General features: G+C 36.7%; 11 protein-coding genes and 1 long non-coding RNA gene across 12 annotated transcripts; 10 read left to right on the forward strand and 2 right to left on the reverse strand.

Moving 5' to 3' along the window:
- The first annotated feature begins 10,696 nt into the window (after positions 1–10,696).
- On the forward strand, positions 10,697–12,743 carry LOC110916437. Its single transcript, XM_022161178.2, has one exon. It carries the CDS (start codon positions 10,752–10,754, stop codon positions 12,294–12,296), a length of 1,545 nt encoding a protein of 514 aa, XP_022016870.1. The 5' UTR covers positions 10,697–10,751; the 3' UTR covers positions 12,297–12,743.
- A 1,425-nt stretch (positions 12,744–14,168) lies between these two features.
- Positions 14,169–15,757, forward strand: LOC110915534. The gene has a single exon (XM_022160253.2). The coding sequence runs from the start codon at positions 14,237–14,239 to the stop codon at positions 15,512–15,514; it is 1,278 nt and encodes a 425-aa protein (XP_022015945.1). The 5' UTR covers positions 14,169–14,236; the 3' UTR covers positions 15,515–15,757.
- An 854-nt stretch (positions 15,758–16,611) lies between these two features.
- Positions 16,612–21,223, forward strand: LOC110915530. The gene is made up of 2 exons (XM_022160250.2): positions 16,612–18,428; positions 21,220–21,223. The coding sequence occupies exons 1-2, from the start codon at positions 16,687–16,689 to the stop codon at positions 21,221–21,223; spliced, it is 1,746 nt and encodes a 581-aa protein (XP_022015942.2). The 5' UTR covers positions 16,612–16,686.
- A 926-nt stretch (positions 21,224–22,149) lies between these two features.
- LOC110915531 lies at positions 22,150–24,164 on the forward strand. The gene has a single exon (XM_022160251.2). The coding sequence runs from the start codon at positions 22,177–22,179 to the stop codon at positions 23,719–23,721; it is 1,545 nt and encodes a 514-aa protein (XP_022015943.1). The 5' UTR covers positions 22,150–22,176; the 3' UTR covers positions 23,722–24,164.
- Positions 24,165–29,076: 4,912 nt separating this feature from the next.
- Positions 29,077–33,857, reverse strand: LOC110915539. Its single transcript, XR_002579021.2, has 6 exons — positions 33,486–33,857; positions 32,467–32,599; positions 31,553–31,682; positions 31,311–31,382; positions 29,589–29,690; positions 29,077–29,178 (listed from the first exon to the last, which is right to left on the reverse strand). It is a non-coding gene; the product is annotated as an uncharacterized LOC110915539 (long non-coding RNA).
- Positions 33,858–35,697: 1,840 nt separating this feature from the next.
- LOC110919870 lies at positions 35,698–40,698 on the forward strand. The gene is made up of 3 exons (XM_022164118.1): positions 35,698–35,794; positions 36,753–37,673; positions 37,766–40,698. The coding sequence occupies exons 1-3, from the start codon at positions 35,698–35,700 to the stop codon at positions 40,696–40,698; spliced, it is 3,951 nt and encodes a 1,316-aa protein (XP_022019810.1).
- Positions 40,699–40,973: 275 nt separating this feature from the next.
- On the forward strand, positions 40,974–43,402 carry LOC110919869 (replication protein A 70 kDa DNA-binding subunit D-like). The gene is made up of 10 exons (XM_022164116.1): positions 40,974–41,117; positions 41,195–41,468; positions 41,530–41,632; positions 41,719–41,846; positions 41,933–42,014; positions 42,096–42,204; positions 42,284–42,441; positions 42,511–42,634; positions 42,811–43,155; positions 43,232–43,402. The coding sequence occupies exons 1-10, from the start codon at positions 40,974–40,976 to the stop codon at positions 43,400–43,402; spliced, it is 1,638 nt and encodes a 545-aa protein (XP_022019808.1).
- Positions 43,403–46,516: 3,114 nt separating this feature from the next.
- Positions 46,517–48,129, forward strand: LOC110915533. Its single transcript, XM_022160252.2, has one exon. It carries the CDS (start codon positions 46,593–46,595, stop codon positions 47,898–47,900), a length of 1,308 nt encoding a protein of 435 aa, XP_022015944.1. The 5' UTR covers positions 46,517–46,592; the 3' UTR covers positions 47,901–48,129.
- A 1,355-nt stretch (positions 48,130–49,484) lies between these two features.
- On the forward strand, positions 49,485–50,663 carry LOC110915535 (SH3 domain-containing protein C23A1.17-like). The gene has a single exon (XM_022160254.2). It carries the CDS (start codon positions 49,589–49,591, stop codon positions 50,633–50,635), a length of 1,047 nt encoding a protein of 348 aa, XP_022015946.1. The 5' UTR covers positions 49,485–49,588; the 3' UTR covers positions 50,636–50,663.
- Positions 50,664–52,546: 1,883 nt separating this feature from the next.
- Positions 52,547–53,386, forward strand: LOC110915537. Its single transcript, XM_022160257.2, has one exon. It carries the CDS (start codon positions 52,547–52,549, stop codon positions 53,384–53,386), a length of 840 nt encoding a protein of 279 aa, XP_022015949.1.
- Positions 53,387–55,610: 2,224 nt separating this feature from the next.
- On the forward strand, positions 55,611–57,123 carry LOC110915536. The gene has a single exon (XM_022160256.2). It carries the CDS (start codon positions 55,927–55,929, stop codon positions 56,743–56,745), a length of 819 nt encoding a protein of 272 aa, XP_022015948.1. The 5' UTR covers positions 55,611–55,926; the 3' UTR covers positions 56,746–57,123.
- A 7,044-nt stretch (positions 57,124–64,167) lies between these two features.
- LOC110916312 (metacaspase-4) lies at positions 64,168–67,407 on the reverse strand. Its single transcript, XM_022161056.2, has 2 exons — positions 66,888–67,407; positions 64,168–65,284 (listed from the first exon to the last, which is right to left on the reverse strand). Exons 1-2 carry the CDS (start codon positions 67,231–67,233, stop codon positions 64,365–64,367), a joined length of 1,266 nt encoding a protein of 421 aa, XP_022016748.1. The 5' UTR covers positions 67,234–67,407; the 3' UTR covers positions 64,168–64,364.
- Between the last annotated feature and the right edge of the window lie 3,843 nt (positions 67,408–71,250).

The raw sequence follows: 71,250 nt of genomic DNA on the forward strand, positions 1-71,250 counted from the left end.
AGATCTCCTGATCTCGACTCAAAGCTTGACTCGAGACCTCAAGGTTGCGACTCAAGAATGCACAACTTGAGACCATCTAGTTGCAACTCGAAACCCTAAGGTTGCGACTCGAGATCTCTTGTTCTCAGGTCGAGACCTCATGGCTTCGAGTAGACTGATTTACTTAGTTATTGGGCCGCACAATTTGATGTTATGTTTTTGGGCTATGTGTTACTGTTGCTGTTTAACTGTTTATGTGTTAGGATAGGCCCAGTACCGTATATACGAGTATGACATGCATGCTATGTGTTAGATACGTGTAGGATATACGTGACTTATTTGTACCCAAACCTGACCTATACTGATAACCATATTAGGGCGTGGTTGACCAGCATACCTAACCAAGTAAACAGTCTGCCGAGCAAACCGAGGTTAGTTCACAACTTTTTCTAAGAGCATGCGTTCCCGGTGGTTGGGAAAAGGAACAAACAACACTATCTCGTTGTGTGGACGCTATCTCGTTGTGTGGGATACAAACAACGCTACCTCCTTGTGTGGGGTACAAATATACTTTTCTCCCCTTGTGCGGGACACACAGTTAATTACTATTTATATTAGATGCAACAAGTGTACTAAACGAAACTCTATCATGGAAGTCCCTACTTACATATACCGATTAGTCATCGGGGCCTGGCGAACGGGTTATTAGTTGATAGCGCTATTTAGGTCTCACTAGCCTCACACCGTGCCTGGATTGGATCGGTCGTGAACTAATAGACTCTGGCAAACCGTCAATGATGATAGAGATTGACAAACGGGGCATACTACGTAAACGTACGGTCGCAAGGATTCGGTATAACGCAGTTTAGTAGCTTACATATGGGGTAGCTCCCCATGGCATGATATAAATGAGTAACTTAACTACTTAAACAAGTTTTTGGAATTAAAATTGGCCAAACTCGTGAACTCGCCAACTTTATGTTGACACGCTATTGCATGCTTTGCAGGTACCCGGTGACTTTGGAGCTTGCAGCTTGGGGATGTGTAGTGGGCGTCTTAACCCGTGTGTTGGGTTCTTTAATAATCATGAACTATGAACTTTGGTTTGAACCACTTTACTTATGCTTCCACTCTTTACTTAAAATGTTTTGGGATTTAGAAACTTTGGACTTAAAATTTAAATTGTCACTAATCGTATTGGGTCGATGAAACTATTTTACTATTGTTATAATTGTTCAATATGATTGGTGGTTGGATCCTGGTCAGTCACACGCCTTGCGGTAGTACTCCGCATGTGGATTTTGAGGGTGTGACATCTACCAAAAATATACTAACCTAATTATCCAATACGTGACATGATCTTCGTACACAAAAATAACAATAAATAAGGGAAAATATCAACTAGGAAGTATGGTTTTGATGAGAAGCCTAAGAAGCTTTATGTTGTTGACACATGTTTTTTTCATCTTTTTGAAGTAGAGGGCCATTTTAGTCAACTAGGCAATCGTATTTTTTTCTAAACCCTAAATAACCAGCCCACCTCCATCTTCTCATCGACTTTGTACCTTTTGTACTACCACCATCACCACTCACCACCACATCCTCCATCGTTGTTTTTCACCACCATACACCTCCATCTTCCCAGTCTTTCATCCAACCAACCACCGGCACCATCATCAACGAACCAAGTGGTCTTCATCTCTTGCATCATCATCTTCACCACACACCATAATCACCATGTGCATATCCTATTTTGTGTAAAAACAGTGGGAACCAATTGTATTTTCACCTCAATGTTTATGTTTATGTGAATTTATAAAACGCAAGATGTGTAAAACAATAAAAAACACAATGAAATAACTCTATAATCAAGCTTTTTGTTAAAAAAAAAACATAATGCTAAAACACAATGAATTAGGCATACCAAGTCACTGTGGTTTTTTTAATGTGTGTATAATATATATATATATATATGTGTGTGTATATATATATATTGATACTATATGCGTTTTAAAGATAATAAACACTCATTTATTGTATGGTATAATATTTTTTTAAGTAATATCATATTGAAATAGTTATTAATATTTAGAAAACGGTGCAAGAGGAAGAAATAGAAAACCATTTTCTTGCATGGACTATAACACCTCTTTAAAACCCACACATCTTTTGTTTTTGTTGAATTCCACTCATTTAATCTTAGGTAGTGTTTGTTTTATGGATTGTAACTGAATTGGATTGGGAATTCGTGCTGAAATCTGAATTTGATTTGTAATTTAGGTGTGTTTGTTTTGCAAAATGGAATGAAATTTTGATAGAATTGGAATGTAGGATCTCTTCCTTGTGTTGTTGTTCAATTCCAATTCATTTTCTTGTTGAAACCAAAGAAATAAGGAGTGAAATCAACATTTCAATTCCATCAAGATTTCATTTCATTATGTGAAACGAACACTACCATAGTCTTTTATTATACAATCTAGTGGCTATAATGACTTCTTAGTCGTTCCAGGGGAAACCAACTTCCTATTATAGTCTAACCCTAATGAACTATTGAACGTAGGCAACATGTTACCGAACATTCACGAAGATAAATGAACGAGCGCAACATTTGTTCATCTTAGTTCATTTAACTAAATAAACGAACTTCCATCAAATAGATCATAAACTGTTCGTGGTGCGTTCGAGTCGCTTGTAGCTTTATCCGTCACGTTATAATTAGTACACCCTCTCTTATTTTGGAATATGTCAAAATCTATATCTAGTTTATATTTCGTAAAAAACAGAGATAATTAGAAGTCGTCACATCAGATCCATCAGACGGCTATGATTTAGTTTAAATTTTTTGGAAAAAAGTGTCATCTAAACCCGTGCTTTTTGGTAAAAAGCGCCAGCTAAGCTAGCCCTTAGGTTAAAAGTGTCACCTAAGTCCGCGCTTTTGATGAAAATGTGCCGGTAAAAAATGTACATTTTCAAAAAAAAATTGATCAACTTTGATTGTTTATGTAATTTTCCTAAAAGAAATATGTGCTTTTCCTTCTCATTATAAGATGTTTAATGAAGGTCTTACTATATTCAAACATGTGTTACCTAATTATTATTAGTTAGTTGTGAAATTTGATTATGTGACCTGTACAATCTTTTTGAATTTTAAGTAGTGTTTGCTACGAAGAAATAGAAGGTGTAATGGAATGGATCATTCTAATGGAATGAAAAGAAACATGTTTGGTTATCATATGGTAATGGAATTGAGCATTCCAAAGGAATGTAACTCCTTTCAAAAATAACAATTTCCATTCCTTGGTAATGAAGTATTTTTTTTTTCATTCCTTCAAGGATGGAAAGAAAATTATTATTATTATTATTATTATTATTATTATTATTATCATTATTATTATTATTATATATCAAAATTTTTATCATTAATTTTTACCATTATTATTGTTATTATTATTATCGAGGCAATTATATTTTTGTAGTTTTTAATACAATTGTGTTTCGTTACTTCATCTTCTTTTGACTATCAAATTGTACAAAGTAATGATTAATTCTATTCAGATATGAGTAACCAAACATCACAATGGGATGGAATGATCTATTTCATTCTGTTGTCCATTCCATTACCTCACCATTCCATTACCACATACCAAACAGACCCTTAAGGTTCAACTACAGTGAGCAATGGTCAGTTTGGTTATGAGTTAAAACCGAAGTTATAAAAGTTATTCTGTTTTTTTTTTTATTTTCATAACAATCGGTTTGTTATAAACAGGTTCGGCTAATGGAAAATTCCGATGTTTCGGTTGACCATTAGTGAACGCGGCTTTTGATACGCAGATTAAAGCTATTTTAATTTAGAGTAAAGTTCAATTTGCCTCTCTAAGGTTTGGTGCAGATTGCCCTCTGACTCATTCTCTTCCAGTATTTGCCCTTTGAAACCCTGACATGGGTATTTCATTGCAATATGCCCCAATAGTTAGTCAACTGCTAGTTTACTATTAATATTAGGGGTTGCGATGTAATTTAACCCACGAATCTTATTGACCACACCTGATATCTCCCTTATCTTCTTCCCTTCACTCTCTGACACCCGCAACTAACACACACAAATTCATCTTCTTCCTCTTCACTGTGTTCACACACACATAACTAGATTCAATGGAGCTCACTGTGAAAATGGAGAATGAATTGATCATAGGTACGATTATAAACCTCTATTTCACTTTCGTTGTACTGAAATCATGAAAAGTATGGTACGATCTGCGACTTTGGAGATGAAGCGGTGTAGTGCGACCAGCTTCCCGTTTAATGACTGTATTTCTTTCACGGTCTTCGGAGGTTGCATCTTGATTACGACCTGTACCTTGTCTAGATGAGCTTGGATTCCGAACTGCGTTACCCATACTCCCCAAAAAATTTCGCTCTTTAAGACAGAAAGAACACTTTTTTGGATTCAGTTTAAGTTTATACTCCGAAGCCTTGTGAAGGTTTCGAGTATGTCATCTATCATGTCGTCTTCGGCCGCACTTTTAATGACCAGATCATCTACACAAATCTCCAGATTTCTGCTAATTTGACTTTTGAAAGCTTTGATAGGTTGCTCCGGCGTTTTTTAAGCCGAATGGCATCTTTGTATAGCAAAACAACCCTTCATTCGTCACGAAAGATGTCTTATCCTAGTCTTATATGGTCATCTGTATCTGATGATAGCCTTTATATGTATCCAGGAAGCATTTTAGACGGAAGATTGCCAAAGAATCAATTTTTAGATCGATCTCAGGAAGCGGATAGCAGTCTTTCGAACATGCATTGTTGAGATCAGATAAATCCATGCGCATCCTCTATGTGTTATCATTTTCGGTGACCATTACTGGGTTTGAAACCCACGTTTGGTACCACACTTCTTTGATAATACCTGCATCCAGCAATTTTCGTACATCTTTGGCAATGGCTCTGTTTCGTGCCGTAGCCATGTTTCTTTTTCTTTGGCTACTGGCTTAACGACATGTGAAACTTTTAGCTTATGTTCGGCCAGCACCCTTGGGACTCCGACCATATCTGAATGTTGCCATGCGAAAACATCCAGAGAACTTGATAACAATTTCCACAATTGCCCTTTGGTTCAGTCAGGGAGTTGTGCGCCGATGATGACCTTTTGCTCCGAAAAGTCAGATTGAATCGCCCATTCTTCTGGGAGTATTGTCGGAGGTTGGGAGCTGCTTCCTTCGCTTTGCCTTACTTCGGCGACGCACATTGCTGACTTGGAGTGCAAGGTAGCTATACCGCTTTAGTTGGGAATTTTAAGGAACCGTGGATAGTGGAGCTAATGATTTCGAAGGCACACATTCCCGGTCTTCCCAAGATGACATTGTGTACGGATCTTGCCCCAACGACCAGAAAAGTCAAATTTACGGTTCGCATCAAATTTCCGGCACCCAAGGATGTAGGTAAAGTGATCTGCCCAATGGGTTGAATAACTTCACCGGAGAAACTTACCAACGGCATGAATACCTGAATTAATTTAGCCTTGGTTTGTGGTGCCAATTGCTAAAAACACTGTTGATACATGATCTTGGAGGCACTACTATTGTCTACATAAATTCGCGAACCTTTTGGCCTGCAATTACTGCTGACACATTGATTGGTCCATCCTTGATATCTCCGGAGGTAATGGGAGGGAAGGCGATCGGTTGCTGCATCCAAGCAGCCAAATGCTGGCTGGACCATTTAATACCTTGATTGTTTACTTTTTGAATCACGCAGATGCCGGACTGATTGTTGGGGTTATCGATCGGTGCTGTGGCAGACTTGCCTTCTTTAACTTCTTTTACTAGATGCGACATCTTGCCGGACCGAACAGCCTTTTCAATTTCTTGCTTTAGAGACCAATCATTTGTATTGTGGCCCTTTGCCTGGTGATAATCACAGTACTTTTTGGAGCTTTTATCACCTGTGGTCCGGAGCTTCGGTGGTGTGGGGAAGTTTGCTCCATCGGTGACGAGGATCTCACTAGAAGTTTTCGAAAGATCTGATAGATTATAGAATCGTGGTGTCACACCCCAACCGATGGCGGAATCATCGGGGCATGGCACTGAGCGAAACAGATTGTTCAAAGAAATTCCATAACAACTATTATTACCAGATAGTTTAAGTATCACGTCCCATACCGTGACCCATAAGATAAATTTAGTTATTACAGACATAGATATCCTTTAAACAAAACATGTTCCGACAACTCAGATTTAAACACATAAATATAAATTGTCTTGGTTTCTAGACTCTTTCCTAGCCTCGATTTCACAGCAGAGAAAGCAAGTAAGCATCCTAAACACCTGTCACATACGTTAAAATAAAGTCAATACATAAAATATAAAGGTGAGCATACAAGTTTGATAATAGCATATAGAGTTCGAATAGTTTACGCTTAACCAGCACGTACGCAGAGGAAAACGAAGCATGTTAATTATCGACATGGACCTATCGATACCAATGACTGCGGGTTGACCGTCCGAGACGGTGCGCAATACATGATTACCACCGTAATCCATGCAAGTAATTGTCCTTAACAACCCCCGTGTGAACGGGTGCTGAGTCCAAACTATAGTACTACGTCATTAAGGCAGGTAGACAGCATTCCACGTGTAAACACAATCAACAAGCATTCATTAAGTCACGTAATACATGCACATTGGTTAGCGTTCAAATAGTTTGAGTAGTGTGATCGTTTGTGTTTTGATATAAGCAACGTATGTAACACCCAAAAGTGCTAAAAGCAAAAAGGGGTCGAGTATACTCACAGTGATTGATTATGGATTGAAGGGAGCGCTAAGAGTAGGATTAACCTGAATAGTTCGATGGCACAACAATGAGTAACGTGGAAAATAAGACAAGTGTGAATGGATCGAATAGGCTGGTCGATCGAACGGCAGGTTCGATCGAACGGGCTGTTCGGTCGGCTGGTATGTCCGATTGGACAGTCCTGTTCGATCGGCCGGTAGGCTCGATCGGCTGGGCCATTCGAGTGGATTGTTTCTTCCTCTAGTGTGTTTGTGTTTGGGGATTTGAACTTTTGAAGTTTTCGTTGTAGTATATGAGAACACCAAAATGTCCTTACCTTTCAGGTCGATCGATCGAACGGTTCGTTCGATCGGCCGGCTTAGTCGATCGGCTGGGAATTTTTGAAGCGGGTCCCAACAGGATGTCACTCGATCGAACAGACTGTTCGATCGGCTGGCATTCCCTACTACGAACGAGTTGTGAAAATGATTAAGTGTTGAAGCATAGTATCTCATGATCCGAAGAGTAATGTTTACCAATCGAGTAACGTATTCGATCGAACATCACTTCGTCAATAGTATACTTCATAAAAATTGAAAAGTGTGAGACCATGTGCTAGCCGATCGGCTGGCCCGGTCGATCGGCTGGCATGTCCGATCGGCTGGGCTGTTTGAACAGCCTAGCCGTTCGGCCAGCATTTCTGACCTGGTCGGCCTTTCGTCTAACACTTGGCTGTTTAATTACTTGTCGACATATCGAGGTAGTTTTGATAACGAGTTGAACTATGATATCCTCCGTTCCTACTCGTTTCTTCGACTCGGACAGGAATCACCCAAGTCCGGCCGGTGAACGGTTCGGAACGTCGGTTAGAGTTTAACCCGGAATCGGTGAACCTAGTAGATAGAATCCGAATCTTGAACCTCTTAACTGTTAGAATGATTAGTTAGCCGGTTCAAGCTCCGTTTCTACCGGTTTTAAGGGTTCGAGTGTAAAGGTTGAAGAATGTTGGAAATTATTCATAACAAGGTTAAGATTTGTAAGAACCTTAGTTTGTTTATGTGGAAATCGGTCAGATCTAAGCTATTCACGGTTGAATGAGGCCAAAGTTTGGTGTTCTTCAAGAACATCATGATGACACCACCCAAGAACACTTAGATCTTGGTGATTTCACGGTTAGAAATCGAGTTTTGAAAGATAGAAAGGTGTAGAATCATGTAGTGATAAAAAACGTACAAGAATTAGAGTGAAAACTTACCGGAGTTGAGAGAAATCTGAGAAAAAGGAAGAAGAAGGCTGGTTCGGTCAGAGCTTTCCAAAAATGGAAAGTGTGACAATGACAACCCTATTTATAGGCTCCAAAAGAGGAAAGTGGCAGCCGATCGGCCAGGAGCTCCGATCGAATGGGCTGCTCGATCGGCTAGGAAGATGCTAGCCGATCGGCTGGCCTGTTCGATCAGGATGCCTCCTGTTCGATCCGCGACACACTTTGAGTATTTCGCGACGATTTTCGATGTTTCGATTTCGATGGACGATGATACGAATACGATAGAGTTCCTAGTCAAATTACTTTCAGTCTCAACCACTATATCTAACATACAATCTTCTACAAGTCACATTTCGATGTCGGTTTCGATTGAGTTCGGTTGCCTTTCGGGTTTCGATTCGATTTTCAATTGATTCGCTTGAATACCACACCAAACATATAAGTAAACACGCACAAGTAACACATAAGGCACACACACACGTAATACAATACCAAGGTTCACATAATTCGAGTCTCGAGTTCGATTGATGAATCGATTAGCTTGATTATTGATTGATTAACTTTATCGCATTGTTACTTCCTACTATTCACAGTCGTAAATCGGTCGCATTGGTTAAACATTCGATCATTTCATTTATACAACACTTACTCCACATAATACAAAAGCAAAGAGAACATTAGCAGTCAAAGAAGTCAAAGTTGACTTGGACTTTGACTTTGACTTTGACATTTGAAAACACGGGGTGTTACACGTGGGTTTGTACTTCTGCCCCGTGGGGCTCGATCATTCCTGCTATAAGGGTGTGTTCGTCCCCTGTTTCCGACCGGAGGTTTATCAAAGACGGAGCCTCCATTTTTCTTCCAAGAAGACATTCTCTGTTTTGGTTTAGTCGTTGCTCTACAAGCATTCTTTCCCCTAGTGAATGCCCGGGCACGTTCCATCAGTACTCCCATCGTACTTGTGGTGTACTTGATGAGGGTATTTATATTAGTCAACTTGATGATGTCATCCGGTTGGACGCACCTTTTGGTGTTGCGTCCATTCATGACTGAGGGACGAAGTTCTTCTGGATATGTGTCCCTTATGTTTCGGCCCAGCCTTCTAGGAGAAGGTTCGGTCTTGGCTATGTATCTTCATACACAAACACTGCACATATACACAGACACATACTCGACAGATTTGCAGGTTGGCTGGCCAGAACTTGAGTCATCGAAAACGAGAGGAATGAAGAGAGAAAACAGATTACAAATATTTCAAAAAAAACCCTTAATCTTTAGACAAATTGTAAAATACCCTCTAAATCTTTCTATATTTTTTTGTAAAAAAGTAATTCTATTTTCTATAATTTCTATATAATTAACATATAACTCTGTAACAAATAATCAATTTACAATTAATGACTTTAATCATTAGATTATGGGTTATTTAACTTTTTTTATAATTTATATTATTTTAAGTTATATAATTTTATTTTTAGTTATATTAAAATTTTCAAATATATTGATATTTCAAGTATCAAACAAAATTAAAATATTTTGGTTTTGAGAAATTTTAGGGAAAACTAAGACAGTGAGTAGGCCGGCTCAACCATTTTGATGGCCTAAAGCAAATTTAAAAACTCGAGTTCTTTTTCAAAAAAAAAAAAAAAAACACTATTTGAGAAAAAAAGTCTCTTTTACCGGGCTTGGGACCCGCAAAATAAACTAAAAGGTTTATTGTTGGCGAAGTTAACTTATTTTTTTTTTTGTATTTTTATATATTTTTTGTATGTGTAAAGATAAGTTCAGCCCAACACAAATATCATATATGATTTTTTTTTTTAAATTGGAGGTCCTATTGATTTTGAGGCCTAAAGCCCAAGCCTCAAAGTACTTGGGCTTGGACCGGCCCTGATACTAAGCTTAGGAAAACTAAGAAAAATAAGGTGAAAACTAACGTGACGTCGAAGAAATATAAGGAAAATGAGACGACTCTCTCTAGCCTTAAATACCCATAGGAATAACAATTGGATTGTTACGTTTTTGACCATTGAATTATTATTCTGTACAACCTTTGAAGTGAATCTTTAAGTTACATGAGGACTTGACTGTTATATGAGTGTAAAACCTTACTAGTTGAACAAAACTAGTCTATGCATTCTACCATATGTCTATTTCATAATGAGGATGATGTATTTCACTCGGCTTATTGTATTAGAGATGCAAATAACTTGATAAATTCACTACGTGGTCATCTCATTTCATATTTGTTTTCTTAGGGCTTATTTTTCTCTATGTCAAACAACCAGAAGACAATAACCTTGTATTGAATACTTGGAGTTTTCTGCCTTTAGGCCAAGATAATCATATTAACACACGAATCACCTTATGGGACTTTAAATTGATGTTTTTGTTTGTCTTATATAACATGTTCTCATACCAATAATAACTAAGGTAGGGGTTCTTAAAGAATGAAAACATAATGCAAGGGTTAGTTAACTTAACAAAAATCAGTTGACTTTACTCTAATAATTGCCCAAAAGTCAGCAATCCAGCTATCAAAAGAGTATTAAAAAATGAAGTCAACCAAAGAATATAACAAGCCATAGTTGTGGTTCTTGACCAAGTCCCCATCCTATTCCAATTCTATTTCCCATTCTACCAGTATCCTTGTATATGTATAATTTCACTTCTAACTGAACAAAATATATAGTTATCCCCCCCCCCCCCCAAAGGCTAGATCGAGGATTGATCTATGGCGTCCGGGATCAAGCACTTCAGCCACAACCACAATCTATTGATGCATGAGATGCCTGAAGGTGCTGAGGTCTCATGCTCCGGTTGCAACTCTTCGGCGACGAAGACCATATACATTTGTTGGCAATGCAATTTCTATTTACATGAGCAATGTTTTCATGCAACTCGCTCACGGAAACATCCGTCGCACCCTCAACACCCCCTTAACTTGTTACCTTACCCTACTTACCCTTCCAACTCCTTCTATTGCAATTCATGCAAAGTCATTGGAACCGGTTTCTCCTATTCCTGTTCCGATTGCGATTTTGATCTTCATGTCCAATGTGCTTATTCCATTTCTGATGCTACAAATTCTCATCAACATCCAGTCACTAGTCCTCAACCACATCATGTATCTTATCCAGACCAAGCAGTAGCTCCAACGGTCCCTAATGTCCCCTCCATTTCATTTCCGACGCCAATTCCAATTCCAACTCCAATTCCGACTCCAACTCCAATTCCAGTTCCTGCTCAATATTCAATAAGCATGACCCAAGACCCTTACATGGCTCAAAATGTATCAACCTTTTCTGTTCCGGCCCCAATTCCAATTCCGACCACAATTCCAATTCCGACCCCAATTCCAGTTCCTGCTCAGTATCCGATAAATGTCACCCAAGACTCTTACATGGCTCAAAATGTTTCGACATTTGTTCCTACTAGTGCTCAAAATCTGGTCACTAGTGCACAAAATGCACATATACCTCAAAGTTTTACTAGTGTTCCCACAAGTGCACATAATTCATCCATACCGCAACATCTACATACCCCTTTCGCATCTGTTCCACCTACTGCTCCGAATTCACAACCACCTCACTATGGCGAATCCGGTAAAAACAAGACAACAACTCCAGGTATCAAACATTTTAGCCACCCACATGGTTTGGTTTTAGTAAACATAAAACATGGAAAAAAGAACATAACTTGCTCAGGATGTCAAGAAACCTTAATCGGCAAAGGCTATGCATGTGCCGAACAAAACTGTAGCTTTCAACTTGATGAATCTTGTTTCAATCTAGAGAAAGAGATCCAACACAAATCTCATCCAGCCCACCCTCTTACCCTTCTCTCCTCATCGCTATACAAGAACCAAAATGGTAGGTTTACTTGCAATGCATGCTATAAAGATGGTTCTGGCTTTAACTACCATTGTTCAATCTGTGAACATGATCTGCATGTTAAGTGCGCGAACTTGAGCGAAACAGTAAAGCGCGATGATCATGAACATGTGCTAAAGCTGTTTTACGAGGCCCCGTTGATGGGAGAAGAGTACACATTCTTTTGTGACGTGTGTAGTCGCGTTGTGCATAAAGATCACTGGACTTATTACTGCAAGGAATGTGACTTTGGGACACATTTGGAGTGTGTGAATCGTCAAGTATGTGATGAAAGTAGTGGGGATCAGGTTGATGATTCAAGAACTGACCAGGAGAGGCTTGATGAAGCGTATGAAATTGCTAGGATAAATGCTCTCGGCCGGAAATACAGCTTAGAAAATATATAATTAGTGCATATGTTTTTATGCAAGAAAGAGTTGCACAATCATGATTTACTTATTGTGCCGGGTGAAGTTACCAGGCAATATTGGTATTCAGTAATTTCTTTTATGTGTTATATAGTATCTGATACTTGTTTTTATGCCTTACCGGCTACATTGATTGATCTGCGTAACCAACACTTGTTTTTTCTTTTGTTTTACAATGAGAATAAGCGTTAGGTGACCGTGGTTTGTGGTTGATTAAGTCTATACGCGCGCCCAGGACTAGCCGACGGGTAAAAGTCTTCCCCACGCCCAAGTTGTCGATGAATCTTTGGGATGTTTACCTCACAAGTGCTTTTTATATAATTTGTATGAATTTAACTGTATCACGGCATTTATTATTTAATTTGTATGGTTTTTTGTTGTATTTGTTAAAATTTTATAATCAACGGATGAAATTTTTAATGTGTACTTGCAAGGTGAGTAGATTTGTTTGAATTTATTGTTGAATGTTCGATCTATCACCATCACCACCCACACTTGAACGGATTTGTATTATTTCGTCAACTTATATAAACTTTTGTTTAATGTTTAATACGTGTTTGTATAAAATGGAAACTTATTTAAAAAAGCCAAGAATTTTTCACAAGTAAAAAGTGGTCGATAAAAGTATAGCTGGTAACATTTCAGTCATTAAGCATGTCACAAAAGTTTAGTTGTAAAATCGGTCACAAATATTTCAATGGTTAAAGTGACACAAGGTGTTTGATTGCAAATTTAGAGACTGATTCTTTTGGTCGCTAAAATCCGTCGAAAACAGCTTTTGCGATCGATCTATAAAAATTTTGACAGCTGTCAGGGCTGGCCCATGGGATGGGCTAGGTGAGCGATCGCCTCCTCTTTCTCATGGGGCCCAAAGTTTTTTATATATAATTTTTGTAAACAAAGGATATAATTAAATTCAAAAGTTAAAGCTCAATATGTCATAAAACCCATTAACTTATCATATTTAGTTTAGGCCCAAACAAATAAATTGAATTCCCATTTAACCCAATTAAACCAAATATAATGTTTTAAAATTTAAACTCATTTAAAAATCACAAAGATTGATAGTCTGAAAATTAAAGAGGGAGCGGGGAACTGGCGAACGGGTGATAATCCCTTGAGGGCCTATTTTTTCCTTTCGCCCAGGCCGTGACAGTTATAGATACCAACTTTGTATATTTTCACTAAAAATATATATTCAGTTATCAACGACATTCCATAGTTGTCTTGCAAAATTCATTGATAAAACTAACCTCTCCGAGTTAGCACTTACCATAGTTTTTCTTGAAATTAAATCCTGGTTTAACGATTTAGTCTACTTAAATGATAACGACTCAGTCAATTAAAATTATGCACCAATAGTCAAATCATCCAGCTATATATTCTATTATTAAACTGGTTGCAATCCGCAAATTAGAGCCTCTTTAGAGTTGACAATCTAACATTTATTTGGTAGACCAAGTCCGATTCCAATTCTAATTCCATTGCAATTTTGCAATGCTTAAACTATTGCCACTTGAAAGAGCTGACTTTGACTTTTATTTCATGTTAATAAACAGCGAAGCTGCCGATAGCCATCTGCGACAGATTTGTGACCAAAAGGTGGTCGCAAATGGCCAGTTTTCTAGTAGCCGATTGTTACCCCTCTTACCCACTAATCTTTGATTTGTTATGCATTTTCATACGCGTGTGGACGTACACATTATGATAAACATTACTTTGTTTCTAAGTAAGAAGTGTTTATAAAGATTAAACAAAATTATTAACATTATAAAGTCAACTTGTACATAAGATCTGAAGAATCTCTAGTAGAAAATGGCATTCTGACCAATTCAATAACTACTTACACAACAACTACTAGAATCTATTTATCTTCATATAGTATCTTTCCAACAGCACCCACAAACACATTCAGAAAGATGGATCAAGGGTACAAGCATTTCAGTCACTTGCACAATCTAGTCATGCACCAAATGCCAGAAGGCACCGAAGTCTCGTGCTCCGGTTGCCATTCTTCTGGCACTGGAACCGTATATGTTTGCTGGCAGTGTAACTTCTTCCTGCACGATCAATGCTACCGAGCCACTCGGTCCCTGAAACACCCGTCACACCCTCTTCATTCCCTCACTTTGGTTCCTTACCCAACCTACCCCTCTAATTCCTTTTACTGCGATTCCTGTCGAATCAAGGGAACCGGCTTCTCCTATTCCTGCGCTGACTGCGAATTCGACCTTCATGTCCAATGCGCGTATTCCATTTCCGGAGCTACAAGTTGGAATGGAGTGCACAATTCCAACATGGCTAATAATGTCCCCTTTGTTTCTGTTGCCCACAATATTCATTCTAATCTTAATGATCATGCTTATGTTAATTCCATTCCACCTGGCTACCCGAGTTCAATTCCTACTACCCAAAATCCATCCATTTCACATGTGCAATATCATTCAAATCCTCATGATCATGCTTATGTTAATTCCATTCCGCCTGGCCGCCAGAATTCAATTCCTACGGCCCCAAATCCATCCATTTCTACACCCACAAGCTCAATAATCCATTTCAGCCACCCCCACAATTTATCTATAGTAAATTTAAATAAAGAAAATAAGGTTGTTTGTTCTGGATGTGAAGATAATCTAATTGGCAAGGGCTTTTCATGTTCCGAACCAAATTGTAACTTTCATCTTCATGAATCATGCTTTCACTTGAAAAAAGAGATCTATCATAAGTCACACCTGGGACACGCGCTAAAGCTCCTCCCATTCACGCCTTACAACAATAAAAATGGCGAGTTTACTTGTAACGCATGTTTTGGTAACGGTAGAGGTTTTACCTATCATTGTTCTGTTTGTAAATTTGATCTACATGTTCAATGTGTAAGCTTGCCTGAAACAGTGAAACGGGCCGATCATGAGCATGCGCTTAAATTGTTCTATTCGTGTCCGGTGAAAGGTGAAGAGTTTACGGTTTCATGTGATGTTTGTCAAGGAGCTATCCAAAAGGATCGTTGGGCGTACTACTGTGAGTCTTGCGATTTCGAAACGCATCTGGGTTGTGTGAATAGTGAAAAACGCGAAAATGAAAGCGTTATGGATACTCAAGTGCAGCTCCAGAGGCTTCAGCTGGAAATGCAAATGAATCAACAGCTTGCTCAGATGATAGCTGGTATGGGCGCGAGCATCGCTAGCTTGGCGCCATGAGATTTCTACTACAACATGGAGGAATCTATTTAGAGGTCCATAGAAAGCTTAAGTGACAATGGTGTCACAGTTATTTACATGTGAACAAATCTATAAGTATGGCCTATGTTTTTCTTGGCTTGACTATATTTCGGTTATTGTTATCGTAGGTTTTGTAGTTTGGAATGTCCCTGGATATGTCTCTGAATCATGTATGTTAAGTATGTGCTTTCTGTTAGAAACAAACCAAACGCTTTTGTTTTATAGTTGGCGTACCATCATTACATTCAGTTGAAATGATACAATGCTTCGCAAAAGAGTGTGTCAGTAGACGGTTAAAATGGGTGACAGTTATTCAATTATCTTCACCAAAAACCCATGTTAGCAAGAACTCCTTCAGTTGTAATATGGCTTCTACAACTTCTGATCGCCGAAGTAGCTACTGATGCATAGTTAATGCAAACAGCCTAGTTACTGCTGATAGCGGTTGGTTATGATCTTAGTTATTTCCAATAGCGCTACCCCAAACCCCACCTAGGGGCTTTGCTCCATGGACCCTGCATGAAGTATTCTAAGGGTGTTAGCTTACTGGATTAAAAATGACAAAATTGTGTAAAAAGTCTTTGTATTGTTGAGACTTTCTTTTCTCTTTTAATAAAAATCAAAATTATAAAAAGCAATGTCGTTATCGTTGGAAAATTTTCATCCCCTATTTCCACCAACCCATTAATAAAATAACTGCGAAGAATCGGTAAATGTTACTGTAACTTAAAGTAAAATCAACAAATGACTCTTAAGTACTAAATTAAGTTATTTGAAGATGTATTTCACTAAATTAACGGTTCTTGGCACTACAAAACAAATGTAGTACACGGTATACCAAAAGTTATTTTTATAAAAAAGTCGTCAAAACTTTAAATTTATGTTGAGTTATGGAAACTTTATCCTCACGAACAAGTTGTAATTAGATCCGTTTACTTCATCAATATATTGATCAGTTGTTGTCCACCAAAATCTTCATAACATTACAAAGTCAACTTCTAGATAGACAAGAAGAATCTCTAGTTGTCAATCTGACCAATTCAACTCCATTCCATTCATGGCTACTTGCACATGATCAACCACTTCCATTCCATCTATTTATCTTCATATACTCTCTCTTTCCAATTCCACCCACAAACACATTCACATAAATGGATCAAGGGTTCAAGCATTTCAGCCACTTGCACAACCTGATCATGCACCACATGCCAGAAGGCGTCGAAGTCTCATGCTCCGGTTGCCACTCTTCCGCCACCGCAACCGTATACGTTTGCTGGCAATGCAACTTCTTCCTGCACGAACAATGCTACCGAGCCACTCGGTCCCTGAAACACCCATCTCACCCTCCTCATCCCCTCACTTTGGTTCCTTACCCGACTTACCACTCTAATTCCTTTTACTGCAATTCTTGTAATATCGTCGGAACTGGCTTCTCCTATTCCTGTGCTGATTGTGAATTCGACCTTCATGTCCAATGCGCTTATTCCATTTCCCGAGCTACAAGTTTAAAGAATGCACACCCGTTTCAAGAACTTGTTCCACAAGGTTGGAATGGAGTACAAAATTCTAACATTGATCACCATGTCCCGTTTGCTTCTGTTCCTGAAAGTCCTCCAATTCCGTTCGCTAGTGCCCAGAATCATTACATGCCTCTAAATACCGTTTCTGGTCATGATCTAGCATGTGGTTTCGTTCCACCGCATAATCAGAATTTAACTACTACTTCCCAGGATCCATTCATGGCTCATAATCTAGCTTCTGTTTCGATTCCCACGAATTTTCAGAACCCGCTTGATAATGCTCAATATTCTTCCGTGGATCAAACAGGACCTTCTGTTTCTATTCCCACTAATTATCCGCCAACTACGATTTCTAGCGGTCATGATCCTGTAATGCCACAAGACCGGCCTTCTGTTTCCATTCCAGCGAGTTCTCATGATCGGATTTCTAGTGCCCAGTATCCTTCCATGGCTCAAACCGGACCTTCTGTTTCGGTTCCCACTAACTATCCGCCAAATGCGATTCCTAGCAGTCAAGATCCTTCAATGCCTCAAGACGACCCTTCTATTTCCATTCCAATGGGTTCTCAGAATCGGATTTCTGGTGTCCAGTATCCTTCCGTCGCTCAAACTGGACCTTCTATTTCTATTCCCACTGACTATCCACAGAATCCAATTCCTTCCGCCCAAGATCCTTCAGTGTCTCAAAACCGACCTGTTTCCATCCCAACAAGTTCTTACAATTCCAGTGCACAATATGCTTCTGTGGCAGAAACTGGACCTTCTGTTTCTGTTCCCACTGGCTATCCACAGAATCCAATTCCATCAGCCCAAGATCCTTCAATGTCTCAAAACAGACCTGTTTCCATTCCAACAAGTTCCCACAATTCTAGTGCTCAATATCCTTCTGTGCCACAAAATGGACCTTCTGTTTCTATTCCCACTAATCCATCAGAGTCGATCTCTAGCTCTCATGATCATTCAACGCCTCAAAATGGACCGAAAGATAAAGAAGTAATGCATTTCAGCCACCTCCACAAATTGTCTAGAGTCAACTTACAAGAAGATGAAGAAAATGAGGTTATTTGTTCAGGATGTGAAGACACACTAGTTGGCAACGGCTATAAATGTGTTGAACCAGATTGCGACTTTCATCTTCACGAATCATGCTTTCATCTAAAAAGAGAGATCATTCACAAGTCACATCCGGAACACCCTCTAACCATCCTCCCGTTAGCGCCTTACGACAATAAAGATGGTGAATTTACTTGCAATGCATGTTGTAGTGATGGTACAGGTTTTACCTATCACTGTTCGGTCGGCTGGTATGTCCGATTGGACAGTCCTGTTCGATCGGCCGGTAGGCTCGATCGGCTGGGCCATTCGAGTGGATTGTTTCTTCCTCTAGTGTGTTTGTGTTTGGGGATTTGAACTTTTGAAGTTTTCGTTGTAGTATATGAGAACACCAAAATGTCCTTACCTTTCAGGTCGATCGATCGAACGGTTCGTTCGATCGGCCGGCTTAGTCGATCGGCTGGGAATTTTTGAAGCGGGTCCCAACAGGATGTCACTCGATCGAACAGACTGTTCGATCGGCTGGCATTCCCTACTACGAACGAGTTGTGAAAATGATTAAGTGTTGAAGCATAGTATCTCATGATCCGAAGAGTAATGTTTACCAATCGAGTAACGTATTCGATCGAACATCACTTCGTCAATAGTATACTTCATAAAAATTGAAAAGTGTGAGACCATGTGCTAGCCGATCGGCTGGCCCGGTCGATCGGCTGGCATGTCCGATCGGCTGGGCTGTTTGAACAGCCTAGCCGTTCGGCCAGCATTTCTGACCTGGTCGGCCTTTCGTCTAACACTTGGCTGTTTAATTACTTGTCGACATATCGAGGTAGTTTTGATAACGAGTTGAACTATGATATCCTCCGTTCCTACTCGTTTCTTCGACTCGGACAGGAATCACCCAAGTCCGGCCGGTGAACGGTTCGGAACGTCGGTTAGAGTTTAACCCGGAATCGGTGAACCTAGTAGATAGAATCCGAATCTTGAACCTCTTAACTGTTAGAATGATTAGTTAGCCGGTTCAAGCTCCGTTTCTACCGGTTTTAAGGGTTCGAGTGTAAAGGTTGAAGAATGTTGGAAATTATTCATAACAAGGTTAAGATTTGTAAGAACCTTAGTTTGTTTATGTGGAAATCGGTCAGATCTAAGCTATTCACGGTTGAATGAGGCCAAAGTTTGGTGTTCTTCAAGAACATCATGATGACACCACCCAAGAACACTTAGATCTTGGTGATTTCACGGTTAGAAATCGAGTTTTGAAAGATAGAAAGGTGTAGAATCATGTAGTGATAAAAAACGTACAAGAATTAGAGTGAAAACTTACCGGAGTTGAGAGAAATCTGAGAAAAAGGAAGAAGAAGGCTGGTTCGGTCAGAGCTTTCCAAAAATGGAAAGTGTGACAATGACAACCCTATTTATAGGCTCCAAAAGAGGAAAGTGGCAGCCGATCGGCCAGGAGCTCCGATTGAATGGGCTGCTCGATCGGCTAGGAAGATGCTAGCCGATCGGCTGGCCTGTTCGATCAGGATGCCTCCTGTTCGATCCGCGACACACTTTGAGTATTTCGCGACGATTTTCGATGTTTCGATTTCGATGGACGATGATACGAATACGATAGAGTTCCTAGTCAAATTACTTTCAGTCTCAACCACTATATCTAACATACAATCTTCTACAAGTCACATTTCGATGTCGGTTTCGATTGAGTTCGGTTGCCTTTCGGGTTTCGATTCGATTTTCAATTGATTCGCTTGAATACCACACCAAACATATAAGTAAACACGCACAAGTAACACATAAGGCACACACACACGTAATACAATACCAAGGTTCACATAATTCGAGTCTCGAGTTCGATTGATGAATCGATTAGCTTGATTATTGATTGATTAACTTTATCGCATTGTTACTTCCTACTATTCACAGTCGTAAATCGGTCGCATTGGTTAAACATTCGATCATTTCATTTATACAACACTTACTCCACATAATACAAAAGCAAAGAGAACATTAGCAGTCAAAGAAGTCAAAGTTGACTTGGACTTGGACTTTGACTTTGACTTTGACATTTGAAAACACGGGGTGTTACACGTGGGTTTGTACTTCTGCCCCGTGGGGCTCGATCATTCCTGCTATAAGGGTGTGTTCGTCCCCTGTTTCCGACCGGAGGTTTATCAAAGACGGAGCCTCCATTTTTCTTCCAAGAAGACATTCTCTGTTTTGGTTTAGTCGTTGCTCTACAAGCATTCTTTCCCCTAGTGAATGCCCGGGCACGTTCCATCAGTACTCCCATCGTACTTGTGGTGTACTTGATGAGGGTATTTATATTAGTCAACTTGATGATGTCATCCGGTTGGACGCACCTTTTGGTGTTGCGTCCATTCATGACTGAGGGACGAAGTTCTTCTGGATATGTGTCCCTTATGTTTCGGCCCAGCCTTCTAGGAGAAGGTTCGGTCTTGGCTATGTATCTTCATACACAAACACTGCACATATACACAGACACATACTCGACAGATTTGCAGGTTGGCTGGCCAGAACTTGAGTCATCGAAAACGAGAGGAATGAAGAGAGAAAACAGATTACAAATATTTCAAAAAAAACCCTTAATCTTTAGACAAATTGTAAAATACCCTCTAAATCTTTCTATATTTTTTTGTAAAAAAGTAATTCTATTTTCTATAATTTCTATATAATTAACATATAACTCTGTAACAAATAATCAATTTACAATTAATGACTTTAATCATTAGATTATGGGTTATTTAACTTTTTTTATAATTTATATTATTTTAAGTTATATAATTTTATTTTTAGTTATATTAAAATTTTCAAATATATTGATATTTCAAGTATCAAACAAAATTAAAATATTTTGGTTTTGAGAAATTTTAGGGAAAACTAAGACAGTGAGTAGGCCGGCTCAACCATTTTGATGGCCTAAAGCAAATTTAAAAACTCGAGTTCTTTTTCAAAAAAAAAAAAACACTATTTGAGAAAAAAAGTCTCTTTTACCGGGCTTGGGACCCGCAAAATAAACTAAAAGGTTTATTGTTGGCGAAGTTAACTTATTTTTTTTTGTATTTTTATATATTTTTTGTATGTGTAAAGATAAGTTCAGCCCAACACAAATATCATATATGATTTTTTTTTTTAAATTGGAGGTCCTATTGATTTTGAGGCCTAAAGCCCAAGCCTCAAAGTACTTGGGCTTGGACCGGCCCTGATACTAAGCTTAGGAAAACTAAGAAAAATAAGGTGAAAACTAACGTGACGTCGAAGAAATATAAGGAAAATGAGACGACTCTCTCTAGCCTTAAATACCCATAGGAATAACAATTGGATTGTTACGTTTTTGACCATTGAATTATTATTCTGTACAACCTTTGAAGTGAATCTTTAAGTTACATGAGGACTTGACTGTTATATGAGTGTAAAACCTTACTAGTTGAACAAAACTAGTCTATGCATTCTACCATATGTCTATTTCATAATGAGGATGATGTATTTCACTCGGCTTATTGTATTAGAGATGCAAATAACTTGATAAATTCACTACGTGGTCATCTCATTTCATATTTGTTTTCTTAGGGCTTATTTTTCTCTATGTCAAACAACCAGAAGACAATAACCTTGTATTGAATACTTGGAGTTTTCTGCCTTTAGGCCAAGATAATCATATTAACACACGAATCACCTTATGGGACTTTAAATTGATGTTTTTGTTTGTCTTATATAACATGTTCTCATACCAATAATAACTAAGGTAGGGGTTCTTAAAGAATGAAAACATAATGCAAGGGTTAGTTAACTTAACAAAAATCAGTTGACTTTACTCTAATAATTGCCCAAAAGTCAGCAATCCAGCTATCAAAAGAGTATTAAAAAATGAAGTCAACCAAAGAATATAACAAGCCATAGTTGTGGTTCTTGACCAAGTCCCCATCCTATTCCAATTCTATTTCCCATTCTACCAGTATCCTTGTATATGTATAATTTCACTTCTAACTGAACAAAATATATAGTTATCCCCCCCCCCCCCCCAAAGGCTAGATCGAGGATTGATCTATGGCGTCCGGGATCAAGCACTTCAGCCACAACCACAATCTATTGATGCATGAGATGCCTGAAGGTGCTGAGGTCTCATGCTCCGGTTGCAACTCTTCGGCGACGAAGACCATATACATTTGTTGGCAATGCAATTTCTATTTACATGAGCAATGTTTTCATGCAACTCGCTCACGGAAACATCCGTCGCACCCTCAACACCCCCTTAACTTGTTACCTTACCCTACTTACCCTTCCAACTCCTTCTATTGCAATTCATGCAAAGTCATTGGAACCGGTTTCTCCTATTCCTGTTCCGATTGCGATTTTGATCTTCATGTCCAATGTGCTTATTCCATTTCTGATGCTACAAATTCTCATCAACATCCAGTCACTAGTCCTCAACCACATCATGTATCTTATCCAGACCAAGCAGTAGCTCCAACGGTCCCTAATGTCCCCTCCATTTCATTTCCGACGCCAATTCCAATTCCAACTCCAATTCCGACTCCAACTCCAATTCCAGTTCCTGCTCAATATTCAATAAGCATGACCCAAGACCCTTACATGGCTCAAAATGTATCAACCTTTTCTGTTCCGGCCCCAATTCCAATTCCGACCACAATTCCAATTCCGACCCCAATTCCAGTTCCTGCTCAGTATCCGATAAATGTCACCCAAGACTCTTACATGGCTCAAAATGTTTCGACATTTGTTCCTACTAGTGCTCAAAATCTGGTCACTAGTGCACAAAATGCACATATACCTCAAAGTTTTACTAGTGTTCCCACAAGTGCACATAATTCATCCATACCGCAACATCTACATACCCCTTTCGCATCTGTTCCACCTACTGCTCCGAATTCACAACCACCTCACTATGGCGAATCCGGTAAAAACAAGACAACAACTCCAGGTATCAAACATTTTAGCCACCCACATGGTTTGGTTTTAGTAAACATAAAACATGGAAAAAAGAACATAACTTGCTCAGGATGTCAAGAAACCTTAATCGGCAAAGGCTATGCATGTGCCGAACAAAACTGTAGCTTTCAACTTGATGAATCTTGTTTCAATCTAGAGAAAGAGATCCAACACAAATCTCATCCAGCCCACCCTCTTACCCTTCTCTCCTCATCGCTATACAAGAACCAAAATGGTAGGTTTACTTGCAATGCATGCTATAAAGATGGTTCTGGCTTTAACTACCATTGTTCAATCTGTGAACATGATCTGCATGTTAAGTGCGCGAACTTGAGCGAAACAGTAAAGCGCGATGATCATGAACATGTGCTAAAGCTGTTTTACGAGGCCCCGTTGATGGGAGAAGAGTACACATTCTTTTGTGACGTGTGTAGTCGCGTTGTGCATAAAGATCACTGGACTTATTACTGCAAGGAATGTGACTTTGGGACACATTTGGAGTGTGTGAATCGTCAAGTATGTGATGAAAGTAGTGGGGATCAGGTTGATGATTCAAGAACTGACCAGGAGAGGCTTGATGAAGCGTATGAAATTGCTAGGATAAATGCTCTCGGCCGGAAATACAGCTTAGAAAATATATAATTAGTGCATATGTTTTTATGCAAGAAAGAGTTGCACAATCATGATTTACTTATTGTGCCGGGTGAAGTTACCAGGCAATATTGGTATTCAGTAATTTCTTTTATGTGTTATATAGTATCTGATACTTGTTTTTATGCCTTACCGGCTACATTGATTGATCTGCGTAACCAACACTTGTTTTTTCTTTTGTTTTACAATGAGAATAAGCGTTAGGTGACCGTGGTTTGTGGTTGATTAAGTCTATACGCGCGCCCAGGACTAGCCGACGGGTAAAAGTCTTCCCCATGCCAAAGTTGTTGATGAACATTTGGGATCTTTACCTCACAAGTGATTTTTATTTAATTCGTATGAATTTAACTGTATCACGGCATTTATTATTTAATCTGTATGTTTTTTTTTGTTGTATTTGTTAAAATTTTATAATCAACGGATGAATTTTTTAATGTGTACTTGCAAAATCAAGGAATGAATTTTTTAATGTGTACTTGCAACGTGAATGGATTTGTTTGAATTATATAAACTTTTGTAAACAAAGCATATAATTAAATTCAAAAGTTAAAGCTCAATATGTTATAAAACCCATTAACTTATCATATTTAGTTTAGGCCCAAACACATAAATTTAATTCCTATTTAACCCAGTTAAACCAAATTAAACCAAATATAATGTTTTAAAATATAAACTCATTTAAAAATCACAAAGGCTGATAGTCTGAAAAATTAAAGAGGGAGCGGGGAAAGGGGTGATAATCCCTTGAGGGCCTATTTTTTCCCTTCGCCCAGGCCGTGACAGTTATAGATACCCAACTTTGTATATTTTCATTTCACTAAAAACTAGGTTATTGCCCCGTGTAATACACGGGGTGAATCATAATTATAATGTGAAATAAAAAAAATATGTTCATAATATGATCTAAGTATATATAATATAGAGTAATATGCAGACCAAATACGAAATAAATATTGAAGTTTGTATAGCCAATCATAATAATATGATCTGTTATTTGTTTTAGGATTTGTCATAGGAAATTAAAATTTTGTACCACTACTAATATTTATTGTGACATTTTCTTGTTCAAAGGTAACGTGTCTGATTGTATCTGATAATAGATTATTCTGACGGTTAATGTTGGCATAATATTATATTTTCTACCATCCAAATATAGTTTCCTCACTTTCGCTATCATTAACATTAATATAAGATATACTCGTATTCAAAGCTATAAACCAATATGAATTGTACGAAATAATTACTTTTATCACAATTAGTAAGGAAACCAATAAAAACTACTGATAATGTAATATGTCCCATACCATTTGAAAGGTCCGAAAAGGGACTTCTAGACAGATAAAAGTAATGTAAATGAATAGACAAAAATTGAATCAATAAAACCAATTAGCTATAGTTGAGAAAATACTATGTATAGTGTAATACTTTACATGTACAATTGAACCAATGAAACATATATATAAGTGGAAAAATAAAAATAAAGACATGAGACACCATACGACAACTAAGTAAATCTAAATTTAAAAAAAAAGTTATGACATTCCGAATGTGAAGATACATTTCACAGACCTCTACATCTTAGTTACAATTGGAAAAAATATGTATGTTAAGAGTTTACCTTGTTTTAAAACACATGTATCTAACTTATCTAAAAATACATAATGTTTTCTATGTGACATAGATAATATGCATAGCATATGAAGAGTAAAAAAACATACCTAGTATTTAGAATGAAGTGGAGTTTAATTCTAAATATTTGATGTAATATATTGAATATTAAATAATGATTTTTTATATTCTTGACAAAACTTTAATTATCACAAAATCTAATTTAATTCTAGAAGGGAAAGTAAAACTTAATAGTTACTAATTTTATGGGTTTTTGTTTAATAATTTAAAATCAAAATTAAATCCATAAATTATAGATTAGATTTAAAACACATTTTAGACTTTATATTTACAATCAAAATAAAATTCTAATATAATATTTAAATCTTTTTAATTTAGAATTTAAAATTTATCAATAAATTCTATATTCTTATGTTCCCCTTAAAGTCAAAGGGGAACATAACTAATCTGCATCGTTGGATCAACCTAACATTTAATCATGACCGTCATAAATCAGAAAAAAACGGGGAGGTTTTTTCTGCAATTCCTTTTGACCTGCTCAGCCGAAATTCCAGGGACATGTTCTAGCTTTTTGTTTTTTTTTTTTTGAAAGCCAACCCACGTTCTAATTTCAATAACTTTTTAAAATCCCAATATCCCATTTAGTTTTTGAACTGAAATTCATGCCACGATCTAATTTCAATAACTTGACATAAATAACTGCTTTCAATAACTTAACAAAATTAAATAAAATATCCTTATAAATTACTATATTCCTTCTAGAAGTAGAGGTTACAGACGGGTTGTATGATTGAGGTTCCAATGTTGCATTTGCCTTGGTCCCATGCAATGATACCTGCAAAAAAATCAGCTACATGAAAATTTTAAGTTAATTCTAATAATTTTGAAGTGAAGGTGCATAATATTTTGGTTAAATTCTACCCAAAAAAACATATATCATAAGCAAATCTAAACGGCTGCCTATAAAATTGATGCAACAGATTATACTTTCTAAAAAATGTAAACATGAGTAACTCATAAATAATTACTGTAAATTAAAAAAAAGATTTATTTTATTGTCACCTTAAAAATATAGAGCCTAAATACAAGTTTTAAATTATAAAATTTATATAAACAACAGTTATTTTACAAAGACTGCAGTTTCTAAAAATTAAATAACATTCTCGAATTGGACAGTTTTCACCTTAAATTAGTTTTAAAACTTCCAAAAAACACAAAAAAAAACATGGGTAGAAGTTATTTTGTAGATCATGGGTAGGTGGTTATTTTAAATCTGTCCCTAAAAGCATCTATATAAACATTCACATACCTTAAAAAATAAACCATTCTATCTCTCAAAATTGCTCTCTGAATGAAGCTTATTATCAAAAAAGAAATGCAGCCAAACGTAAGTCAGTTCTGCACATTTTCCTACTACCATTTAAACCTTTATACCTTACAATAATTTTATCTTTTGTATTTTAAGACGGAGGCGACTTACCGAGTTGAAAAACTTGATCCCAAAACCAAAGAGGAGCAGCAACACCTTGAACTACCTGTAAGTAAACATATTTAAATGTAAATTTTTTTCAGTTCTACATATTTACCTACCATTTCTACTTTATAATGTTTTTTTATCTTTTCTATTTAAGATGGAGGCGAATTGCCAAGTTAAAAAGTTTGATCCAGAAGCCGACGAGCAGCAACACCTCGAATCACATGTAAGTAAACATATTCAAAATTCATGTTTATTTTGTAAAAATCTGTATAAGTGATATCTAATAAGGCACATTGATTTTGTAGAAACCTATAAAAAGTGTTGAGATAATAAAGAGTGATGGAGAGTCAAGCCCAACCGCTTCAGAAATTCTACGTGAAATCAGTGAGCAGGTAAATCTGAATTACAGCAGTGTTATATATTTTATTTCTTATGTCCACATTATTTTTTTAAATTGTTGTTATCTTAGAAACGGAAGTGTGACAAGCTAAACAAAAGGTTGGAGTCTCTTGCCACCTGGAATTGGGAAGAGGTTATCAATGTCAGCAGCGATGATGGAGCTTCCGAAGATGATCCACAACCCGATGATGAGATGGATGATACTGCAGATTCAATGGACAGTTTCTGGAAGAAATCTAAAATTCCACGAGTTGAAATACGCACCCGTGGACGAGTTGTTCAAGTCGATTCCGTCTAAAGCTTTAGTTTTGATAACCATTTGCTATGTTATTTTTTGTTTTTAGCTTTACTTCAAACCATGTTTACTGAGTTTTAAGTTAATCCAGATGATTTAAATTTTGCATCTCTGATTCATATAAGTTATGTTAGTGTAATAGTGATACTAATATAATAATTAATGATATTAGTACAATACTCCTATTAAAAAATAACTACTATCATGTATCATGTTATTATTATTACAGTATAACGATTTCTGTTTTGAATAAAACAATTATGAATAAAATTTTTTTATAGATACGTTTAGGTCAAGTTTAGAAAGAAGGAAAAAAAAAACAGAAATCATATTAAAATATCTAACGTTTTTTTAAACCTAAATTTTAGGAAGTGAGAGAGTGGAAGAGTGGGGTAAACCAATTATTCATATTATTATTATCATTACATATAGTCGTAGTTTTATTAATATTATTAACTGTTTTAAAAAAAATATTAGTAATTTAATGTTATTATTAGTAATTATTAATTATTAATATATTAACAAAATTTCATTTTTATAAGAAAATATTACCAACATTTCATTTTTATAAGAAAAAAACACTATATTTATTATATTAGTTTTAGGTTTGCCTACACCTATATAGTCTATAGATAATCAGCCTAAATTAAATTAAATAATTATATTATTAGTTTTAAGGTGTTTTGTTAATATTATTATTAATATAACTATTATCAGTTTTAAAATTATTATTGTTATTACTGACAATTTATATAATTTATATAATATTATTAACAATATTAAAATTATTATAACATTACTAATATTTTTAAGATTATTAATATTTGTATTATACAGTTTTATCAGCTAAAAAAACAGAATTATATATATGTTTTGTCAATTTATAAAAAAGTAAACTATTATATGTATAAAAAGTTGTTAAACAAATATCACAAAAGAGTTATGTTTAAGTTTTATTTTTTATAAATAACTATAAATAAATGAATTGTAACCATATTGTAACCCACGTCTGATTTTTGTAAAAAAAAAAAACTTATTATAACTGCTCTTGTAAGTAATTATAACTGCTCTGATTGATAACTGCTCTGATTGAAGACTTTAAATATAGCTTCACTGTTAAATTTTTTCCTTTTACATTCATGCACATCCCAAATCATAAATCCACGGTTAGTAAAGCTTCTAATTTTTATTGTTTATGTGTTTTAGATACATTGACATTTCTAATGCTGACTTTAATTCAGGATTACAGGTATATAAAGATTCCTACGTTCTTCCTACGTTCTCTTTAAACGCAGGTAAAGCTTCTCTTTTTAATGTCTACTTATGTGTTTTAGATACATATATATATATATATATATATATTTAAATCTTCTCTATTTTATTGATTATGTGTTCTAAATACATAAGTGTTTTATTTCTTGCTTAGGTTCTTTTATGTTTATATAAAAGAGTCCAGCGTTGAATCCCACATCTTTTAAGCATATTATATTAAATTATATTTCGGAAAAAAATTATAAAGTTTAAAAATTTGAGCCAAACTGGATACCTCTAGGATATGTAGCCTTGAATTTACGGGCAACTCAGCCTTGAACTTAAGTCTGGTAGTGTCTCGAGCTGGCGGCTACCACCGGATTTCCAATCACCGCCCCTGAAAACACACAAAACGATATTAATTATGGATTTTTTAGAATTTTTTGTATTTGTTAAGCTTTTTAGAATTTTTTAGATTTTTTAGAATTTTTATTGATTTTTTATAATTTTTGACTTTTTGAATTTTTTATTTTTTTATTTTATTTTATTTTTTTATTGTTTTTTTCATCTCATCTATACCCAAACCTGTATTAACCTAAACCCATCCCAACCCAAATCCATCTTGACCCATTACCCATCCAACCTTTTTTTTAAATACCAGATCTGATGTACGGCCTTAAGGATTAGGTTCTTTTATGTTTATATAAAAGAGTCCAGCGTTGAATCCCACATCTTTTAAGCATATCATATTAAATTATATTTCGGAAAAAAATTATAAAGTTTAAAAATTTGAGCCAAACTGGATACCTCTAGGATATGTAGTTTTGAATTTACGGGCAACTCAGCCTTGAACTTAAGTCTGGTAGTGTCTCGAGCTGGCGGCTACCACCGGATTTCCAATCACCGCCCCTGAAAACACACAAAACGATATTAATTATGGATTTTTTTAGAATTTTTTGTATTTTTTAAGATTTTTTAGAATTTTTAAGATTTTTTAGAATTTTTATTGATTTTTTATAATTTTTGACTTTTTGAATTTTTTATTTTTTATTTTTTTATTTTATTTTATTTTTTTATTGTTTTTTCATCTCATCTTTACCCAAACCTGTATTAACCTAAACCCATCCCAACCCAAATCCATCTTGACCCATTACCCATCCAACCTTTTTTTTTAAATACCAGATCTGATGTACGGCCTTAAGGATTAGGTTCTTTTATGTTTATATAAAAGAGTCCAGCGTTGAATCCCACATCTTTTAAGCATATTATATTAAATTATATTTTGGAAAAAAATTATAAAGTTTAAAAATTTGAGCCAAACTGGATACCTCTAGGATATGTAGCCTTGAATTTACGGGCAACTCAGCCTTGAACTTAAGTCTGGTAGTGTCTCGAGCTGGCGACTACCACCGGATTTCCAATCACCGCCCCTGAAAACACCCAAAACGATATTAATTATGGATTTTTTTTTAGAATTTTTTGTATTTTTTAAGATTTTTTAGAATTTTTATTGATTTTTTATAATTTTTGACTTTTTGAATTTTTTATTTTTTATTTTTTTTATTTTATTTTATTTTTTATTGTTTTTTCATCTCATCTTTACCCAAACCTGTATTAACCTAAACCCATCCCAACCCAAATCCATCTTGACCCATTACCCATCCGACCTTTTTTTTAAATACTAGATCTGATGTACGGCCTTAAGGATTAGGTTCTTTTATGTTTATATAAAAGAGTCCAGCGTTGAATCCCACATCTTTTAAGCATATTATATTAAATTATATTTTGGAAAAAAATTATAAAGTTTAAAAATTTGAGCCAAACTGGATACCTCTAGGATATGTAGCCTTGAATTTACGGGCAACTCAGCCTTGAACTAAGTCTGGTAGTGTCTCGAGCTGGCGACTACCACCGGATTTCCAATCACCGCCCCTGAAAACACACAAAACGATATTAATTATGGATTTTTTTTAGAATTTTTTGTATTTTTTAAGATTTTTTAGAATTTTTATGATTTTTTAGAATTTTTATTGATTTTTATAATTTTTGAGTTTTTGATTTTTTGATTTTTTTATATTTTTTATTTTATTTTATTTTATTTTTTTATTGTTTTTTCATCTCATCTTTACCCAAACCTGTATTAACCTAAACCCATCCCAACCCAAATCCATCTTGACCCATTACCCATCCGACCTTTTTTTTAAATACCAGATCTGGTGTACGGCCTTAAGGATTTCTAAGGGATTCATACTCTTTGGGTTTTCGTGTTCATCAGATGAATCATTTTCAATATATAATTAAAGAACAAATATTAGAAGAGTATTTCGTCATTGATTTTTACAACGAAAATCTTTACCTTTTCAAACCAAATGCAAAATTCCAAATACTTTTACGTAAATTAAGTCCCCAAAATATACAATTTATCTTATATATTTTTATGAACTTGATTATGCAAAATAAAGTGTAGTTAAACGTGTCCATGGCACATTAATTTCACTAAAATTTGTCTTAGGAATCATGTAAACTTACTCTCATTAGGAGACTTCCCATAGTTGTGTCTAAGAGCTTCAAGGAAAGCATTGTCTCTTTGTTCTTGTGTCACTGAAGCGAAATAAAAAAATATCAAACAAATTTTTGCACGTGAGTACTAAAGAAATAAGCGGTCATTTTTCGTCAAAAACGTATTCTAAATCTCGGCATGTAAAGTTTTAAGGAAATAAAGCATCGTACATTAGAAGAGTATGAATCAAATTTTGTGAGCAGGCACTTACCGCAGCCAAACCCGGCACAGGAACTGTTATTGCTGTAAAAAGATTGAATCAAGAGACGGTCTTCAGCCTTGAACTTAAGTCTGGTAGTGTCTCGAGCTGGCGGCTACCACCGGATTTCCAATCACTGCCCCTGAAAACACACAAAACGATATTAACTAAGGATTTTTTTAGAATTTTTTGTATTTTTTAAGATTTTTTTAGAATTTTTTGTATTTTTTAAGATTTTTTTGAATTTTTAAGATTTTTTAGAATTCCGGCAAGCTGATTTACATAACGTTATGAATCAAATATTAGAAGAGTATTTCAGCATTATACAGTAGGGATGAGCAAAGCGGTATCCAATACCGAACCGATACCGATACCGCCTAATACCGATCCCGAATTTCACCCAAACTAGGTACCGTACCGATACCGAAACATGTTGGTTCGGTATCGGTACGGTACGGTATCGGTATTTTGAGGGTCGGTATCGGTATTATACCGATACCGTACTGTACCGATACCGAAAACGCCTAAAAGTGGATACCGTATGGGATACCGAAAAAAATCGGTATCGGTATTTCGGGATCGGGATCGGTATGGGATCGGTATGGCATCGATATTCGGTGGCATATGCTCATCCCTTACACACACATAAAACATTAAAAAACAGTTATTGATATTTTGAACTATTGTAATAATAATGACTTTTTTTTAATTTGTAAACTGTAATTTTTTTTCAACAAGAGTATTGCGCATTGTCAAGATTACAAACTGGATCATTAACACAACATAAAGATTTAGCTTGTCTGTATGTACAAAGTAGTGCAAAAAAATTGAAATCACCAATCTGAATAAATTAAAAACCAATATTTCTCAATATTTACTGCTGGTGCTATTTATTCAAGGGCTTATAAAAAACTGCATTTAGATACCTAGAAATGCCCGGGACTAGGATTCCCCGTGTTCTTTTGCCTGTCGAATTCTTTCACTCTTTCATTCTGAAGTCTTTCTTCCCAATATGTTGGACATCTATTTAAGTTTAAAAGCTCTTGTAAGTATCATCTTCTGCAAACATGGTTAATCAAATAAAGTTTTAGTAAACTATACCTTCTACGTAATAGAATGTTTAGCTCATCCAATTCTAAATCTTGGCATGTAAAGTTTTAAACAAATAAAAGTTATTCTAAATAAGGACATAAGAAATTCTTCACGCGTCTCCTAATTTGGGACTTGCACCCATTACACTACCCGAAAACGGTAGAATGTGAACTTTTTAGATCTTGATAAATATTCGTTTGGTCAGATGTCGAACCAATTATGAACACATCATGCTCAAGAAAATAAACCATTCATAGCTTTTCATGATTTAAAATTTTCCATTATGTATATACAATGATATAATTCCAGAATTTCGCTCACAAAAAAGGATTGATTTGTTATGAAGTTTTACTCTCATAACTACAATCAAAAGTTTAGTAGATACTGTTTGAGGTCATGTCCTTTAAGAGCCCAGATCTCCTCCCTATATGGATAGAGATTTGACTAATACTTTAATTTTTTAGAAGAAAAATAATTTTAAAATATATTTTTTTTCTTAAAGATGAAGATAAGAGCTAGAAATTTTTTTAAATATATAATTAAAGAACAGATCTGATCTGATGAACTCGAAAACCCAAAGAGTATGAATCCCTTAGGGAATACTCTTAGGGAAATCCTTAAGGCCGTACATCAGATCTGATGAACACGAAAACCCTAGCTCGTACAACATTGATAAATGGAAAATAATCATGAACAACATACACACTTTACATAGAATCGTTCATCAAACACACGACAAAAATTAGTACTGATTACCCAAATATGAATAAAAACAGTAACAAATCACTATATGTGTACATCACAACAGAAATAGATAAATCACATGATACATATTAAAACTTTAAGAACTGACCTTGCAAACTTTAAGAATCTGGAGCTGTGGTATCTTCGCCTTGAAGGTTTAACCACACCACAACCATTTCCCTTGCGGCATCTCCGTAAATCCTAGATCTGAATGACTGAAAACGACCGAGATGATGAAGATTTGATTTCCGGCGAGATTTTGGAGTTCTGATTAGGCGGAGGCTTGTGAGGTTTTGTTGGAGGTGTGCGCATCTTGAACTAGGGCAAAATTTGGAATGAGGTTTGTAGAAAAAGATGTTAGGGTTTCGGAGCACCCATATATATGTGTAGCAGACCAAAGCCCCAAAGCCCACTATAACACCTCCAACTTATTTGTTTAGAAAAAGAATTATGAGCCCATTTGACCTTAATTTGAATAATAAGCCCAAACATGATAAATATAATTCTTAAAGGATTAAATTATGTTTCTTAAAGGGATTAAATTATTTTTTTAATAAAATAATATGTTAATGAATTGAACTTGAGCTGAACTTCAATGAAATAGAATGTGATAATGTATGTTGAATTCGTATAATTTTGAAATTTTTAAATCAATATCTTCAACTACTATAATTATAATACTAGGTTATAACCCCGTGTATTACACGGGTTGAATAAATAAATTTTATATATTAAAACAATATATCTTTAAATAATAAAACAATATATGTTTAAACCCCTTTTCTAACAACGCATTCGATATTTGTTTTTGTCATATAACATTAGAGTTGTAGGTCTAATTGATAATGGGCGTGCATTCCATTGTTGACTATTTTTCATCTCTCACACAATACGGAGTTTGGTATACCGTTACCTTCGTTTGGGTCGAGTTTGTTTTGTCTATCACCGGTGAAAACAAATTATTGGTTATCTTTCTCGATCAAGCCGTAAGTGCCATTTTTCTTTCTTTTTAAATAAAAATTTATTTGTTACTTAAATCACTAAAAATCTCTTCATATTTCAGAGAAAAAAAGTAGCCACATTCATCCCAGCATCTTTAATGCACTTTTACAATGACATGAATTTGGTTGGCAACATGTTTGTACTAAGTCATTTCCAAATTGAAAACTTCGAATACAAAGAGTGGCCAACACATGAAAGGCACATCTTGGTTTTTGGTGACTTCAAGATCGTAATTAATGAATATACTAAACTTATTCCATTTTTGAGCCATGTCCCAAGAGGGTTTCGTCTTTATCCGTTAGTGCCCTCTATCAAAACTCTAATGCATGATAGGAGATCAGTTAAACTAATGATCGGTACGTATAAGTTGTTCATTACACGTATATTCGTATATTATGCTTCTTTTTTAATACATAATATAAAAAGAATTATGTTCGTTATAGATGTGGTAGGGAGAATTGTCACGGGTGAGCGCATAAAGGATCATTTTCATTTTGTTATTCTTCTTCAAGACGTGACGTACGTTTTTATCTTACAAAACTTTCAAACATGTTTTTATTGTTTTGTATTTGTATTTGTAAGTAAGATTTTTTTGCTTTCTAACAAAATATTATTTCTGACAGTGGTCACATAATGCGGATATCTTTATACGACACGAGGCATACTGATATTCTAAAAACTTATAGGGAAATAAAACGAAAATCTATTTTGTATGTATCTCGGGTCAAGTTGGTTCGTGAGCCCGAATGTATGTTATTACATATATAATTTCTTTAATTTTTTTAATTACTTTCATTTAATGTGTTGTATTATTTACTTAAACGTGTTTTGTTCCACTTTTAGGGAATGTTTTGCGCTCTACGGATTTCAGTACGGTCGTGTTTGAACCAAACATGCCCGAGGCGCGTGATATTAGAATGTTCGGTTGTCGTCGTTGGAGTCCGTGTTCATGTTGAAACAGTTTTGAATTGTTTTCGTTTGCTTCAGAAGTTTTTTTTATTGCACGTTAGTATTTGTGTTTTGATTTTATACACATTTCTTAGTACCCTTCGCTATTGATTTTATTAGACCCTTTAATTTGTGCTTAGATTTTGTTTAACTTTCTATTTGGGTATTATTATTTTGTTTTGCACCTAAAGTATATAAAATGGATTATGCAGTCTTATGCATTGAAGAATGAAGTCCTTTGATGGACACTTTACATGATTCACTAAATCATAAGCGAAACCATATGTCTTAGTAATTGGTAATAACAGAGTTCTCTTTGTATTACATTCTAACGAATTCTTGTGATTATTTCTCCAAACTAGAATTTTGTAATGGACGGTGTTGATGGAGATCATCCTATGTCTAGTCATTCTGAGATAGTCTCACCAATACCTTCTCATGTTACCACTTCATTTGCTCGTGGCGAAGGCAATACAAGTAGGTGTCGTAGGGGTCGTCCTAGATTACGTGGACGACCTCCCAATCCGACCCCTGTGGTTACAGCTACAAAACAACGTCGTTACGGTGGGCTTTACTTTTAACCTTTATTTTATATGCGTTGTAAAATACTACCAACCCTCATTTTTTACTAATCGGGGTTTGCATGATAATGATGAACATGTAAACCTTTTGCATTGAAAACACCCTCAAGTTACCTTTTGATTCCTGTGCAGATGATAGTACCAATAGAAATGTGGTACATTATTTTAGTACCACAAATGCACTTGTACAATCTTCCGCAACTTCTACGGTTCTGCAGCCATCTGCACGAATACGTACTCCTCAACAACATGTGACTTCCCGAGCATACGACCATCAAGATGAGAATAGACCCCAAGGTCTTGCACAACACATAATAAATATGAAACGTAACATGAGATTGAGATTTTTTACTTACTCTTGACTCATTTTATAGGACAAATTCAATCGTACTGGGATTGTGGAAATGCAGACCATACATGTGTGCATTGTGGAGCAATGGTTTGGTATGCGGAACGAACTATAAAATCTCTATCTCCACCAATTCCAAGTTTTTCGTTATGTTGTGGAGAAGGGAATGTCAAATTACCACTCCTGCAACATCCTCCTCAACCTTTGCGTAGCCTTCTTGATTACAACGGTGAACCACGGTCTAGGGTGTTTAGAGAAAATATCAAGCTTCTAAATTCGATTTTTTCATTTACCTCGACTGGTGGGAAAATATCTACGGAATTAAATGATGGACGTGGGCCTTATACATATCGTTTAAATGGACACAACCACCATAGAATTGGGACTTTGTTACCTACACATCCCGATTCTCGTCCAAGATTCGCACAATTGTATATTTATGACACGGAAAATGAGATTGACAATCGTTTTTTTGCTTTACGAAATTGTATTTCAGCAAATTCTGACCAAGCAGTACTTCGTACCTTAGTGAGTGACCTGCTGCAGATGCTTGATGAGAATAATGCATTAGTGCAGGCGTTTAGGATGGCAAGGGAAAGGTTTAATGATGCATCAATGCAACCTCTAAGACTTCGTCTGATCAGCACACGAAACAGAGGACAAAGACAATATGACTTGCCTACTGCTTGTGAAGTAGCTGCATTGATCCCAGGTGATGAAAATCCCACTGACTCACGTGATATTATTGTCGAAGAACGTGAAGGTTACACTGCAAAGCGTATATCCGAACTGCACCCAAGTTTTATGCCACTGCAGTATCCTTTGCTATTTCCATACGGAGAAGATGGGTTCCATCTAAATATTCCTCTAAGTGATACAATGGAAACAGGTAGGCGAAAAACTGTTTCGTCAAGAGAATTCTACGGTTACCGTTTACATGTTAGGAGGTATGAGGCTAAGACATTGCACAAAAGTGGTCGATTGTTTCTGACATATGTAGTGGATGCTTATGCTCAAGTTCTTGAAAATGATTTAAACTGGTATAGAAGAAACCAAAATACCATCCGTTCAGATTTGTATAGCGGTATATGTGATCGTGTTGCTGAAGGTGAATCAACTTGTGAGTCAATTGGGCGACGTGTTATCCTACCAGCGACATTCACCGGTGGGCCTAGATACATGATCCAACAATATCAAGATGCTATGGCAGTTTGTCGTTGGGCCGGGGCTCCAGATCTATTTATCACCATGACATGCAACCCAAAATGGCCAGAAATTACACGACACATTAATGCAACAACACCTGGCATGACACCATCCGACCGACCTGACATTGTTTCACGTGTGTTTAAAATAAAACTCGATGAACTTATTAGAGACATAAAGAAAAGGAATATTTTCGGTCGAGCAAAAGCAGGTTCGTTACTGCCATTTGAATTTTATATACGTCAAATTAAGTCAATATTCCTTTCCTAAATGTAAGATTTTTTTTTCCTGTGTTTTTTGTAGTTATATACCAAATTGAGTTTCAGAAACGAGGACTTCCGCATTGTCACATTTTGCTTTTCCTACATTCGGAAGATAAGATTAGTACAGTACAACATATTGATAAATACATATCTGCTGAGCTTCCCTCGGAATTGGATGACCCAATGGCCTTTGATGTTGTTCGTAAACAAATGATGCACGGACCATGTGGTACGCTTAATCCTTCCAGTTCTTGTATGCATAATGGTATATGTGGTAAAGGGTACCCAAAGACTTACTGTGACCAAACATTCATCAGAAATGATGGATGGCCATGTTATAAAAGGCCTAACAATTCAAGAGTGGTTAAAGTTGGATCTCAAGATATTAAGCTTGATAATCAGTTTGTAGTCCCCTATAACCGTGATCTGTTGGTAAAATATGGTTGCCACATTAACGTTGAGTGGTGTAATCAAGGTATGTTAGTAAAATACCTTTTTGGTTACATAAATAAAGGCCCTGATCGTGTAACTGCGGTTTTGGAAGGTGCTCAAAATAGAACATCATTTGAGTCCTTACTACATAATGAAAACGAGATCGAGGAATACCTAAATTGTCGATATATTTCCTCATCTGAAGCGTGTTGGAAGCTCTTTCAGTTTAATATGAGGTACCGCGACATTCCTGTTGAACGGTTACCTTTTCATGAAGAAGGATGTCAAAGAGTCTATTTTCATGATAATGACCAGCTTCAGGATGTTGCACAACGTCCTACGGCTGCCATGTCAAAGTTTACTGAATGGATGCGTGCGAATGAGAAGTTCCCATGGGGTCGTTCATTCACATACGTGGAGTTTCCAACACATTTTACATGGCATGAAAAGGACAAGAAATGGATGCCACGACAAAGGGGGGAGTGTATTGGCCGCATTTATTATGTGAGTCCTTCTATGGGTGAAAAGTATTACCTACGTATGTTATTAAATGTTGTACGTGGACCATTAAGCTTTAAAGATATCCGTACCGTTGATGGTGTTGAGCATCCGACTTATATGTCTGCTTGCAAAGCGTTAGGCTTATTAGGAGATGATGTTGAGTGGCTTGATTCAATACGTGAAGCTTATCAGTGGCAGTATGGGGATCAACTTCGTGATTTATTTGTCTCGATTCTGTTGTTTTGTACCGTTAGCGATCAACGACAATTTTTTTTTGATTGCCTACCTTACTTATCAGAAGATATTCCATACAAGCGCCGTACAGTACTTGGTAATGATAATATAGTATTCACGGACACGGAAATTTGCAACGAGACTTTAATTGAGATTGACAGAATTTTAGTTGGTCATGGTAAATGTCTAGCTGACTTTCCTAATCTACCTCAAGTTCGTTTAACGAATAGAGTTGTTAGTCGATTGATGGCCGCTGAGTTTACATACGACATGCAAGAAGAAGAAGCAATTTTCTCCGATCTACTTCATGGATTGAATGCACAACAGAAGGAGGTATTTGATTATGTAGTTGATTCCGTCAATAATGGGACAGGTGGCGTTGTCTTTGTTTTTGGAAGTGGAGGGACAGGGAAAACGTATTTATGGAAGACACTCATTTCCTGCATCCGTGCACGCCGCGAGATCGTTTTGTCTGTTGCCTCTTCTGGGATTGCTTCTCTTTTACTACCTGGTGGTCGTACCGCGCATTCTCGATTTAAGATTCCTTTAGATATTGATAAGGATTCTTGCTGCTTGATAGATGTTGAGTCGGATTTAGCCAAGCTTATTAATGATGCTGCACTTATCATATGGGATGAGGCACCATTACAACACCGGTATGCGTTTGAAGCTGTTGACCGCACTTTTAGAGATATTTGTCGGCATCATACCCATGATGCAGACCGTCGAGTTTTTGGCGGTAAGTGTGTGGTTCTTGGAGGTGATTTTCGACAAATTCTTCCAGTAATTCCGCATGCTACTCGTAGTGAGATTGTCGCTTCATCTGTAAATAAGTCTTCAACTATATGGGGTGCGTGTAAGGTGTTTTGTCTAACAATTAATATGCGCTTGCGACATCAAAGTGTTAGCAGTGATGCTCTAATTAAACAACAACAATTCAATAAATGGATTTTAGATATGGGGGCCGGTCGTCTTCGTACAATTTCTGTTGACGAGGAAGATGAGAGCACTTGGATTCGTATACCTCGTGATCTTTTGATCCCTGTTTCAGATAATCCGATGGATGCAGTAGTATCTAATACTTTCCCTGACATATCACAAAAATTTAATGACATTGACTACCTACAAGAGCGTTGTATTTTGTCATCTACTAACGATGAGGTTGATAAGATTAATCTGCATGTTCTTGATAAGTTGCCAGGCGAGATTCACGAGTTGTTAAGTGCTGATGCCATTTGTCCAAGTACGAATAACTTTGACGAAATTCAGGCTATGTATCCTACCGAGTTTCTTAACACTTTGCAATTTTCCGGTATTCCGAATCATGTACTAAAGTTAAAGGTTGGTGCACCAATCATCTTACTACGTAACTTGAATTTGAAAAAAGGATTGTGTAATGGTACTCGGTTGGTGGTTAGTCAAATAAGTCGTCGTGTTATCGAGGCAATTATTATTACGGGTACGCATGTTGGAGAAAAAGCTTTTATTGGAAGAATCGATATGACTCCAACCGAAACATGTTGGCCTTTTCATCTTAGGAGAAGGCAGTTTCCTTTTAAACTTTGCTTTGCCATGACTATCAATAAAAGTCAAGGGCAGACATTTAATCATGTTTGTGCTTACTTGGTAAAACCTGTATTTACACATGGCCAACTTTATGTTGTTGCCTCCCGTGTTACATCTCGTGATGGACTGCGCTTTTATATTGACAATAATGGCAAGTGCGCTAACAATCTAACAAGGAATGTTGTGTATAAAGAAGTATTTTACAACTTACCTCTCATGTCAAGAGATGAGTCGGTGTGAGCAATTTTTTGAATATTGATCTTCATTGAAAACACAGAATTCCTAATACTTACATTTCGAAAAAGGTACCAAATTCCGTTCCTTTTTGTGGACATTTATTATTCAATGCTTTGCATAATGCGCTATTCCAAATGCTGTAACATATTGTGTTGTGTGCTAAATTTATATGTTTACAAAAATTCTTTATCTTGTATTAGATGTGCTAAGTTGTTATAATTATAAACTTATCAACGCCATTTGTTGTTCTCATATGTTTAGGTTCACATCGTCTACACATGGGCTATCGTTACATTTCAGAGTTGATGCCTGATGTTACTGACAGGTGGCAAGTCACTGTAATGGTCTCACGTTCTTGGACATCGTACAATCCTAAAACAAATCGCATTTTGTCATTTGATCTCATTCTTTCAGATGAGCGTGTAAGTGAGCATTTTCATTGTCTCGCAAATACTTCAAAACAATTTCTTTTTAGATAATGTAAGCTGTTTTCTTTCAGGATTGTTCAATTCATGCAAGAATTCCTTATCATCTGATGCATCTTTTTAGTAACCGTTTGGATGAGGGTTGTGTATATCGGTTGCATCGATTTGTTGTTAAAGCATATAATACGGGGTATCGGCCATTGAGACGGGATTGCTATGTTGAGTTTACAAGAAATACATCGATTAGTCCTTCCATGGTGCAGCCGTGTTCATTTAGACGTTATATTTTTGAGCTGACTCCATTCAATGTCCTTAGATCACGTGCTTACAACGACACATATCTAACAGGTAATTTACTTTGTTTTTTCTTTACTTTACATAGTTATATCTAAATATTCTTTATAAGCAGATGTGATCGGTGTTCTCCGTGAGTGGGGTTATGTTGACAATGGGTTGGAAGATGTGCAATCATGTAACCGGGAAGTACGACAAATCGTTCTATGTGATGAATTGTAAGTTCTTTACACATTTATTCATGTACGTACCACTAATGTATCATTTCTCATTTTCTCCCTGGTTATGTTTTAATAATATATAGTGGCAAGGATCTCACCGTCTCTTTATGGGGCAAACTCGCACTTAAGTATCGTGACGAGGATATGAGGCGTCATGCCGCTAATACAATTGTCATCGTTTTGACCTCTTGCAAGGTTAGATTGTTTGAAGGTATGTTTATCTAACAAAATAAAATACGTTTATATAGTTTTTTCTTATATGTATACTTCATGTACGTATGTTTGTTATTCTACTAGGTGCTCCATGCTTGACGTCAACGGTCTCTTCTCATTTATATATTAATCTGCCACTTCCAATTTGTGACGTCTTCAAGAATATGTATAGTCTTCATTACCTTAATGCTCATTTATGACTCAAAAACTAATTATGTCTAACCCAACTTACATGATGCCTTTTTAGGTTGCCGGTGCCTGTTTTGTTCAAATCAAACGTACAAATGAAAAAAGACTTTCATGTCAATAGTGTTTTTGATGTTTATCGCTACTTACGTGAAGAGGAGGTTCCTGAGGTATTGTTTTTGTAACTATATATTCAAATAATTGTTATTGTATTTCATTTCTTTGATTTTTTAATTGTTTTTATTGTAGGGCACAATGTATAATATCGCTGCAACAATAGTTGATATTGATTTTACGGATGACTGGAAGTATATTAGATGTTCTACGTGTCGTAAGAAGACCCAATTCGTTGATGCTGCTTATTATTGTCCAGCATGTAAAAAAGATGTTGCCAACCCACGCCAGGCGTAATTTTCTATACTTTACTCTCCTAATTTTTTTATATTACGAACATTCTAACAATGATGTTTGCACAGTTACAAATTGGTTGTTCGTGTGCTTGATAATGGTGTTGAGATGACATGTGTTCTGTTCGACGATGTTGCTGTAGCTCTTCTTGACATAACCGCAGAAGAGTTGGTTGTTAGGAGTTTATCAGAGGTTAACTATTAAGATTTATTTCAAACATTTGATTATATATGCATATATGTATATCTAAGTATATGTGTATGTGTGTATATTATATATGTGTGTTCTTGTGTTATTTATTTTGTGTGTGCGCTTTCTTGCATACTAATATTAATACTGACATAGTAATATTTATGTGTTTTGTATAGGGTGTTGATGATCCTTTTTGGGCTCAGTATTATTTGCTTGACACTTTATGTGCGAGAAGTGTCATTTTTAGGATTAAGGTCGATAGATATAATGTGCCACCTCATTGTTCTCAACGCTTTACAGCGTCAAAATACATTGGAGAGAATGTGACATCGGTAGCTGAAGATAATATTACATCTACTATTGGTACAAGTACACATCCTACAGAAGAGACTACCGAAGATATTGAAGCTGACGACGCTGCGTTTATATCAAGGATCACAACTGATGAGTGGGAAATGGCAGAGGAAGCGTTATGGGGACCACGGGTTTCATCAGTTTCAACTATTACGACGATATCATCGGTATATTTTGTTAAGTTTTGCCAACAGCTATATTATTGATTTTTTTTTCATTCTAATGTTTTTGTGATAAGTGCAGGCTATTGTGTCTACCGACGATGAACTAAATTCTGCTACCTCTACGCGCGATGTGAATACTGATGATGCCAGCATTCCCACCACATCGACTAATGAACGTGTCGCAGCTGACTCCCATGAGAGACTAAGGCCTAGGAAATCACTTCGGAAGCCAAAAAAATTTACTTCGTAGAGTACATTTGTGTTTCATGAAACTTTAACATATGGTTGTTATTTAGCTTACATGATTGTTACTGACATTGTACGTTCATCTTCATGTCTATGTTTTTATGTTTTAGTAGTCAATGATTAATGCATATTGAAATTGTTAATAACCTTTATTTGCTATGTTTTTCAAGGCATAGCATACGAAACAATTTCGATTAGAAAACTCACACATCTTTTTTTTTGTTTTAAACAAATAATGTTTTCTTTTATAATACAAATAATAAAATACTTATTATATTATACTATTAATACGCCCGTCCACCGGACGGGTATAGAACTAGTTATTGATGCCCTCATTGAATAACATGTGTCCCAAATCAGGTTTCTTTTATTGTATAGTATAGATATAGATATTGTAATGACCCGAACTTAAAAAAACTCAAATTAAATGATTTATTTGTTATATATGCTAATAGTATAAATTAACTATTTGAGAATTTATGAAAATTACGTTGTTATCTCTTCAAATTAAATCGGATAGAAGATATTTAAATTGTTTATGAGATATAAAATGAAGTAAATAGTTTTTTATGAAAAATAGTGATTTGTATCTATTAATTAGATAATCAGTTCAAATATTAAAGATATCTAAAACACATTTTAGACTTTATATTTACAATCAAAATAAAATCTATACTATATAATAAAAGAAATCTGATTTGAGACACGTGTCATTCAATGAGGGCATCAATAATTTATTGATAAATTTTAAATTTTAAATTAAAAAGATTTAAATATTATATTAGAATTTTATTTTGATTGTAAATCTAAAGTCTAAAATGTGTTTCAAATCTAATCTATTATTTATGGATTTAATTTTGATTTGAAATTATTAAAAAAAACCCATAAAATTAGTAACTATTTAATCAATTTCGTAAGTTTTACTTTCCCTTCTATAATCAAATTATATTTTTGTGATAATTAAAATTTTGTCAAGAATATAAAAAATCATTATTTAATATTCAATATATTACATCAAATATTATCTGTGTCACATAAAAAACATTATGTTTTTTTAGATAAGTTAGATATATGTGTTTTAAAACAAGGTAAAATCTTAACATACATATTTTTTTTCCTATTGTAACTAAGATGTAGAGGTCTGTAAAAGGTATCTTCACATTCGGAATGTCATAACTTTTTTTTTAAATTTAGATTTACTTAGTTGTCGTATGGTGTCTCATGTCTTTATTTTTATTTTTTCACTAATATATATGTTTCATGGTTCCATTGTACATGTAAAATATTACACTATACATAGTATTTTCTCAACTATAGTTAATTGGTTTTATTGATTTAGTTGTTGTCTATTCATTTACATTACTTTTATTTGTCTACATGTCCCTTTTCAGACATTTCAAATGGTATGAGACATATTACATTATCAATAGTTTTTATTGGTTTCCTTACTAATTGTGATAAAAGTAATTATTTCGTACAATTCATATTGGTTTATAGCTTTGAATACGAGCATACCTTATATTAATGTTAATGATAGCGAAAGTAACCCGTCAAAATAATCTATTATCAAATAAAATCAGACACATTACCTTTGAACAAGAAAATGTCACAATAAATATTAATAGTGGTACAAAATTTGAAGTTCCTATGACAAATCCTAAAACAAATAATAGATCATATTATTATGAATGGCTATAAAAACTTCAATATTTATTTTGTATTTGGTCTGCATATTACTCTATATTATATATACTTAGATCATATTATGAACTTATTTTTTTATTTCACGTTATAATTATGATTCACCCCGTGTATTACACGGGGCAATAACCTAGTTCTAATATAATTTTTAAATCTTTTTAATTTAAAATTTAAAATTTATCAATAAATTATTGATGCCCTCATTGAATGACATATGTCCCAAATCAGGTTTCTTTTATTATATAGTATAGATATAGATTATTATTATTATTATTATTATTATTATTATTATTATTTACTATGATCATAATAAAAATAAACGTTTATATTCTTATCTAACTTTTTGTTTAAAATTATTATTATTATTATTTAATATGCTCATAATAAAAACAAAAGTTTATCCTTATCTAAATATTTATTCTTATCTAGTATTTTTTTTTTAAATTATTATTATTATTTAATATGAGAGATAAATAGGAAAATAAGATGAGGTGTCCAAAAAAGATTTTTGTTTATTAGTATAGGAAGATATATATTCAAATCATCTTGCAAAATTCATTGATAAAACTAACCTCTGTGAGCTTACCATAGTTTTTCTTGAAAATCCTCGTTTAACGATTTAGTCTACTTAAATGATAACGACTCAGTCAATTAAAATTATGCACCAATAGTCAAATCATCCAGCTATATATTCTATTATTAAACTGGTTGCAATCCGTAAATTAGAGCCTCTTTAGATGGGAATTAGAGTTGACAATCTAACATTTATTTGGTAGACCAAGTCCGATTCCAATTCCAATTCCATTGCGATTTGCAATGCTTAAACTATTGCCACTTGAAAGAGCTGACTTTGACTTTTATTTCATGTTATTAAACAGCAACAAGCGCGAAGCTGCCGATAGCCATTTGCGACAGATTTGTGACCAAAAGGTGGTCGCAAATGGCCGGTTTTCTAGTAGTAGATTGTTACCCCTCAGCATCATCAGCATCATACTCACTAAATCCCACCAATAGCAAAGCAAAGGTAGGGTCTGAGGAGGGTAAGAGATGTAGACAGCCTTACCTCTACCCCGTAGGAATAGAGAGGCTGCTTCCAGTGAGACCTCCGGCTCGATAGTAGTTTTGCATCAAGCCTTGGACATAAGGCACATAACACTCAGCAACCGGGACAAAGACCGATTAGTGCATGTACCGTTTTGTCTTTCAGCTATCAACGCCTCTTACCCACTAATCTTTGATTTGTTATGCGTTTTCATACGCGTGTGGACACACACATTATGATAAGCATTACTTTGTATTTGAGTAAGAAGTGTTTATAAAGATTAAACAAAAATTATTAACATTATAAAGTCAACTTGTACATAAGAATTGAACAATCTCTAGTAGAAAATGGCATTCTGACCAATTCAATAACTACTTATACAACAACTACTTGAATCTGTTTATCTTCATATAGTATCTTTCCAATATCACCCACAAACACATTCAGAAAGATGGATCAAGGGTACAAGCATTTCAGTCACTTGCACAATCTAGTCATGCACCAAATACCAGAAGGCACCGAAGTCTCGTGCTCCGGTTGCCATTCTTCTGCCAATGGAACCGTATACGTTTGCTGGCAGTGCAACTTCTTCCTGCACGATCAATGCTACCGAGCCACTCGGTCCCTGAAACACCCGTCACACCCTCTTCATTCCCTCACTTTGGTTCCTTACCCAACCTACCCCTCTAATTCCTTTTACTGCGATTCCTGTCGAATCAAGGGAACCGGCTTCTCCTATTCATGCGCTGACTGCGAATTCGACCTTCATGTCCAATGCGCGTATTCCATTTCCGGAGCTACAAGTTGGAATGGAGTGCACAATTCCAACATGGCTAATAATGTCCCCTTTGTTTCTGTTCCTGATAGTCATTCAATTCCATTCACCCATGCCCACAATATTCATTCTAATCTTAATGATCATGCTTATGTTAATTCCATTCCACCTAGCTACCCGAGTTCAATTCCTACTACCCAAAACCCACCCATTTCACATGTGAAATATCATTCAAATCCTCATGATCATACTTATGTTAATTCCATTCCGCCTGGCCGCCAGAATTCAATTCCTACGGCCCCAAATCCATCCATTTCTACACCCACAAGCTCAATAATCCATTTCAGCCACCCCCACAATTTATCTATAGTAAATTTAAATAAAGAAAATAAGGTTGTTTGCTCTGGATGTGAAGATAATCTAATTGGCAAGGGCTTTTCATGTTCGGAACCAAATTGCAACTTTCATCTTCATGAACCATGCTTTCATTTGAAAAATGAAATCCAGCACAAGTCACACCCGGGACACCCTCTAAAGCTCCTCCCATTCTCGCCTTACAATAATAAAAACCGCGAATTTGCTTGTAGTGCATGTTTTGGTAACGGTAGAGGTTTTACCTATCACTGTTCTGTTTGTGAATTTGATCTGCACGTTCAATGTGTAAGCTTGCCTGAAACAGTGAAACGGGCCGATCATGAGCATGCGCTTAAATTGTTCTACTCGTGTCCGGTGAAAGGTGAAGAGTTTACGGTTTCATGTGATGTTTGTCAAGGAGCTATCCAAAAGGATCGTTGGGCGTACTACTGTGAGTCTTGCGATTTCGAAACGCATTTGGGTTGTGTGAAGGGTGAAAAACGCCAAAGGGATAGCGTTATGGATACTCAAGTGCAGCTCCAGAGGCTTCAGCTGGAAATGCAAATGAATCAACAGCTTGCTCAGATGATAGCTGGTATGGGTGCGAGCATCGCTAGCTTGGCGCCATGAGAGTTCTACAGCATGGAGGAATCTATTTAGGAAGCTTACGTGACAATGGTGTCATAGTTATTTACATGTGAACAAATCTATAAGTATGGTCTGTTTTTCTTGGCTTGACTATATTTCAGTTATTGTTATCGCAGTTTTTGTAGTTTGGAGTGTTCCTAGATATGCCTCTAAATGGTGTAAGTTAACTATCAAAATCTTAATCGGATAATTCAGAGAGCTCAAGAATGAATTATGTGTTTTGTATTAGAAATAAACCTAACATTCAGTTGAAATGACACAATGTTTCGCGAAAGAGTGTGTCATTGACGGTTAAAATGGTTGAGAGTTATTAGGTTATCTTGACTAGAAACTATGGGAGTAAGTACTCCTTCAACTCATCAGTAATATGGCTTCTGCAACTTTTGATCGCCTAAGTTACTGCTGATAGTAATTGCAATTGTGGCCAGTCGTAGTTACTAGAGATTTTCGACCGGGGGTCGAAACGTATATACCTAATAAAAAATATAAAACCAGGGGGTCGAAAACGTATATACCTAAAAAATTCTATACGAAAACTATATACCAGACACTAGTGAGCAAAAAGTTTGGGGTAGCAGTGCAGCTTGTTGCCCGTTTACCATATTGCTATTCAAAAAGGGGTAGCAGTGCAGCTTGTTGCCCGTTTACCATCTATCTCGATGTAAATACGAAGTGTTTATGATTTTAAGTGAAAGTTAAAGTACATGATATGAAAGTTACCATAAAAAAAATATTGCTGTTTAAAAACAAATATCAAAGATCAAAGATGCAACCAATATAATCACGGCCACTGGATTTGCCGTTATTATAAAAAGTATATCATCGTTGTGTAAAAAGTCTTGGTATTGCTAGACTTTTTTACAAATATAACATCATAATTATAAATAACTGCGAAGAATCGGTAAACGTTGCTGTAACTTGAAGTAAAATTGTCAAATGACTCTCAAAAGTACTAAATTAAGTTATTTGAAGATATATTTCACTAAATTAACGGTTCTTGGCACTACGAAACAAATGTAGTACACGGTATACCAAAGGTTATTTTTATAAAAAGAGTTAAATGTCATTTTAGTCCCTGTGGTTTGGCCCATTTTGTCAGTTTAGTCCAAAGGTTTTATTTTTCCCCTGTGGGTCCAAAAATGTTTCACCGTTGCCATTTTAGTCCACTGTGTTAATTTCATCCATTTTTTCTGTTAACGAGAAGAGCAACCGAATTGCCCTTATCGTTAACAGAAATAGCGGATGAAGTTAACCAGTGGACTAAAATGGCAACGGTGAAACCTTTTTGGACCCATAGGTTAAAAATGAAACCTTTGGACTAAGCTGGGAAAATGGCCCAAAGCACAGGGACTAAAATGGCATTTAACTCTTATAAAAAAGTTGTCAAAACTTTAAATTTATGTTGAGTTATGGAAACTTTATCCTCACGAACAAGTTGTAATTAGATCCGTTTACTTCATCAATATATCGATCAGTTGTTGGCCACCAAAATCCTCATAACATTACAAAGTCAACTTCTAGATAGACAAGAAGAATCTCTAGTTGTCAATCTGACCAATTCAACTCCATTCCATTCATGGCTACTTGCACATGATCAACCACTTCCATTCCATCTATTTATCTTCATATACTCTCTCTTTCCAATTCCACCCACAAACACATTCACATAAATGGATCAAGGGTTCAAGCATTTCAGCCACTTGCACAACCTGATCATGCACCACATGCCAGAAGGCGTCGAAGTCTCATGCTCCGGTTGCCACTCTTCCGCCACCGCAACCGTATACGTTTGCTGGCAATGCAACTTCTTCCTGCACGAACAATGCTACCGAGCCACTCGGTCCCTGAAACACCCATCTCACCCTCCTCATCCCCTCACTTTGGTTCCTTACCCGACTTACCACTCTAATTCCTTTTACTGCAATTCTTGTAATATCGTCGGAACCGGTTTCTCCTATTCCTGTGCTGATTGTGAATTCGACCTTCATGTCCAATGCGCTTATTCCATTTCCGGAGCTACAAGTTTAAAAAATGCACACCCGTTTCAAGAACTTGTTCCACAAGGTTGGAATGGAGTACAAAATTCTAGCATTGATCACCATGTCCCGTTTGCTTCTGTTCCTGAAAGTTCTCCAATTCCATTCGCTAGTGCCCAGAATCATTACATGCCTCTAAATACCGTTTCTGGTCATGATCTAGCATGTGGTTTCGTTCCACCGCATAATCAGAATTTAACTACTACTTCCCAGGATCCATTCATGGCTCATAATCTAGCTTCTGTTTCGATTCCCACGAATTTTCAGAACCCGCTTGATAATGGTCAATATTCTTCCGTGGATCAGACTGGACCTTCTGTTTCTATTCCCCCTAATTATCCGCCAACTACGATTTCTAGCAGTCATGATCCTGTACTGCCTCAAGACCGGCCTTCTGTTTCCATTCCAGCGAGTTCTCATGATCGGATTTCTAGTGCCCAGCATCCTTCCATGGCTCAAACCGGACCTTCTGTTTCGTTTCCCACTAACTATCCGCCAAATGCGATTCCTAGCAGTCAAGATCCTTCAATGCCTCAAGACGACCCTTCTGTTTCCATTCCAATGGGTTCTCAGAATCGGATTTCTGGTGTCCAGTATCCTTCCATCGCTCAAATTGGACCTTCTGTTTCTATTCCCACTGACTATCCATGTTGGTTACAGGCCCCAATAAACACACACTGAATTTCACACACAAACTCACGAAAAAAAGATGAACTAATTAACTCACTGTATATTCAATGAAAAGGGTACAAAATAACCTACTACAACTATGCTATTTATAATAGTAAAAACAAAATAGATGCACGTAAATCACTAACCCTAAACTTAGTAACTGACTGCCACGTTCACATCCATTATCTCCATATTATTCGGTTAAAACTAGACTTTTTCTATGCTGACCCCTAACTTACTCCATGGGTTGACTCACACCCGTTTGGCCCATCAAGATTAACCCAACATTCACCCCCTTAATCTTGATCTCTTAAACCGTTTCATCATCGGTCACCCCGTCGTCTCGATCTCGGTTCTTACCTCTTGATCCTTCGAACCACACAGATTCGTTGCTCTCGTTCGCCTTCCCAAAGATGGCTTCTTCTTGCTTTGTCGCCTCAGCCGACTCGTCCTTTCTTTATCGGTTCACGTAGATCCGACACACTCCTAATCTCATAGTATATTCAAGCTAAAAAGAAACTCCTTTTGACTGCACTATACCACTGATCTTCAATTGCGTCTCTTCTTCAATGTTAACATAGAACTCGGTGCTTGATAGACACCAATGAATCACACAGATTCTTAGCTTTTCTTCACGTAGAACACACCTCTTTATCTCTTCTTCTCAACCGATTCACAGTAGAATTCTTCTTCAACTAGACTCAACGAATGACACAGATTCGTTGTACGGCTCACGTAGAACCCTTTAGTGATCACACAGATCATCACATTTCTCACTTCTTCGTGTTCTTGTTCCTTCACAGATTTCGATTGCTTCACAATCTCGGTCTTTCTTTCGATCATTCGGTCTAAGCTTTCTTCAATAAAAGCTTCTTTCGGTCTACGGCCTTTCTCGGTCTATCTTGGTGTGAATCTCCGTTCATTGTCACACCCACGGTCTCGGTCATGTCGTTCGGTCTTTTTGCGGCTTGTCGGTCAATAGCAGCCTTCTCTGTTTCCCACCGGTACTCTCTTTCCGGCAGCGGTCACGGTCTTCTATGTCTCCCGTCGGAACAAGCTTTCCAACGGCGGTCTTCTTTAGGTGAGCCTTCGGTCTATGGTCACCTGTGTCGGTCTCTTTCTTCGGTCTTTCTTTCAAGCCGTTCGGTCTACTACGGCTTCGGTCTCTTCTCGCCGGTCTTTTCGGTCTCACGCCAGAAAATAATTTCCGGCAACGGTCATCTTCTCCGGCGATGTCAATGATCTTCCCCGGTCTTACTTTCTTCTAGTCTGGTTGGCAACCGCCACCGTCTTCTTTCTCTTTCTCCTAGCACGGCTACAACATTCTTTCACGTCTGCCCTCCACCGACCGACACACCCGCCGGCGGCGGAGGCTCCCTCTGATCTTCAAACCCGCTTCTCGACGAGCCCCAGGCTCTGATACCAATTGTTGGTTACAGGCCCCAATAAACACACACTGAATTTCACACACAAACTCACGAAAAAAAGATGAACTAATTAACTCACTGTATATTCAATGAAAAGGGTACAAAATAACCTACTACAACTATGCTATTTATAATAGTAAAAACAAAATAGATGCACGTAAATCACTAACCCTAAACTTAGTAACTGACTGCCACGTTCACATCCATTATCTCCATATTATTCGGTTAAAACTAGACTTTTTCTATGCTGACCCCTAACTTACTCCATGGGTTGACTCACACCCGTTTGGCCCATCAAGATTAACCCAACAATCCACAGAATCCAATTCCTTCCACCCAAGATCCTTCAGTGTCTCGAAACAGACCTGTTTCCATCCCAACAAGTTCTTACAGTTCTAGTGCTCAATATCCTTCTGTGGCACAAACTGGACCTTTTGTTTCCGTTCCCACTGGCTATCCACAGAATTCAATTCCATCCGCCCAAGATCCTTCAATGTCTCAAAACAGACCTGTTTCCATTCCAACAAGTTCCCACAATTCTAGTGCTCAATATCCTTCTGTGGCACAAAATGGACCTTCTGTTTCTATTCCCACTAATCCATCAGAGTCGATCTCTAGCTCTCATGATCATTCAACGCCTCAAAATGGACCGAAAGATAAAGAAGTAATGCATTTCAGCCACCCCCACAAATTGTCTAGAGTCAACTTACAAGAAGATGAAGAAAATGAGGTTATTTGTTCAGGATGTGAAGACACACTGGTTGGCAACGGCTATAAATGTGTTGAACCAGATTGCGACTTTCATCTTCACGAATCATGCTTTCATTTAAAAAGAGAGATCATTCACAAGTCACATCCGGAACACCCTCTAACCCTCCTCCCGTTAGCGCCTTACGACAATAAAGATGGTGAATTTACTTGCAATGCATGTTGTAGTGATGGTACAGGTTTTACCTATCACTGTTCTATTTGTACATATGATCTGCACATCACATGTGTAAGCTTAGCTGAAAGAGTAAAGCGGGCCGATCACAAGCATGAGCTTAAGTTATTTTATTCGTGTCCGGTGAAAGATGAAGACTTCTACTGTGATGTTTGTCATGGGGAAGTCCAGAAGGACCGTTGGATGTACTACTGTGAACCATGTCAATATGGCACACATTTGGGTTGTTGGGATTGTGAAGAGTGTGAAAGAGATAGCCTTCTTGACACACAAGCCCATCTTCTTGACACACAAGCCCAACTCCAAAGGCTTCAGTTGCAAATGCAAATATCTCGACAGAGTGCCCAGTTTATAGCTAGTTGTGCTGCGAGCCTGGCTAGTTTGGTTTAGATGCGTATAGTTGCATTGCCAATGATTACTACAAACTGATGGAGTCGATCTTTCTAAAGAATAAATAATGAGAGGTCCATAGAGGGCTGGTGTTCTTTGTATTGTTTTCTTGGTTGTTACAGAGTTATCTTTGGTGGTGTTGTTGGTTTGATATTGTGTTCTTGTTTTGGTGCATTGTGTTTTCTAGATTCTGGCTGGTTTTTCAATGCATTTCGTCTGCCATTTAAAAGATGTCGAAGGGTAAAAATGCCGACCTCAAACGCGATCCCCATTCCTCCTCCCCAAGGACCTTGTAAACCACCATATCACCACTGTGTCCTTCGTAAACCCTTATTGATAATTATATAATTCTCATCTGAACCCTAGATCCGTCGGTAGTCGGTTCTCTGTGGTGGTTATGGCAGCTATGGTGCGCGGCAGTGATGGTGATGGTTAGGGTTTTCGAATGTTTGACGCATGTGGAGGTCTAGCTTTCGGACGTGAAGGTTGAAGTGATAGTGTGTTGGTGGCGGTGGTGTTGTCGTTCTAGTGGACCAGTGGTGGTGGTGGCTCGTAGTAAAATGTCTAAAATACACCTCAGTTACATAGGCAAAAAGTCAAAACTGCCTCTCACTTAGCGTTACAATTAAACGGGTTAACTAATTGGATGGAAATGGCAACAAATTGCAAACCTCAGGGGCATGGATCATATTTCAAACAAATGACTGAATGTTTAAATAAATCAATCTTAACTGTGCGGTTTACACAACCATCACATTGCACTATCTAGGTTAGTTAAAGAAATGGGGAGAGGCGGGTTTCCTATTATATCATTTTTTACCAATGTTGTCTTTATTATTTTATATACTACTGAAAACAAAGAAATGATCTATCAACTATCAAGGATAGCTAACAATGAATATTGATTAGTGAAACACTCCATCACAACCACGTTGCCACTGGCACCATCACCTAGGGGTCGCTGAAACCGCCACCGATCGTCTGTATCATCATTGCTGCCATCATCGCAAAATGTCACCATAAAACAAATATAGAATGTTAATACACTTGATCCTAAAACATTTGTTTCGACCCGAACTCATATTGGTGAAAAACTCATTTTGATCCTAGTCCAAATTGATACTTTCTTAAAACAATATGTTTTAATCTAAATCCAGCTTCACACGCTCCGCTTTAATCCAAACCCAGTTTCACAAGACCTGTTCTTTTGGTAGGCTTAGTATTAAGCCATAGATATTTTAAAACTATTTCTTAGGAAACCTAGAGTTTCTTCTATACCAAATTCAATCAAAAACATGTGTAGTCATGAAATCATAATACAAAAAAACATCTTTATTTATAAACTTGAAATTAATGAAATGTGATAGGTTTTAACTTTTAAGTATAAAATAGTTTCAACATAAAAAGGTGAGTTAAACTACATACATTTAAAAAAACAGTTTTTCATCAAATAGAAATCACCACTCTGTGAGTAGCAACTTTATGTTTTTAACTTTTATTTGATTATATTGATACTAATATAAGCATTATTTTATGTTTTGTGCTTACATTTTTACACAAACTTCAACTGATTCAAGATATAAGATTAATGTCTTAGGAACTAACTTAATCGGGTGTCCCACCTCAGAATATACTCCCGTATCAAGATTCCCTGGATTCAGTCTTACAGGTGAATATACCTAATTGTTTATCCGTTGAGCGACGGCCCTTCCACTCAGCACCGTCGGATCACTAAGGCCGACATGGCAATACCCAACAGGCTATATTGAAAGCACATAGATCACAACAAGTCTGCTGAAGAAGCTATGAGATTAATTGAGAAAAGTGCCTGTAAATGAAGAAGGCAGGAGGTAGAAGAAGAAGAAGAAGAAGAAGGGATGCTATAGCATGAAAAGACGGTTTTACCCTCACATGCTATGCATGTGAGGCCATTTAACAAGGATTAATAACTGGGTTAGTGATAAAGGATGAAACCCGTAACTAATTTAATCTTAAATGCTGGTTTTGGCAAGTTTTAAAGATTAAGGTTGAAAATCCTTTCCTCCATAATGCGGATATACGTTTGGTCTTGTTACTCGATATAGTTTACGTTATTAAACTTGAATACAAGTCCGTTTTTAGTAAAATCATATTGGAATAAAGATACATATTAAGCTTTAGAATAACCTGTAAACATTATTGTAAGTTGAGTAAATTGTCAAATGACTCATAAAGTATGCACTAAACTAAGTTATTTGAAGATATATATCACTATATTAAACATCAAATTGTAGTCAACTAGCTCATCAATCATTGGGAAGAACCTGAAAGGGTAGTACTAATTCGATTACAAAGTCAACTTCTCAACAAGAGGAATCTCTAGCAGGAAGAGGAATCTCTAGCTTCTCAACAAGAGGAATCTCTAGCAGGAAAGAGTTGGCATTCTGACCAATTCCATACCATGGCTATTTGAAGATATATATAACTAAATCAAACATCCATGCATATATCATCGTATAATCTCTTTCCCATTGCACCCACAAACACATTCAGGACCGAAGATGGATCAAGGGTTCAAGCATTTCAGTCACTTGCACAACCTGATCATGCACCAGATGCCCCAAGGCATCGAAGTCTCGTGCTCTGCTTGCCATTCTTCTGCCACCGGAATCGTATACGTTTGCTGGCAATGCAACTTCTTTCTGCATGACCAATGCTACCGAGCCACTCGGTCCCTGAAACACCCGTCTCACCCTACTCATCCCCTCACTTTGGTTCCTTGCCCAACTTACCCCTCTAATTCCTTTTACTGCAATTCCTGTCAGAGCATCGGAACCGGCTTTTCCTATTCCTGTGCTGATTGTGAATTCGACCTTCATGTCCAATGCGCTTATTCCATTTCCGGAGCTACGAGTTTGAAGAACGCTCATCAGTTTCAAGAACTCGTTCCACAAGGATGGAATGGAGTACGGTATTCCAACATGGATCACCATGTCCCATTTGCTTCTGATCCTTTGATGCCTCAAAACCGGCCTCCTGTTTCCATTCCAACAAGTTCCCACAATTCTAGTGCTGAATATCCATCTGTGGCACAAACTGGACCTTCTATTCCTATTCCCACTGATTATCCACAGAATCCAATTCCTTCCGCCCAAGATCCTTCAAGAACTCAAAACAAACCTGTTTCCATTCCAACAAGTTCCGACAATTCTACTGCTCAAGATCCTTCCATGGCACAAAGTTATAGCATTCTTGACGCACAAGCCGAACTCCAAAGGCTTCAGTTACAAAATCGACTGGCTCAACAACAACTGCAATTGGCTAAACAGAGTGCCAAGTTTATGGCTAGTTGTGGTGCCAGCCTGGCTAGCTTGGCTTAGACGCATACAGTTGCATTGCCAATGCTTACTACAAACTGGTGGAGTCGATCTTTCTAAAGAATAAACAATATGAGGTCCATAGAGGGCTGGTGTTCTTTGTTTTGTTTTCTTGGTTATTTTGAGTTATCTTTGGTGTTATTGTTGGTTTGATATTGTGTGTTCTTGTTTTGGTGCATTGTATTTTCTAGGTTCTGGTTGGTTTTTCAATAAATTCCGTCTGTCATTTAAAAGATGTTGGAGGGTAAAAATGCCGATCTCAAATGCGATCCTCATTCCCCCTCCCCAACGACCTTTTAAACCACCGTATCACCATTGTTTCCTTCGTAAACGCTTATTGATAATTATATATTTAACACCTAGAGAAAGATTTCGAACTAATTAGAATGTTTTAAGAAAGAAAAGCAATAAAAGAGTAAAAGACAAATGTGTTCTTGAGTTAGAATTTCCAAATTCCTCTTTGAATTCTTCTGTAGTGTCGCCCAAATTGAGGTAGTGAGCAAGATAGTAAAATATAACAGAACTAACTGACATGAGTTTCATTCGTTGCTAGAAAATTATGGTTATGATGATAACATGATAACATTAGGCTGCTGATTAAAGAACATTACCCAACTTTAAAGGCTTTATCTCACACAAGCATTTCATCAAACACCTGACGTGCATATATTTTAAACTAATCAACATTGTTAGCTTGGCTTTAGGATATACATTTTGTGAACTAATCAGGTGTTAGAAGTTGAAATAACACAATCAGTTCATCAAAAGGAAGGATAAATTAGAAGGCTACCTTGTGCAGAAATGAGATATTGAATTGCAGAATTGAAGTGTTGTTCATGTCTTCTTTGCACGCATGTTTTGGTTCTTCTTTATCTTTCATCTGGCTGACAAAACTAACAAAAACCCAACTCATTTTCTCACAGAAAATTTGAAAGCAACCATAAAATGCAAACCAGATCATGAAAGCGGTTATGTGGAGGTTGAGGATCAGGTTGCATTTATAGGTATCGGTTCTCGTCGGTCCGGGTTTTAGCCGGGTCCATTCAGAGTTGAAAGGTTTATCCACATTCCACCAAAAGAGTAAAATGTCATTTTAGTCGTTTGGTCATTTTACCACTTTATTCTAATGGTTTCATTTATCGTCTATGGGTTCAAAAAGTTTTTAACATTGACATTTTAGTCCAGCTGACTTAACCCTATCCAATGAACTCTGTTTGTCAGGGGCAATTTTGTCATTTCCTTTTTGTTTTATTTTAAGCTTTAATATTTCTCATTTGACTCGTGTTTGACCACAGTTGACTGGTTTGATCATAGTTGACCAGCTTTGACCAGTTGACCCGTTTGACCGACTGTTCCCGTTGACCGAAGTTTGACCCGTATCCAATTTAACCAAAACCATCACGACCGAAACCGCTGCTGCCCAGCGGCTCGGTTGCCAAAAACGAACCCAAACAGTAATCGACACCATCATCGTCACTAGCAAACTCCAACCAAAAAGTTTAGCCCAGAACAATGTACATCGGGTTAGAGGAGCGACTTACAAGGTGGTTTTTAGATCGTCGGAGTCTCATAGGTGCTTCGCGGGAGACACAGATTTCACTGGAACTCAACCAGTGGCCCTATCCAGTTGAAACCCTCAGTTGTCGTCACCTGAACCCACACACACACCCTTGTTGCTCCTTGAACTGCTTGAAATCTTGTCACCGTCCCTCAATCAGTTTAGATCTGGACACATAGATGTCTGATCACAATTGACAACACCCCTGTTGTAAGCTCCCAACCAGTGGCGAAGCTTGAGATTTTCGACCGGAAGGTCGAAAACATATATACCCAAAATTTTCTATAAAACCGGGGGTCAAAAAACGTATATACTCAAAAATTTCTATATGAAAACTACATACTCTCTATTACTGGAGCGAAAAGTTCGGGGGTCGGCCGCCCCCCGCCCCCACTATGCTGCGCCCATGCTCCCAACCACCACTGTCCGTGCGTCCATCACCACATCATCGCCCAGAGGTTCTTCTATACCAAAATACCTAATAAGGGGCCGCAACAACGGTATAGTGATGATGACGACGGCAGAGGTTCTTCTATATTAAATTTAATAAAAAAACATGTGTAATAATGAAATCATATTAAAAAAACACCTTTATTTATAAACTTGAAATGAATGAAATGTGATAGGTTTTAAGTATAAAATAGTTTTAACATAAAAAGATGAGCTAAACTACATACATTTACAAATATATATATATATATATATATATATATATATATATATATATATATATATATATATATATATATATATCATTTTCATCTAATAGAAATCACCACTTGGTTCATATTTGAAAAACATATCACAAATAAAGTACACATACTTTCAAGTCCAGAACTATTTTTTCAAAACTAGCAATCAAGTAGAAGCAAATATAAATATACCATATAAAGCTCCCAAATACCATTAGACCATAGGTAATGGTTAATGCCCATTAAGGGGCATTTTTCACCATATCATCATCATAATGCCCTTTTAAAAAAGGTGTAATGGTTAATGCCCATTTCATTTATTATTTTCCATTATTTTTCTTCTCTTTGGGCATTATTATAGAAATGCCCCTCACTCTTCATGCCCCTATAATGCCCATGAGTAATGGTGTAAGGGCATTATCAAAATCTTTCATGCCCTTATAAAGCCCCATTACATATGGTCTTATATGGAGTTGGGTCTGTCACGCCATGCTTAGCAGAGAAAAGAAGCCTCAACATGGTTGTCATCACTAGTAAGACCGCCCGTAGTGGGGCGTTTTTTTTAAAAAAAAAATTGCAAAATAACGCCTTATAACGCCCAAACCCCCATTACACGGGGCGTTTTGGGGCGTGATTTTTGAAAAAAAAATTCCTCCGGCGTTTTGATTATAACGCTTAAAAAAGAGAGGGGGCCCACTTGACCGTTTGACAACGGTAACATTGTTTAATTTTTTTTTTAATTTAAAATATTCCCACTTTCTATAAAAAACCCACTCTCTCCCACTTTCTTCTAATTTTTATAAAAAAAAACCCACTTTCTTCTAATTTTTATACAATCATGCATCCATACCGCCCCTCTTTTGGTGTCCCTGCAAGACCCACGAACCCGAACACAACCCAACCGCAAACCCCATACAACCTTCAAGACATGGACCCGAGCTTTTTAACTTACGCGGCTTACTTGAGTGGCGCCCCTCCGTTTGTTCCTCCCACTTTCGGCTATGGTCAAGCCGGCGGGTCTCAACCGTCACAACCCGAAGCCGAACCCGATGTGGAAGTCGTACCGGAGACGCAACCCGAACCGGTGCAAGAAACATCGAAACACCGCAAAAGGTCGCATAAGAAGAAGGAAAAGGACGCACCGCGGCGTACAAAAAATATCATTAAATGGACGAAGGAAGAGGAATTCGCGTTGACTCGGACGTTTGTCGACATTTCGGAGGACGAAGAGACCGGTAACTATTTTATATAAATATTATTTTACTTATTTTGTTACTTTAATTTTTAACATACAACTTATTAATTTTTTTTTTGTAGCAAACTTTCAAACGGGCCCGGTTTTTTTTTGTAGCAAACTTTCCTCCGTTGACTCGTCAACTCCGACATCGGATGCCCGCAATGTTGATTTAAATGAGGCGGTGGACGTTGACGAGGGAATTCAAGAAGAGTTGGTCCGACCCACCGGTAGAAGAAAGGGAACCGGGAAAAAAACGGTCGAGTCGTCTTCCGATCTCGAGTTAAAGGAAGATTTCGAGAAGATGAACCGTCGTCTCCAAGACATTCGCGACCTCGGCCACCAACGTTATGAGATCATGAAGGAACGAGTGGCCAAAACCAAAAAATTTAACGAGATGCAAGAGGCGCGGCAAATGGAAAAGGACATTGAGTTTTTGTCCAAACCTATCGACCACCTACAAGGCGATGCGTTGATCCTTGCACAAATGCGTCGCCAAAAAATTAGAGAAAAATATGGACTCTAGATCATGTTATTTTTTTTTAGTTTATTTTTTCTGTTTTTTTTTATTTTCTGTTTTTTTATTTTTCAGTTTTTTTTTTCTGTTTTTCAGTTTTTTTTTTCTGTTTTTTTTTTCTGTTTTTTTTTTTATTTTTATTTCAAGTAATGTAATTTTATTTTTAAATTAATGAAGTTTTTTTATGTTTTAAATTAAAAAAAAATAATTATGAAATGATTGTGAAATAATTGAATGGGGGTTATTGGCATAATGTCCCACTACGCCACTTTTGCTATAATGCCCCCTTGCTGACTAGGACGCCACACGTCGGATAATGCCCCATGGTGGGGGCATTATAAGATGTTACCACTACACATGGTCTAAAGACCCGGTTTTTAGTGAGTAGCAACTTTATGTCAAACCAATGCGTACCGAAGCGGTACTGTACCGCCACGTAACTTTGTGAGCATCAACTTTATTGTTTTAACTTTTATTTGATTATATTGATACTAATGTAAGCATTATTTTATGTTTTGTGCATATAGAGGATTCTTCCGCTCGTCAACTAGTTCATGAATAATTGGTAAGAACCTGTAAACAATATTGTAAGTTGAAGTAAATTGTCAAATGACTCATAAAGTACACACTAAACTAAGATATATAAAGATATAAATCACTAAATTAAACATCAAATTGTAGTCAACTAGTTCATGAATAATTGGGAAGAATCTGTTACCTGTAAACATTATTGTAAATTGAACTAAACTTGTCAAATGACTCATAAACTACGTTCATATCAAAGTCAACTTCTTGACAAGAGGAATCTCTAGCAGGAAATAGTTGGCATTCTGACCAATTCCATTCCATGGATATTTGAAGATATATATGCATATACATTCCATGTATATATCTTCAGTTAATCTCTTTCCCAATGCACCCACAAACACATTCAGGAACTAACATGGATCAAGGGTTCAAGCATTTCAGTCACTTGCACAACCTGATCATGCACCAGATGCCCCAAGGCATCCAAGTCTCGTGCTCCGCTTGCCATTCTTCTGCCACCGGAATCGTATACGTTTGCTGGCAATGCAACTTCTTCCTGCATGACCAATGCTACCGAGCCAATCGGTCCCTGAAACACCCATCTCACCCTACTCATCCCCTCGCTTCGGTTCCTTACCCAACTTACCACTCTAATTCCTATTCTTGTGCCAACTCCGAATTCGACCTTCATGTCCACTGCACAGATTCCACTTCCCGAGCTACAAGTTTTAAGAATGCTCATCTGTTCCAAGAGCTAGTTCCACAAGGATGGTATGGAGAACATAATTCTAGCAGGGATCACCATATCCCATTTGCTTCTGTTCCTGAAAGTCTTCCAGTTCCGTTCGCTGGTGCACATAACCAGCCAAATACGACTCCTAGCAGTCATGATCCTTCAATGCCTCAAGACCCGCCTTCTGTTACCATTCCCACGGGTTCTCAGAATCCGAATTCTAGTGCTCAGTATCCTTCAACGACTCAAAACCGACCAGTTTCCATTCCAACAAGTTCTTACAATTCTAGTGCTCAGTATACTTCATTGGAACAAGCTGGACCTTCTGTTTCTATTCCCACCGACTATGCACAGAATCCAATTCCGTCTGGCCAAGATTCTTCAATGCCTCAAAGTAGAACTTCTGTTTCCATTCCAACAAGTTCCCACAATTCAAGTGCTCAATATCCTTCTGTGGCACAAAGTGGACCTTCTATTCCTATTCCCACTGACTATCCACAGAATCCAATTTCGTCCGCGCAAGATCCTTCAACGCCTCAAAACAGACCTTCTGTTTCAGTTCCAACAAGTTCTCAGAATTCTAGTGCTCAATATCCTTCTGTAGAACAAACTGGACCCACTGTTTCTATTCCCACTAATCCATCAGATTCGATCACTCGCTCTCATGATCCTTCAAAGCCTCAAAATGGATTGCAAGATGAAGACGTAATGCATTTCAGCCACCCCCACAAATTGTTTAGAGTCAACTTACAAGAAGATGAAGATGAAGAAGATGAAGAAGATGAAGAAGAAGAAGAAGATAAAGATGAAGAAGAAGAAGAAGATAAAGATGAAGAAGAAGAAGATAAAGATGAAGAAGAAGAAGAAGATAAAGATGAAGAAGATAAAGATGAAGAAGATAAAGATGAAGATGAAGAAGATGAAGAAGAAGATGAAGAAGATGAAGAAGAAGAAGATGATGAAGAAGATGAAGAAGAAGAAGAAGAAGAAGGTGAAGAAGAAGATGAAGAAGAAGAAGATGAAGAAGAAGGTGAAGAAGAAGATGAAGAAGGTGAAGAAGAAGAAGAAGAAGAAGAAGAAAAGGAGGTTATTTGTTCAGGATGTAAAGAAACACTCGTTGGCAAAGGCTATTCGTGTATCGAGAAAGATTGTGACTTTCATCTTCACGAATCATGCTTCCACTTGGATAAAGAGATCAATCACAAGTCACATCCGGAACACCCTCTAACCCTCCTCCCGCAAGCGCCTTACGACAACAAAGATGGTGAATTTACGTGCAATGCATGTTCTAGTGATGGTTCAGGTTTTACCTATCACTGTTCTATTTGTACATTTGATCTGCACACCACATGTGTAAGCTTACCTGAAACAGTAAAGAGGGATGATCACAAGCATACACTCAAGTTATTCTACTCGTGTCCGGTGAAAGATGAAGACTTCTACTGTGATGTTTGTCATGGGGAAGTCCAAAAGGACTGTTGGGTGTACTACTGTGAACCATGCAATTATGGCTCGCATTTGGATTGTGTGGATTCTGAAGAATATGATTGCACTCTTGACCCACAAGCCCAACTCCAAATGCTTCAGCTGCAAATGCAAATGGCTCGACAGAGTGCCCAGTTTATGGCTAGTTGTGGTGCGAGCCTGGCTAGCTTGGCTTAGATGCGTACCGTTGCATTGCCAATGATTACTACAAACTGGTGGAGTTGATCTTTCTAAAGAATAAACATTGTGAGGTCCATAGAGGGCTGGTGTTCTTTGTTTTGTTTTCTTGGTGTTGTTGGTTTGACATTGTGTGTTCTTGTTTTGGTGCATTGTATCTTCTAGATTCTGGCTTGTTTTCAATGAATTTCGATCTCAAAAGCAATCCTCATTCCTCATCCCCAAGAAGCTTTTACAACCACCACATCGGTACCACACCCTTCGTATAAAAACTTCAAGTTACACTTATTATTATTTATACAATTCTCCTTTTAGGGACAATGTATGTCGAAGTTATCCACATGTTTAGCCTTTCCCATTAAGGCCACTAATATCGTCTTAATCATACTTATTAAGGCCAGTTTTGGTTTCTAGCTTAATGGATTAGGAACTATTCTATTCATAATTCACCACGTAAACACAACCATGACATTACACTATTCGGCTTATGTTCTTACTATATTTTATATAGAAATCACCACTTGGTTTATACTTGAAAACATATCATAAATAAAGTTCAAAGACAAATTACAAATCAAATCCACAAATACCAAGTCCAGAATTATTTTTCAAAACCATCACACAAGTAAAAACACATATAAATATACCATATAAAGCTCCAAAATACCATATATGGAGTTGGGTCTGTCACGCAATGCTTAGCACACAAAAGAAGCCTCGGCATGGTTGTCGTCACAGTAAAGACCCGGGTTTTGAGTGAACCCCTGTTTCTTTAACAGCCTCCTCGCCTCAGTCACGAGCTTGTAGTTACTAACATCATCATTCGATTCAAGAATCATTTGAATCGTGTTACTGAGCGCCCCATAAGCTTGATCCGGTTTGCCACTTGGTGTGGCGTCAGCTGAAGTCTCGTGTGTCTGGCACCCGCTGATCAAAATCCCATTTTCTGGCAAATCCCGTTTCTTTGATCCTGCATATGCATCTTCCTTCCTCCCAACTTCGGTTTCCATTGCGGGTTTTACATATTCGGAATCGTTTTCGAGTTTTTGCTTTAGAAACTCCTGAGCTAGACTCCCGACCATTCCGAAAAAACCACCACCGCCACCACTGCCGCCACCTTCACCGCCTTGGAGCTTGTTTAAGAGCACATTCATGAACTTTTTCACCTTCGGACTCGAATCTTCACCGAACATATCGAATAACGTAGGCCGCACTTTCCCGACATCTATATCATCTTTGCCGGTTTGTTGTTTTAGTATGTCAATGAGGGTAGAGATAGGTAATGATTTGTTTTTAACATGGAGATCTCTGTATGTTCTTTCTTCTTCTTCTACTTCTTCTTCTTCTTCGCGATGCTTGTTATGGCGTAATCCAGAAGGAAGACGAATGCCACGGGACTCCAATGCGTTTTCAGCGGTTTTATGTAAGAAGCTTCGGAATCCGAAACCCGACCCGCTTTCTTTCTCATCTTCTTCTTCTTCGTTTGTATCGTTTTTGTAGCTTTCGCCGATTTGCTCTTTAGCCTCATCAATCAGTCCACCACTGTGGCATGAATCTGATACAATGGTTATTCTGCAACCATGAGGAACTTGATCAACCAGCTCCCTGAAATCGTCATCTGTAATCACCATATGAATGAACCATCAAATTCGTTACCAAAAGACAATTAAGTTATTATCTCTGATGATTATATGTTTTACTTTATGCGATAAAAGCAGCCAATTCATAGAAATTCAACAAAGCCACATGTTGATGATATGCAAACACAAACAAAGATAACAAGCCTTCCTGAATCCTAATTGGGGGAGAGATTATCATAATTCAATCATCTCTAACAGGACAGAATATTATAATAACTAAATTATACATATCAGATAATGCTAGGGTAATCAAGTTTATTCAGATTGCAAAACTGTCTATAATCCAGGACAGATAATGACTTTTGGTGCGTCCCCGGTCATAAGAGCAAGATCGCTACAGAATAGGGAGTTCATTCGCTAGAAAACTTATCCAGATAACATTTTCAGTTTCATAAACTTTAAAAGTAGCCCAAAGTGTAATGCATAAAACACCTAAATCATTTTACTTAGAGAACTAAATTATTATCAAAATGTAACATGCTTAGAGAAATTATTATCGAAATATAACATACTTAGAGAATTAATTATAATATAATTCAATTCCTTCCATCAGGACTTAATATTATAACTAAATAATACACAAGTTATTGAAATTATGCAGATCTCCTTATGCTATGGTAAATAAGTTTTTGAATTGCAAAACTTACGGGAATCCACGACAATAAACGACTTTTGGTGCATACAGATCATAACAGCAAGATCGCTTCAGATCCGGCAGTCATTCGCTGGAAAACTTATCTAGATAACGTTTTCCATTTTCATAAACATAAACTTTATAAAGTAGACCAAAGTGTAATGCATAAAACGCATTAGTTTTACTTAGAAAACTAAATTATTATCAAAATATAGCATACTTAAAGAATTAACTATCATCATAATTCAATTCCTTCCATCAGGACTGAATATTATAACTAAACTCTACACAAGTTTGCGACTTATGCAGATCCGATAATGCTAGGCTAGTCAAGTTTTTCGGTTTGCAAATAAACGACTTTTCATACATTCAGACCATAACAGCAAGATTGCTTCAGATCCGGAAATTCATTCACTAGAAAAATCATCTAGATAACGCTTTCCGCTTTCAGTATTCATAATCATAAACTCTAATCCAAATAACGCATTTCAGAATCAATCGTAGAGGCACAATAAATCCAATTGCCTAAAATCAAGACGGTTTGTTAGAAGTCAAAAGGTTAGATCATCAACGAAAATCCTAAATCCAATGATTCGAAGATAAAAATGACTAGATGAACCTCATTTGCCTACATTCAGTGATTCGATAATAAAATTGACCAACTGAGGGAGAGATTATCATAATTCTATTTCTCTAGCAGGACTGAATAAACTACTTTCATGCATTCAGATCATAACAGCAAGATCGCTTCAGATCCGGCACTTCATCCGCTATAAAAATCATCTAGATAACGTTTTCCGTTTCCATACACACAAACCTAAAATCTACACAATCGCAAAAAGCGGTTACTCATTCCATACAACTGGAGGTCAAAACATCGCCGATCTGAACTCAAAATCAACTAAACAAAACATCAATATCAAAATCAACTAAAACAATCACCATACCGTTAATCAGATTAAAATCGCAAGGCACAATACACTCATCATATCCGGTATCGTCATCGTCACCGGTCTCCGCGGGAAGACGAGTACCGTGACCGCTGTAATGAACGAAGAGAAAGTCGCCAGGCTCGGCGGAGCTGACGAGATCTGAAAGAGCTTTGCGGATGTTACGGCCGGTAGGTTGAGTGTAGGAGTCGTCGGTATCGATGAGGACGTTGATATCGTCCTCTGAGAAACCGTAACGGTCGACGAGACACCGGTACATTCGTTTGACGTCGTTGACGCATCCGCGGAGCTCCGCCTTGGTTCCGGCGTAGTTGCATCCGATCAGCACTGCCTTCTTCCCCATTGGTTTTGGTGCTGTTGACAGAGATGAATTATTGCAGAGGGGAATTGATTGGGATCCGGAGTGATGTGTTTTGACTTGTGGATATTTTTGTATTTTGGTGTACAGTTATTTTCGGGTGATAAATGCGGTATTAATATATTATCTTCTTGCATAAATAACGCCCATTTGTCCATAAATTATAGGAGTACTTTTGGATAATATATAAGAAAAAATAGATAAATAAAGGTGATGGGGGTGTCAAGTTGATGTCTTGCAGAGCGGGTAAATTGTAAATATCGAATGAATTTGCGTAAGTGTTACGTAATGCGACCGATGTACAACGATCAAAAGAGGCTTATTATAGCTTTAAAAAATAGAAAACACACGAAACGCAGAGTAACTCGAATTTATACCATCGAATGAAAATATATTATATTTAAGGACACTCGGTATGGTATGTAAAAGACGTATTATACTTGCACTGACTCATTTAAATTTCCCAAGATAAGTTTTCATCTAAAAAGATATCAATTTGAATTTATACTGATATATACATAAAAATCCGCACGTAAATTTTTACCGACACTTACATGCAAATCCGTACCTAATTTTTTTCAAGTAAAAGAACGAAAAGGGGTAAAGTAGAAACTTTTAAAATTCAAGGAGATTAGCAACAAATTAGTTCTTCAAAAAAGAAATTAGCGAACGAAAATCATGAAAGAAAATAACATGTTAAAAACGCATATTATATATGGTACATGGATAAAGCTAGAATATTAGAAACATGCAGGATTAAGCATTAAGCATTGACATTTGTAAAGCCAAGGGACTAAAATTTCAATGTGGTGAAACTTTGGAAAAAAACGTAAAACTAAGAGAAAAATAGTTATAAATGTAAACTTTGAAAGTATAGGGGGTGCCAGTAAAATGAAAGAGGGGCTAAAAATACCATTTTGCAAAGTTGAGGGTTGAATTTATTATATTGTATAGAATACGAGTTAAAAATATTATTTCTTAATGTTCAGGTGGCCTTGTATTTTATTTAAAAGTGGTAGGGGTAGCCTTGTATTGTAATGAAAAGGGAGAGGGTCGGTGGTGTAAAAGCCACCGACTTTATGTTTTAAGACTGTATAAAACGAGTTAACGTCACCCCACGTGTTGCGGCGGGATATTGATTATGAAAGCCTTTAGTATCACTATACAGATCTAGCCTTCTTTACTGGTTCTCTTTGGAACCTAACTGGTTTGGATTTTTTAGTGAGAACTTATATATAGAAGTTATAGAACTTCTAGTGAAAATGTACATATGAACCTATAGGAAAAAAATATGGATCAACCACTGATTAAATGGTCTTGAGTCTTAGATAAATCGAAGGAAGAGTTTTAGCACACGGTAGTTTGATTTGACTAAATCGGAAAAACACGGGTTTGAATCGGTGGATCGATTTGATTAATCGGATGTTCATGGTGGGATTATTTGATTATATGGGTTGCTTGAGTATTCATGAAAATATTCAACATTGAATCGGTGTTAATAAACGAAAACCATGGTTCATTTTTCGATTCAAACAAAAACTGATTCAAATCAATGCTAGTTCACATATATTCAAAATTGAATGAATCGGTGCAACAAAAACGAATTAAAATCTAACTCATGTGAACACATGTAATGATTGGTGTGATTCAATCCAACAAATATTAAAAAGTTGAATCGGTGTTAATAAACGGAAACGATGGTTCATTATTATTCCATTAAAACAAAAAGTAATTCAAATCAATGGTGGTTCACATATATTCAAAATTGAATCGGTCTTAATAATGGAAGCGATGGTTCATTTTTATTATCCATTCAAACAAAAACTAATTCATATCAGATGATCCTTGTGGCACTGCTTTATTCGATTCTATTTGTTCTCTTTCATTCATTCTAGTGATGTTTAGATGCCTCACCAAAAATCCATACCAACTTATAGAAATAAATAAAATGCTACTTCTCCACTATCTCCAATTTTTCGTTTAACACAAAACCACCACCAACTCTTTGCACATTATAATTTTAATATAGCCCTCAATTGATGATTGCCACCACTGTTGTTCCCTCCATTGATCGATTTTTTCTGCTTGCATTCAATAGAGGGCTTAAGAATCGGAAATAGAGATTTTAAAGAAAGTGACGATCATCGCGTCACTTGATACCGCAGTCGCATATGTGTTGAACATACGTGACTACCAACCCAACGGTTTGTATTTTGTTTTAAGTTTTCTTTCTAATTGTTACTTATAACATCGCGTCCGTAAAAAATTGTTTTAGTGTAAATATATAATATATTATCCTAACCCACACGACTTTTACCGTTTTTGAGGCACCCTTATTTGACAATTACATTTTCCTTCATTAACTCTTTTAACAGATGCAACTTTTCAATAAAAGAGAAAACCCAATGTATAATATAAGTTTTTAATAGACGTGACTTTTAAACAGATTCAGTGTATAAAGTTGAAACGGTTTAATCGAAATGGTGTCACTTACTGTTAAAAGCAAAAGTTGCAATGGTTAAATCGATTTGAACCAAAATATCATATGATTTGAAACGGGTTGCGAAGTTTTACGTATTTAAATTGTTTGACTTAAAAAAGACATGATTCTTGAAGTTTGATTTAGAGAAAAGGGTGTGTATATTGGGACATGTTGGTTCGGGTTACATGTTTATTAAGGCAAGGGTATTAGTAAAAGGTGTGATGTAAAGAGACACAACTTTTGATTTACTCTAAGGCACCCCAAGTTACTTTTTGTAGGGTATAGTAATATGGTTTTCCAAAGGGAAGATTTATATGATTTTTTTCTTTTTCTTGAACGGTAAACTTGAATCGTTAACGGATCACTAGTGAAATCATCTAATTATATCCATACTTACTAGGCTATTATGTCTATACGCTAATTCGAAAGAAAACTTAATAAATCTAGGCTAAACCCACTTGTAAGAATCAAACCCAGAACATAATGGTCCTTAAGCCTTATCTCACGTCCAAAATATTACTAAGTTATATGATATTGAAAGGCTTAATCGAAATGTACCTTTCTTCTCACTAGTTATATCTCTTTGTGAGAGAAAAAGTGACAAGTCTTATCCGTAAGCATGTGAAAGAAGGGAGTATAACTATTAAGGAGGTGTGTTATATTAATATCACCCTATTAAAATTTATATATGTATTTGTATATAATAGATGTAAAGCAAAGTGTTGGTAACTGTTTTTATATTCTGTAAGCTAAAACTAGACTCGAAATTTAAAATCTATATGAAGACAAACCATGTTACGGCTGTGTTTCATTTTAATTTCATAGTTTGACCTTATCATGAGGTAAGTTTTGATGCAGTTTGATTTTACTTAAAAATCTAGGTCTTTAAGGCCCATAGTGTGTAACACCCGAATTTTTAAAGCCTAAAATGATGAGTAGTTAAAACAAATTTATACATATCTAAAAAAATGTTATTGTTAGATATAACTAGTATTAGAGCTTGCGCTTTGGAACGAGGTTATAGGAGAGTGTGGGTGATGATGTATTTTTTACATGATATATCGATGGGTTGTTATAGACCATGGAAGCTTTAATCTAAACGTCTGTAAAAATAAGCAAATCAACACGGTTAACTGGTTAAGTAAACATATCTAGAGTTAGGTGTTGTTTGTTTTTGCAGACAAAAATTGTCTGCAAGCTGATTTTATTTGTTTTTATGTCTGCAACTGAAGATGTGGTCTGAAGATCTGTAAGCTAAAAATATAAGACTGTTTGTTTTTATAAGTTGATACCGGTCTGAAGCGCATCAAACAATGACGAAACATTCACATTCCGCTTCGATCCAACGGAGGAGAAAAGGGAGGTCGGAGAAGGAGCTGGTCACCGGAGGAGAAGGGAGGTCGCCGGAGAAGGAGGTAGGTTGCCGGAGGAGAAGGGAGGTCGGAGAAGAGGTAGGTCGCCGGAGGAGAAGAGGGAGGTCGCTGGAGGAGGAGGTAGGTCGCCGGAGGAGAAGGGGGAGG

This window comes from Helianthus annuus, chromosome 16 (genome assembly GCF_002127325.2).
Source record: "Helianthus annuus cultivar XRQ/B chromosome 16, HanXRQr2.0-SUNRISE, whole genome shotgun sequence".
NCBI classification, from domain to species: domain Eukaryota; kingdom Viridiplantae; phylum Streptophyta; class Magnoliopsida; order Asterales; family Asteraceae; genus Helianthus; species Helianthus annuus.

Bases quoted from the DNA above. Each gene is read 5' to 3' on its own strand.
- LOC110916437 (XM_022161178.2), top strand. From the start codon at position 10,752: ATGGCGTCCGGGATCAAGCACTTCAGCCACAACCACAATCTATTGATG.
- LOC110915534 (XM_022160253.2), top strand. From the start codon at position 14,237: ATGGATCAAGGGTACAAGCATTTCAGTCACTTGCACAATCTAGTCATG.
- LOC110915530 (XM_022160250.2), top strand. From the start codon at position 16,687: ATGGATCAAGGGTTCAAGCATTTCAGCCACTTGCACAACCTGATCATG.
- LOC110915531 (XM_022160251.2), top strand. From the start codon at position 22,177: ATGGCGTCCGGGATCAAGCACTTCAGCCACAACCACAATCTATTGATG.
- LOC110919870 (XM_022164118.1), top strand. From the start codon at position 35,698: ATGGACGGTGTTGATGGAGATCATCCTATGTCTAGTCATTCTGAGATA. The intron at 35,795-36,752 runs GCAATACAAGTA...ATTGTATTTCAG, and splicing joins TTCATTTGCTCGTGGCGAAG to CAAATTCTGACCAAGCAGTA. The intron at 37,674-37,765 runs GTTCGTTACTGC...TGTTTTTTGTAG, and splicing joins TTTCGGTCGAGCAAAAGCAG to TTATATACCAAATTGAGTTT.
- LOC110919869 (XM_022164116.1), top strand. From the start codon at position 40,974: ATGGGCTATCGTTACATTTCAGAGTTGATGCCTGATGTTACTGACAGG. The intron at 41,469-41,529 runs GTAATTTACTTT...CTTTATAAGCAG, and splicing joins CAACGACACATATCTAACAG to ATGTGATCGGTGTTCTCCGT. The intron at 42,442-42,510 runs GTAATTTTCTAT...ATGTTTGCACAG, and splicing joins GTTGCCAACCCACGCCAGGC to TTACAAATTGGTTGTTCGTG.
- LOC110915533 (XM_022160252.2), top strand. From the start codon at position 46,593: ATGGATCAAGGGTACAAGCATTTCAGTCACTTGCACAATCTAGTCATG.
- LOC110915535 (XM_022160254.2), top strand. From the start codon at position 49,589: ATGGATCAAGGGTTCAAGCATTTCAGCCACTTGCACAACCTGATCATG.
- LOC110915537 (XM_022160257.2), top strand. From the start codon at position 52,547: ATGTCTCAAAACAGACCTGTTTCCATTCCAACAAGTTCCCACAATTCT.
- LOC110915536 (XM_022160256.2), top strand. From the start codon at position 55,927: ATGGATCAAGGGTTCAAGCATTTCAGTCACTTGCACAACCTGATCATG.
- LOC110916312 (XM_022161056.2), bottom strand. From the start codon at position 67,233: ATGGGGAAGAAGGCAGTGCTGATCGGATGCAACTACGCCGGAACCAAG. The intron at 65,285-66,887 runs GTATGGTGATTG...TGGTGATTACAG, and splicing joins CGATTTTAATCTGATTAACG to ATGACGATTTCAGGGAGCTG.